This window comes from Juglans regia, chromosome 10, assembly GCF_001411555.2.
Source record: "Juglans regia cultivar Chandler chromosome 10, Walnut 2.0, whole genome shotgun sequence".
In the NCBI taxonomy this organism is placed as follows: domain Eukaryota; kingdom Viridiplantae; phylum Streptophyta; class Magnoliopsida; order Fagales; family Juglandaceae; genus Juglans; species Juglans regia.
Window position 1 is genome coordinate 18,385,489 of NC_049910.1, and position 72,089 is coordinate 18,457,577.

General features: G+C 34.9%; 2 protein-coding genes across 3 annotated transcripts; both read left to right on the plus strand.

The window, feature by feature from the left end:
- The first annotated feature begins 25,835 nt into the window (after positions 1-25,835).
- Positions 25,836-29,473, plus strand: LOC108985651 (probable pectinesterase/pectinesterase inhibitor 54). 2 transcript variants are annotated; one of them, XM_018958022.2, is made up of 4 exons: positions 25,889-26,236; positions 26,417-26,809; positions 26,933-27,013; positions 28,652-29,414. In XM_018958022.2, the coding sequence occupies exons 1-4, from the start codon at positions 25,921-25,923 to the stop codon at positions 29,341-29,343; spliced, it is 1,482 nt and encodes a 493-aa protein (XP_018813567.1). In that variant the 5' UTR covers positions 25,889-25,920; the 3' UTR covers positions 29,344-29,414. The 2 variants fall into 2 exon arrangements, with proteins under 2 accessions (XP_018813566.1, XP_018813567.1); XM_018958021.2 differs by having other exon boundaries at positions 25,836-26,236; positions 26,417-27,013; positions 28,652-29,473.
- A 7,831-nt stretch (positions 29,474-37,304) lies between these two features.
- LOC109019070 lies at positions 37,305-38,345 on the plus strand. The gene is made up of 2 exons (XM_035695170.1): positions 37,305-37,589; positions 37,746-38,345. The coding sequence occupies exons 1-2, from the start codon at positions 37,305-37,307 to the stop codon at positions 38,343-38,345; spliced, it is 885 nt and encodes a 294-aa protein (XP_035551063.1).
- The last annotated feature ends 33,744 nt before the right edge of the window (positions 38,346-72,089 follow it).

A 72,089-nucleotide genomic window follows, 5' to 3' on the forward strand; every position in this document is an offset into this window, starting at 1 on the left:
ATGTGACACCAAGCCCTTTTATAAATCAAGAAGTTGGCCCAACAAACCCAAATTCGTATGAAAACCATTTTTAGCCCCTGTCCACACACATTTTCTTTGTGTTTTCTCCCCTAGGGTTATTCTTCATGTCATTGGCATACACGTTTCTACCCCCACAACCTTCACAGCAAGAGTGCACATAATAGATATGTATTGGCAATGCATTTCTTCTTCTCTTCCTTTATTTTCTCTAGGGTTGCAGTTTTCTTCTTATAGTTATAACTTCCATATGCGTACGCCTCTCATTTTCCTCCTCTACAATTTTTCAACCACTTGACGTATTTATAGAAGCAGAGGTTTTTCTTTCTTCTGCATAGAGAAACTGCCCAAGACTCCTCTACCGTCAGCAACTCCCCAAAGCCAAGGCATCTTTCGTCGCCGTCATAGCATCTCCACGGATCGCAGCTCCTACTCACCGTGAGCCACCTCCACTTGACCATCACTAGAGCTCCAGCTCCTCTGTCGTACACCACTGCACCACCACCAAAGTGCTGAGAACAATTACCTGCATAGTGAACCGAAACTCCTCTGTTTTGGATCTGAGAAACAGAGCAATTGGTTACTCCTCCAAGCATGGCGGTTTCGCACTACCAACCCTTTCAGACGTCTCCTCCGCGGCGCAAAGGGAACCCACTATCCAGCATTTCATCCACCCTAGCCACCACTCTCTCTCTCTCTCTCACTCATCACTCTCCCTTTCTCTCCCCGTGCTCTGCCACCATGCCTTGCCATGCCGCCGTCGATAGTCACCCAAGCCTTCTCGCACATAACTCTTTGGATAAAAAGCTCTTCGTCTCCCTCACGGCGCTCTCATATCTCTCTCTCTCTCACTTGTCTATTTTCTCTCAGTACGACGCTGCTTGGACAACCACCTTCTTCGCCGCACCACCCACAACTCCTCCGTTCTTAGTGAGTATCTCGCGCCCCTACCTCGCTGACTGTTGCACTACGTAAAACATGAAAATGTTTTTCTTATAACTAAGTGTTACAGAGGCTATGTAAATTTAGTTTTACATATTATTTTGATATGAAATTACAATATTGCCCTTATTATTGGATGGTTTCCGTTTGGAATTATGGAGATTTCAAAAAAAATAGGATTTTTAAATTGTACTATTGGAAGCAAATTATTTTTATAGTGAGTGTGTAATTTTATTTTGAACATTTTAAATATGATTAAAGCTATTTTTTTTTATTTAACGAAATTTTTACTAGTACTTATCTTAAGTGTTGATTGATATAAAGGAAATTTAGAGAATGAGGATATTTTTAGAGGATATTTTTAGAATTAAGGGATATTTTAAGGTTATGGGAATTTATAGATATTGAAGAATTAAAATAGATATTTTAGAAGCTTAGGCTTAAATGGTTCAAATTTGTGATTGATTGGTAATTTAAGGAATCAAATCACAATTTTATAGGAGACAATTGATTTTCGTTCAATATTGTTGTAGAGAATTTCTGATAAGTTAAAAAGTTTAGACAAGCGAGATTCCTCTGCTAGACTTTGCATAGAAAGAAAATGAACTGGGGTTGATTTATGAAAATTTGCAAGATATATTTGTTTTCGAAAGGAAATGTAAAAATAACCTCAATTATTTGCTCTGCATTACTCATGAGATCAGTAAGAAAGAAAAGAGTATTTTTGTCATGACTGGTGTAGACATGAGCTAGTTTTTGTGCATTCTGTTTCTTATCTGGAAAAGAGTGAATATGAGTCTTTTTTTTTATTTTATTTTTGATGAAATAAAGATGTTCTGATGCATGAGATCTAAAAGTTTTGTTGTGAATAAATGAAGATGTTTTGACTATGTTTTTCTCGAACGTGTGAAATTATCTGAAGGTGTTCAGTTTTTGGCTTTTGATATAAAGTGGCATCTGAAAGCCTTGGTATGAGATTCTGATTCTGTATTCTGATTAAGTCTGATTATGATGTTCTATTCGATTTTCTGTTACGGCTCAACCACAGGTTATAACAGTGGATACGGCCCAACCACGGGTTATAATAATAGATACGGCCCTTCCACGGGTTATAATGGTAGTTTATAACCCTACCACAAGGGTTAAATATGGTACACGGCCCAACTACGGGTGATAATAGTGGATACAATCCTTCCACGGGTTATAATTGTGATTTAAACCCTACCACGGGGGTTAAACATGGTATATGTCCCGATGTGATGCTTCGATATGATAAAGACGAGGCCTCAGATTTTGATATGCCAAAGGATTTTTGAATAAGAATGTTTTTCTGAAAGTTTCTTTCTAATATTTTTGTAACATGTTTTGATAATTGCATTCTGAAAGTAAATGTTTATGTTTCTGCAATCTGAAAATAAAAAGTGTTTTTGTTCAGCATTTTGAATGCTGAAAATGCTCATGTTTACACACTGGTATATGTTCTCTGCTTACTGAGTTGTTGAAAACTCACACCCTTATCTTCATAATATTTTTAGATAATTTTGACGCCTCAGCTAGAAGTCAAGAGTTGGAAGTTATAGCATGGTTTGATGATCACAGAGGAATAAGTGACAAAGGGTACAAGTTTTTATTTGAGTCTTATTTACTAGGTTGATGATTTTATGTTATTTGGTATTTTGGAGTTATGGAGATTTCTGAATCTTTATGGAGTTTTTAAATTATTTCATTGAATTATTTATTTGGTATCCTGGTGGAGGAACATAAATATTTGTATTTTGTTGGAGAATTTGGAGTATATAAACATGTTATGAGAGATGGTTTTAGGTTACAAGAGCTAACTCTCCGGATCTCTGGAAACGGGGCGTTACAATTAGTATCAGAGAAAGGTTTGAGATTCTGCATACTATTATAAGGCGGTTGATGACATTTAAGGTTTTAGAATTTTGTAGGCACCGGGATATGATTTTGAAGATATTTTGTTTGAGCATTTGCAGACTCATGATAGGTGGCCTACAAAATCTGAGGTTTTAGAGTTATAGATTTTAAGAAATGATTTTTATGACATTTGAGATCTTAGAATATGCAAGCGTTAAGGAAGTGTTTTGTGGAATTTGAGGTTTTAGATTTGGTAGATGTTAAGAGTTAAATTCAAGATTTTTGAGGTTTAGTTTCTAAGGACATATGTAAGTCTAAAGTGATGTTAGGCTTATTATTATAGATGGTAATAAGAGCTTTATGAATTTATTTAAAATATTGTTAGGATTGGGTTAAAAAAAAGAAGTGATGAACTTATTTGAAATATTTATTTGATATGTGTATACTTTTATTGATACCTATATTTTAGTTTTCCTTCTTTAGAACGTTTAACCAAGTTTAAGCTCACAGGATGGCACCTCGTCACTGAGTTCAAAATCCTGAAGATTTGAATGAAACCAACAATGAGTGGGGCTGCACATTCGAGCAATTTAGTCTTACCCATCCTCCCACATTTGATGGAAGAGGTCATTCAAACACAGCAGAGGATTGGAATCAAGACATGGAAGAGATATTTAGTGCTCTGGAGTGCACAAATTAGCAGAAAGTACGATTCGCAGCCTTTAAAATGACTGGAGAAGCTAAGAGATGGTGAAATTCTGAGAAAGCCATCAGGGAAGCTAAAGGGACAGGTGTAGTTAGCTGGCCGCACTTTAAGCATAATTTCTTTGACCGTTTCTTCCCTAAAGTAGACAGGGAAGCTAAAGTTCGATAGCTCACCAACTTCGTGCAAGGGACCATGACTGTGTGCCAGTATGCTGCAAGATTTGAGAAATTATCGCGCTTTGCCTGTGACTCCCCCAAATTTCGCTTGGGATCAGACGGACATTTGAAGCATCGAGACATGCAACACAAGGTTACTTGCCCCCGTTCATGACATATAAGATGCAATGTTCCTAACATGCATTTAGCATTATACAATATTCGCAGCGGATAATAAATTTTTTCTTTAGTAATACTATGCACCAAACTAAAATATCTCAAATACTTAAAACATACTTCATACTTAACGACATACTAAACAACTAAGGTCACAATAATAGTCCATATGGTTGTGATCAAAAGAGTGTTGGCGATTGAACTCCACAAATACTAGTAATCTGAGGTAACTACTGTACTACCATCTATATTACACCGTCGCTTAGTCGACCATTTCCAATTGGTCGAATCCCAGTTCTCCTTCAGATCCTGTAACAAAATCTACCATTCGGGGGGAATGGTAGTTGGGACTACCACAGTGAGATTTGATTACAAATCTCAGCAAATTAACAGAAAACTTCCACACAGGTTAATGATGCATGCATGGTAGTAAAAGCATGAATGCATAATCAAATCATAAGTAATCATAGCATAACTTGACATACAACATAACATAACTGGCATAACTTAAACTAAAACTGAAGCTTAGCATGAACGTGACTTGAAACATAGCATGGACTTGAAACATAGCATGAACGTGAACTTGAAACATAACATGGACTTGAAACATAACATGAACGTGAACATGCATAATTTGAACATGAACTTGAGCATGACATAACATAAATGTAAACTTGGAACATAACTTAAACGTGAACATAACATAACATGAACTTGAAACATATTCTTGTCTCATGAGATTACCATGATTGCGTGAACGTAAACTTGAACATAACATAATGTGAAACATGACTTGAATGTGAAATACATGAACTTGAAATATTTTTCAATAGATTTAATCATAAAGTGACCATAAGGGTGCTACACGGGTCCCCTTGAGCTGTGTGTCCCTATCGATTACCGCATCACATCACAGGTTTCTATACCAACTGTGAGTGCGTTAATACGTACTCCAGAGTTGTTGTGACCCCCCGTATTCTACGTGTCAAAATTGATGTGTCTCACGTAGTGTATGCTTCACAATTGTTGTGGCCCCATACTTCATGCTCCACAGTTGTTGTGGCCCCATGACTTATTTGTTTGTGCCACACTTGCTGTGGACACACGTAACATAAAGTGTGGCTCCATCGGCATTGCGTTAGTGCCTGACAAGCTCCAATGACCAGCTAATTAGGCCTCATTCGCAACCTTTTGACTGTACTTCGTCAACCTAAGGAATTTCACACCTATTTAGACACTCCAGCGTGAACAAAGGAGTTCCACTAGGATATTACCCCATCCTAGCGCTTAGGGTCGTGATTGACATGAATAACTTAACTGGCATACATGATATTTCGTAACGTGACGTAACATGAACGTGACATAAAAGACAGAAGTCCTGACGTAGCATAACGTGACATGAACGTAAGATGATAGACATGACATACTTCAAGACATAAATGTTACAAAAAACATTTCATAATATGGCATGCATGTAACATGGAACATTTCGTAACATGGTATATCATATAACATACAACATTTCTTAACATGGCGTAACATGTGACAGTGAATATTATGTGACATGAAATACATGTAACAGATGACATACTTAACTTAACATGACATATTTGCAATGTATAGTAATACGTGACAGAATATCTTGTGTAACAGATGAATAATTCATAACAGAATAAATTATGTGTAACAGATAAATATGCAATGACTTGGCATGGCACATATGATAATATGCATACATACGATTTAGTTCCCTTACTTATCACTCATACACATTAAACTGAAAGTAAGTTAAAAGCTAACTTACCTCGATCGTCGCGTTCTACTAGAATAAAGCGCGAAACACGAGGAACTATAAGAGGGTATTCTGAAAGTTAGAAACTAATTACCAACAATTAGAAATGTGAAAAGAGATAACTTAGAGTAAAATTATCATTTTACCCTCTACATGTGGACAAATGACCATTTTACCCCTAACTTAAGGATTTGACATCCTAATTCTAAAAATTACCAAAATTTACATTCCTCATGTAAATTTTGTCCCAAACTCAAATATCAACTCAAAAAAATTTAAAACCAATCACACCTATGAAAAACTCACTATGGCCAAAATCTACATAGGCCATTTGTCTTGATTTTGGTTGCAATTCTTTCAAGTTTCAAAACTCATGAATAAACCAAAATTTTGTAACAAAGATCTTCCTATCCCCAGTTTAAAAATACACTTAAAATATCCATTAAGAAAAGCTAATCATCAACACCAAACTTTTTGTAAAAAGACCCAAACTTTTTAACAAAAAGTAAACCCTTAAATCACAAGTTTTGACCTTAATAAAAACATCTCCAAGAATTCCAAAAAATCAAATCTTACTTCTAACATATTCATAACATCTTCCTAAGATCAAACATGCTTTAAATCAACAAACAAAAATCACAAACAACACTTGGAGTTTTTGGTTTTAAATTTAGTCCAAAACAAAAACTGTTTTTCCCAACTAACTTTCATCAATCTTTTGATCCATGGCTTAAAGACATGTGATCTTCAAACTAACACATCACATGGTTTAAAAATGTGTCCTAAAGAAGATCCAACCATCAAACTTAAAATCACATGGCTAAAATTTAATAAAACATGGATCTAACTCAAAAATATCAAATTTTAGGCCTAACTAAAATCCTCTTGCATAGAAAATCATATCTTGAAAAATAATACTAAATATCTTCGAAATAACATCCTAACATGTATATGAGAGGTCTTAGGATCATCATATAAAAATATCAAATCCTTTGGAAAAAGATTAAACCACGAAATATTCAAACTTTCACAAAACAGAAACTGTTTTTCTACTTCCAGTTTTCAAGTTTCTAACTCTAAGAAAATCTATCATCAAAAGCTTTATTTATGCAACAAAACCTCAATGAACATTCATAAACACATGTTAACAACACTCCATAAAATGTTCGGACCAAGATATGTCCATTAGCTTGGTCAAAACTTCCAAAACATAACATACTCTCCAGTTTCACACCCAGAACGACCTTTTCATGGTTAAAAATACTTTTTACCAATAAAATGAGCATGGAATGAGACTAATAAGATATCCACAGAAACTAGACTCAAATAAAAACAACTTATGTGAAGGAAGCATCTTGGGAAAATACATACAAAGGGTCTAAATTGGCCACGCAAAATGTCCCAAAAATCTGCCCGAGAGAGCTCTTTTGGGTTTCTCTCTAAGAACGGGAGAAAATAAGTAATAAAATGGAATGAAAAGTGCCTTGCACGACTATAGACTCCTGGAGGGGGACGTTTTGGGCTGGAATGACCCTTGATTGGAGGTGGCTATGTGACATAAAGTGGAGAATAGTGAGGGGCAAAGACTGCCTACAGCAGCTGTGAAAGATGTAGGTTGATGGAGTGGATTTCTCCTTCACATCAAGGCACTATTGGGTGTAGCCAATGGCAGTTGATGGTCTGCGGGGAGGAAACTTCTCCAAGAAGTTTTACCAAGGTGGCCAATTTTGTGGGCCTTGATGGGCCCCACCAAGTGGGCTTCAATTTGGGGTTTAAAGGGGGTTTGGTTAGGGTTTGAGATGCTATCAAGCCCAAAACCAATTTTTTCTTGGCCCAATCAAATTTTCAAGGTTTAAAAGGTTGGATAATGATGTCACAACAAGGATTTGATTAATTAATAGCATGTGGAAGTGATTTAATCAAGTGATTAAACACAATGCTAGAAATCGGGTTAAAAAGGGTTTGGAGACCAACTTTAGGGTTTGGGGAAACCGTTTAGGATTTCGGTTTCAACCAAGATTTTGGGGTTTCAATTGGATTCCAACCATTTAGGGTTTTGCTAGGGTTGAAACCCTCTTTGGTTTGGCACAATTTGGTTGATCAGATGAAACAAAGTTTTACTTAGGTGACATGATGTCACACCTTGACTTCCTTCACAAATCCATCTAATGGTTCCTCTTTGTGCCAAGTCTCTAATATTATTCACTATGTGTGGCTAAGATCTTGTCAAGTGTCCAAATAAAACTCCTCCAACCTAATTTGGACATTTCACACTGTGATTTTGAAAACACTGCACTGGGTGTGCTTATCGAGATTACTATTCACTTAAAAAAAATCATAATAAACTTAGTACTGAAAAATTCTAAATCCTATAGTGAAAATCGCTTAACGAAATTCAACCCCGAAGTGCCCCTAAAAATAATTTCACAATTTTCAACAGACGTTTCGTCCGGAATTATGAAAATAGGCTACTGCGCCATAAAATCCTAAATAATCCACTGAGTCTAATGGCGTAGACCATAACGTATTATAACACTTCTAACTACCTCATAATTAAACTCATATTTCTAGCACCATAGTGAGTAATAACACTGATTATGATGACAGACTAAAACCTAAGCGATTGGTCGATTCGTAAAAACTTATGGATTTTTCAAAAGATTCCTAAAGTCAATAGAAATTCCACCAATGAATTTCTAGCGGGCTGTTACATTGCCTCATACCTAATTCCTGATGAGGAGAAGAAGGCTAGAAAGTTTGAGGAGGGTTTGAATCACAAGATATATAAACGATTGATGGTCCTACAGATTCAGAGTTTTTCAGAGTTAGTGCATACGGCGATGTTTGTTGAGCAGAATCTTAAGAGAGCAGCTGAGTTATAAGAACAAAGAAAGAGAGCTACTCTACAAGGATCACCTAGTATGGACCAAGGGCCATGGAAGAAGAAGAACGAGGGGAGCAGTTCAAGTCAGAGACGGATGCAGGGAAGTCAACCAAGTAACCCCTGTATGTTTTGTAACCATATACACACTGGAGAGTGCAGAAGAGAAATGGGGGTATGTTTTCGATGTGGAAAGACCGGTCATTTCATCAGAGAATGCCCATTACTGTCAGATGAGAAGAATAAGTCCAACACACCTCCAGGTCCCCGACAGACAACACAGGGAAACATTCAACATAGAACAGGACTGGCTCGAGTGTTTGCACGAACATCTAAAGATGCTGAGGATGACAACAATGAGACCACAGGTACCCCATTTTTTTTCCTTCTACTTGAAAGCTTTATGTTTCAGTTGAGTTGGGATTAATCATGCTTGCATGGAACTTTTCTAGTTGCATAGTTTAGAATATTGAAGTTTGATTGAAGAAGTTTTTCAAAGGGATTAGACACAATATTTTAGATATAGAAGGCTCTAGCTTTTGGTATTTGATGGGTTAGTATGTGTTTTGGAAGCGAGAAGTTTAGGAAAATTTATAGTTGAAAGTAGGATTTTTTGAGGATTCGGGAAGTTGGGAATTGAAGTTACTTAGGACTTAACTTTGGAACATTTGATTGTACTATTATTTGGCATTTTTAAATATTATTTTGGGAGTTCTCTTTCAGTCATTTGCGAGGCTTAGCTAGAAAAAAAAATGGGATTATTATTAGGCTTTAATTTCATTGTGGAAGTTCGTATTTTTTATTTTTTTTTTACTCGAACTAGACCCTGAGGTGTACGACATTTGACACTAGGTGTGTGAAAATGGATGCCAAGAAGATTAGGAGATATTTAAGGCACTAGGCACAAAACAAGGGAAAATTAGAATTTTGGAATACTAGGTTTGTCATAATTGTTGAGAATTAAATTAGGCGTGGAAACACTTTGCTTAAGTGTAGAAAATTTGAGGACAAAACTTTTCTAAGGGGGGAGGATATAACACCCAGGCCCAACACGAAACTAGTGTTCGATTTTTCTTTTTAATATGAATGAAAAACCCATTGGGATTTTAGCAAGTAATTTTGAGAATAGTTTACGCACCCAAAGTTTGTATTGATGGATTATGGACTTTTTGTTGGACTTGATATTTAGATTATTTTTCAGTTAATATTTTATGGATCAAGTGGGAATTATTTTGAGTTTTTGGCCCAACAAATTGTGGAACGAATGCTAGTTTAGAATGTGGGACAAAGCCCTTTTATAAATCAAGAAGTGGACCCAACAAACCCAAATTCGTATGAAGCCATTTTCAGGCCATGTCCATGCACGTTTTCTTTATATTTTCTCCCCTAGGGTTATTCTTCATGTCATTGGCATGAACTTTCTACCCCGATGACCTTCACGGCAAGAATGTGCAAAATAGATATGTATTGGCATTGCATTTCTTCTTCTCTTCCTTTATTTTCTCTAGGCTTGCAATTTTCTTTTTATAGTTATAACTTCCACGTGCATACACCTCACATTTTTCTCCTCCAGGGTTTTTCAACCACTTGACGTATTTATAGAAGCAAAGGTTTTTCTTTCTTCTGCTTAGAGAAACTGCCCAAGGCTCCCTTGCCATCAGCCACTCCCCAAAGCCAAAGCATCTTCCGTCGCCATCACTGCATCTCCACGGATCGCAGCTCCTCCTCGCTGTGCGCCACCACCACTTGACCATCACTGGAGTTCCAGCTCCTACGCCGTACACCACTGCACCACCACCAAAGTGCCTAAAATAATCACCTGCATAGTGAACCGAAACTCCTCTGTTTTGGGTCTGAGAAACAGAGCAATTGGTTGCTCCTCCAAGCACAGCAGTTTCGCACTACCATCCCTTTTAGACGTGTCCTCCGAGGCATAAAGGGAACCCACTATCCAGCATCTCAGCCACCCTAGCCACCGCTCACTCCTGATGAGTTCACATCGCACCCCACGGCTTTCATTTCTGTATTTTTCTTGTTTTCTCCATGCACTCTCTCTCTTTGTCCACTCTCTCTCTCTCTTGCTCATCACTCTCCCTTTCTCTCCCCCCTGCTCTACCACCAAGCCTTGTTGTGCCATCGTTGATAGTCACCCGAGCCGTCGTCGCACGTAACTCTCTCGGTAAGGAGCTCTCCATCTCCCTCACGATGCTCTCATATCTCTCTCTCTCACTCGTCTCTTTTTCTCTTAGTACGACATCGTCGGGACAGCCACCTTCTTCGCCGCACCGCACTTAGCTCCTCCCTCCTCGGTGAGTATCTCGCGCCCCTGCCTTGCCAACTGTTGCACTACGTAAAACATGAAAATGTTTTTTTTATAACTAAGTGTTATAGAGGCTACGTAAATTTAGTTTACATATTATTTTGATATGAAATTACAATATTACCCTTATTATTTGATGGTTTTAGTTTGGAATTATGTTTATATTAAATCTATTTTTACGTGGTTTTTGTGGGAAGTATAAGAAATTGTAAAGAAAATAAATAGGATTTTTAAATTGTACTATTGGTAGCAAATTATTTTCATAGTAAATGTGTAATTTTATTTTGAACATTTTAAATATGATTAAAGCAATTTTCTTTTTTATTTAACAAAATTTTTACTAGTACTTATCTTAAGTGTTGATTGATATCAAGGAAATCTAGAGAATGAGGATGTTTTTAGAATTAAGGGATATTTTAAGGTTATGGGAATTTTTAGGTATTGAAGAATTAAAATAGATATTTTAGAAGCTTAGGCTTAAATGGTTTAAATTTGTGATTCATTGATTATTTACGGAATTACATGACAATTTTATAGGTGACGATTGATTTTCGTTCAGTACTGATGTGGAGAATTTCTGATAAGCTAAGAAGTTCAGGTAAGCGGGATTCCTATGCTAGACTTTGCATAAAAAGAAAATGAATTGGGGTTGATTTATGAAAATGTGCATGATATATATTTTTTTAAACGAAAATGTGAAAATAACCTCAGTTATTTGCTCTACATTACTCATGAAATCTGTAAGAAAGATAAGTGTATTTTTGTCATTATTGGTATAGACATGAGCTAGTTTTTGTGCATTTTGTTTCTGATCTAGAAAAGAACGAATATGAGTCTTTTTTTTTTAAGTTTTGTTTTGATGAAATAAAGATGTTCTAATGCATAAGCTCTAAAAGTTTTGTTATGAATAAATGAATATGTTTTGATTCTGTTTATTTCGAACATGTGAAATTATCTAAAGATGATCAGTTTTTTCGCTTTTGATATAAACTGGCATCTGAAAATCTTGACATGAGATTCTGATTCTGTATTCTAATTATGATGTTTTGTTTGATTTTCTGTTACGGCCCAGTCACGGGTGATAATAGTGGATACAGCCCAACCACGGGTTATAATAGTGAATATGGCCCAACCATGAGTAATAATAGTGGATACGGCCCAACCACAAGTTATAATAGTGGATACAACCCTTCCACGGGTTATAATGGTGGTTTATAACCCTACCACGGGGGTTAAACACCACAGGTGATAATAGTGGATACGGCCCTTCCACCGATTATAATGGTGGTTTATAACCTTACCACGGGAGTTAAACATTGTACACGGCCCAACCACGGGTGATAATAGTGGATATGCTCTTCCCACAGGTTATAATTGTGGTTTATAACCCTATCACAGGGGTTAAAATGATATATGTCCTGATGTGATGCTCTGATATGATAAAGATGAGGTCTCGGATTTTGACATGCCAAAGGATTTTGGAATAAGAATGTTTTTCTGAAAGTTTCACTATGATATTTTTGTAACATGTTTTGATATTTGCATTCTGAAAGTACATGTTTCTGTTTCTGTATTCTGAAAATAAAAAGTGTTTTTGTTTATCATTCTGAATTTTGAAAATGCTCATGTTTACACACTGGTATATGTTCTCGGCTTACCGAGTTGTTAATAACTCACCCTTTATCTCCATAATATTTTCAGATAATTTTGACGCCTCAGCTGGAAGTCAAGAGTAGGAAGTAATAGCATGGTTTGATGATCACAGAGGAATGAGAGCCAGATAGTACAAGTTTTTATTTGAGAGTCTTATTTAGTAGGTTGATGATTTTATGTTATTTGGTATTTTGGAGTTATGGAGATTTATGAATCTTTGTGGAGTTTTTAAATTATTTCATTGAATTATTTATTGGGTGTCCTGGTGGAAGAACATATATATTTGAATTGAATAAATGGATTTGCATTTTGATGGAGAATTTGGAGTATATAAACATGCTATGAGAGATGATTTTAGGTTACAAGAGCTAACCTTCTGAACCTCTGGAAATTGGGCATTACATGTCATTGTGGCAAGTGGCGGGGGAGTTGCAGTTGCCGGCAACCATGGCATGGGCATACCACGAGTCTAGGGATTTAACAGGCCGAACCCATTCTCCCTTCATTTCCTCGATCTCAATAGTTGGAAAGAGTGTCTCACCCCTTGCCAAACAGGCCCAATATTTCTTAACCAAACAAAACAAAAGAAAGCGAGTGATGCTTTTTGGCAAATCTGACCTTGGAGGATGCCACACGAGACATATAGAAGTATGGGCCTCACCTGTGTAAATGACCACCACCCTCAGTTTGAACGGCCACAAAGTAATATCACTCTACGTAGAAGCATCACTAATTGTATGACCAATCAACTTCCTAGCATCGAAAATGATGTTGATGGGAATCATGGTGTCCTAGTTCTTGGCCCCATCATCGATCAAGTGCTTCATCTCGTTGAGCTCAATATCTAACGGCATGTTGATGGAGGAATGAAACGAATGACAAAGGGAGAGATCTAAAGGTTGAGAAAATAAGTCTGGATTTTCGAAAGAATTTTCGAGAATAGATGAAAGAGCAATTTCTTAGGGGAGAACTCCCGTGGGCATTGCTACTATCTCTTCCACCTTTATTGTATTTTCTTCATCCTCCTGCACAACCTGGTCTCCCCACTCCATGAGGGATTGCTTCAAAACCTTGTAATGTGCATGGGTTCGATTAACAAAATCCTTGAGCTGTAGAAGTGCTTCAAGAATGTTTTCCATCAACAACGAATTTTCTTTCTTTTTCTTGAAGCTTACCCCATCCATGAAGAACTATATGGCTCTGATGCTAAATGTTATGACCCCAATTGAGAAATAACAATAAAGAGAAATAAAGCTAAGAATTAAGAACACAGTGTAGATAGAAATAGAGATCAATTGCAAAAGATGGGTAAAATTTGACCACGCCTTGGGATGTTGGAGGCTCCCAATTCCTCCAAATGAAAAATACAAAGGTTCAATAGATTTCCAAAATAATCGTCTTAGAGCCCTTGGCTCAGTACATATAGTATGAAGTATTACCAAAGATGTCCCTTATATGGGCCCGTACGAATTACAGCATAATAAGATACCCAAATAAAGACTATTCTTAGGCTGAAGCCCATTACTGACTACAACTAGCAGTCCAACTAACAGTAAAAACAAACTATAAAAATGGAATTCACCAAACGAGCTATGAAGTGGTCGTTGGGCCCTACTATCAATTAAGGCTCCGTTTGGGTAGTGGAGTGTTATGAGAAAACCAAGCTACTATTTATTATTTTATTATTATTTTTTACCTACTTTTCACTACTTTTTACTATAATTTACTATTATTCAATATTTGATCATTATTTTTTTATTATTTTTTACAAAATATCTAAGATCACTTCATTATCCAAATGCAACAACAGTCTTGCAAACCGGACAAGGACACACAATGAGTTAGGTCCGATTTGGATACACAAAATGATCTCATCTCATCATTATAACTTTCTCAAACTCCCACACAAAAATTAATAAACAATTCAACTTTTTCAAATCTCAATATAAAAATTATATTAAAAAATTATATTCTAACAATATTTTATTAAACTTTCAACAAAATGTCTCATCTCATCTCATCTGAATTGTGTAACCAAACAAGACCTTAAATTCTCTAGGGACATTAGTGGAGGAGGGTTGGAGACTTTTACATGATGGGCAATGATGATGTCGGCCGAGATAACTACTTGGCACAAGGAGAATAAGAAGAGTGACGTCGTTTTCATATGGGTTTTGATTTGGAGAGAGGGAAAGATCAAAATATGGAAAATTGGCAAGTCTCTAAACTAGTTTCTCTCATTCAAGAAAAGCAAGAGACAAAATAATTGACAAGTCTCTGAATGGGTCTCACTCGAGAGGATAAGAAAAAGACGCAGAAAAACAGGTAAAGAAAAGGAATAATACAATTTCTTATTAAACTAATTAAATGGTAGCAAAAGTTTTTAAAATATTATAAAAATTTACTAGAAGAAAGTGTTTAAATTATATGATGTGGCTGTTTTTTAATGAAGAAAATGTTTCAGAAATAGTAGAGACTAGATATATAAAGGGTTTGGAATTAAAAAAACGCTGGTGATTGAAAAAAAAAATGCATGGCGTAATATTTTATAAAAGGAAGAGAAATGTTAACTGTAATTAAGAAAAATCGATAAAAAATCTAATTCTCTACATATTAATTATTAATATGTTAAAAATTATAAAATTTGAAATTCATAACTCCATTTAAAAATAAATAAGGTGCTACTGTAGAGGGATATATATGGATATATAACCCATAGTTGGCCACAACCCACCAGGCTATCATTAGGAATAAGAGGGGAAATAATAAAGAGACAATAAGGGACATGAGAGCATGCAAATGTCAGAGGGGTCAAAGGGAAAGTAAGAAGAGAAGGGAAGCTGACACACGTAAATGGGTACGGTCTCATCACTATAGACTGGCACACACAACAATGAGATATATAAAAAACCTTTAGCCAGATGACAAAGAGACACTCTCTCTTGATAAAATCTTCTTCTTCTTCTTCTTCTTCAGCAGCCTCTCAAGGAAGACAGCGGCTCTAACTGGAAGAGCTCCTACTTTTTTTATACAGTTAAAAATGAGAGGTCATAAGAGACTGTAAATGAGTATATTATATTGGACTTTTCCTCCCCAAATGCCCATGGACATAGAAAACATGCCGAATCACGGAAATATGTGTGTCCCTTACTCTTATTTTCTATGCACTTAATTTATATCTATTGTCATAGACGTACGCATCGCCACTATACAGTCGCACTGAAACACAACCGAAGACTCAAAACAATACCAATCAAGGTTAGTTAGACTCAATGGGCCAAGAATGACTTTTTCTATCATTCCGACCTGTTGTACGATTTTTCAAGATCAAACTTTCTCTAATTAGTTCCCAAAAGCTAAAGCAACTAACTAATGCAATTCCATGGTATTTACATTGCCTTATAATTTGCTTAGATTCCGCCCCCTCACTGTTCTGTCAAGCCCTTTCATTTTCTTTCTTTTCTTCTGGTCCCAAAAAAGCTTTTGTACTCGTGATAAATGCCGCTCCGGGCCTATTTCATCTTTTTTCATCATTGGCTACGCAAAATGGGGTATCGATCAAGACATGCATAAAGACTTGAAATATGGAAAACCCCAAAATTTAATGTAGTAGTACTCTGTATACATCCATTTACATGATCTGTTAATTATAAGTTCTTTGGTATTATTGCTCTTGTTTTATTTGGCTCGGTAAGTTAGTATAAATTACAATGAATGCATTCCGATTTGGCTAGTTACAGTAATGGTACTGTCTTATTTTTATATAAATTGCTACTATGCTTTGCAATTTATGTCACTCACTTTGTCCCCTCAACATGACACTATAAATATTGTGCCACGTGGCATGTTAAAAAAAGTTTAAAAATTCAAGAAACTTGTAAAATATATATTTAAAAATAAAATGGAGCCCCAAAACATAAGCTGATGAATTCAATTAATTAAGGAAATGCTTTATGAACGGATGAATTGGACCGATGATTTGTACAGATTCTCTATTTATTTTTTTTTTTAATAGTTACGGAAATGAATATTATTAAATTTATGTATTTTTTGAAAAAATATTTAAAGAATTTAAAAAATATATATTTTAAAGGAAAAAAAGGACAATTACATTGATGTTGGAACTCTCGATTTCAGTAATGTCCTTAAAATTAACAACAATTCTTTTGTATCAACCTTCATTTTAACACCCCGAACACACTGGCCACGTTAGCACAATCTCAAATTACCAACTACTCTCCAATAAAACTTTCATCCCATTTCCCTTGTCTCACGAAATAGAAGATGAGTACAAGGAAAACAAACATGAAGACATAACACAAGTTAGCACAACATGCAGAAAATACCATGCAACAAGCAAGTTGATGAAAAGTACAATACAGCAGCTAAGAGGTGTAAAGCGCTGGCACAAAAAAACAAAGCAACAGAAGGAAAGCATGGGGTGACAGACCAACCTCGAAGGCTGTACTGATTACACACAATGCAAATAAAGTGACGAAAGACATGAAAAGCATTGTCAAAGGCAACAGACTGCAATAGATTGCTTGTAAAATAGTAGAAGATAAAAGGTTAACTTTAGGATTCTTCCCTTTGGTCTTTTCTATTTTTCTGTAATGTATATATATGTAGCAAAACTTTGTATCTACAATTCAACGCAATGAGAATCGGTTTTTCTCTATATTGAGATTTCATTTCAAGTTCTTATTTCCACTTCTAACATAGTATCAGAGTAGGCTATTTGCCCTGTTGTGTTTGCTTGCAAACAAACTTCATTTTCTAAGCCATGACATCCTTCTCTTCTTCTTCTCCTATTTCCCTTGCTGAGGACCCAAGCAGTCCATTCTTTCTACATCACAATGACAATGCTAACACTGTCATTATATCAACCCCATTAACTAGTTTGAATTACATATATTGGAGCAGATCATTTCTGCTTTCCATTTCAATCAAAAACAAGTTAGACTTCCTGGATGGCACCATTACTACTCCTAAGTTGTCACATCCCTCATATGTGTCATGGCTGAGATGCAACAACATTTTGCTGGCTTGGATCCTGAATTCTGTTTCAAAGGATATTGCTTCTAATGTATTTTTCATGACCTCAACTAAATAGGTTTGGGACAAAGTTAAAGAAAGATTTGCTCAACCTGATTAAACTCCAATTTATCATCTCCAACACAAGCTCAGTAGCATTGTTCAAGGGTACCTTTCTGTAAGTGATTACTTCACACAAGTTAATGCTATTTGGGAAGAATTACACAGTTACATACCAATTTCTTGTTCTTCTTGTGGAAAGTGCACTTGTGATGCCTTAAAAATTGTTGGTGAGGTCCAACAAGGAGATTATGTTTTTAAGATAGCTATGATTCTTTGAGGGGGCAAATCATTTTACTAAGTCCCTTACCTTCATTAGATAAAAGATTTTCACTAATTTGCATGAAGAAAGACAAAGGCAAGCAAGAAATACAACTTTACCCATCTCAGAGTCTTCTGCTCTTCTAGCCTACCAAAACCTTCCAAAGAAAAGGGAAAAATCAGACATGGTTTGTCACCATTGTGGTAAGGTTCGACACACGAAGGATAAGTGCTATAAATTAGTAGGATTCCCACCAAACTTTAAGTTTTCCAAAACCAAGTTTGGAAGTAACCCTACTACATCATATTCTGCAAAACAAGTTACTGCACAGGTTGCATCTTCACGTTAGGAAGCACATGCTCCAAGTGCCTCTCAATTGAATCTCTCTCAGGCACAAACACATCATCTCATGGCTCTTGTCAATGCTCAGTTCCCTCAATTGAACTTGGGACAAACCAAGCCAATTCTGCCTACTCCTGCCTCTGCTAAACTAGACACTCCTAAAACTAGCTCTTCAATCACACCCTACTCAAACTTAGCAGGTAATTATCACTGCCTCTCAACTCTCTCATTACTTGCTAATCACTCCCATCTCAGTTCTATGAACCACTGCAAACACAACTCATCTTCCCAAATGAGCAATCTAATGTTTATAACACACTATAGATCATGGACACAGGAGCCACTGATCACATGGTATACTCCACCTATCTTTTTGACAAGCTCTCTTCTTGCATACAAGCCTTTGTGCAACTCTCAAATGGTACAAAGGCTCAAGTTACACGCATAGGCACTGTCAAACCTTCAGAATCACTTATCTTGACTGATGTCCTATGTGTGCCCTCGTTTATTTTCAATTTGATCTCAGTCAGTAAGCTCACTCAAAGACCAAATACATGCCTATTTTTCTTAAATGATTTATGCTTCATTCAAACCCTCTCTTCATACATGACAATTGGACTTGCTAAAGTTCATACTAGCCTATATTACCTGTTGCCTTATCCTCATGACAACAACATCAATCCTCCTTCAACTCTCTCTAATCAAACTCGAGTCAATCAAACAGCCACACAACAAGGAGATATATAAAAAACCTTTAGCCAGATGACAAAGAGATGCTCTCTCTCGATAAAATCTACTTCTTCTTCTTCTTCTTCTTCAGCAGCCTCTCAAGGAAGATAGCGGCTCTAATAGGAAGAGCTTCTACTTTTTTTATACAGTGAGAAATGAGAGGCCATAAGAGACTGTAAATGAGTATATTACAACCACACAACAAGTTTTTTTTATCTATGGAACTTTAAATTAGGACATTTATCTTCACAAAGGATGAGTTTAATTCATTCTCATGTTCCTAAGGTAAAGTCCAAGGATCAATCTCATTGTAAAATCTGCCATTTGGCCAAGCATCTTTCTTTTCCTTCAAGTGTATCCTCTAGTTCATTCCCTTTTGACTTAATACACTGTGATATATGGGGACCATATTCACAAGCCTCACTTCAAGGTTTTAATTACTTTCTAACTATTGTGGATGATTTTTCTAGAGTGACATGGGTTTTCCTAATGAAACTAAAATCAGATACAAGATCCATTTTACAATCATTCATCCAACTCATACACACTCAATTCAATAAGAAAGTAAAGAAAATCAAGACTGACAATGGTCTTCAATTCGATATGGCAAATTTCTATAAAGATCATGGCATTATTCACCAAAAGTCTTGTGTGTATACCCTTCAACAGAATGGTGTTGTTGAGAGGAAACACCAACACCTCTTAAATGATGCATGAGCCCTTATCTTTCAAGCTACATTGCGCACTCAATTTTGGGGAGATGTAGTTCTGACAATTGCATCATCAAAAGGATACATACACATCTTCTTTCCAATAAATCTCCCTATGAAATGTTTTGTTCTTCACCACCTTCATATGCTCACCTTCGAGTCTTTTGATGCCTGAGTTATGCTAGCACCACCAAACATCACAAAACTACATTTGAGCCACATTTTTTCTGGGATACCCTGTAAATGTCAAGGGTTATAAGCTTTATGACATGGAAACTCATTCCACATTCATTTCCAAAAATGTCATCTTCCATGAATCTGTCTTTCCATTCCAATCTCACACCTCCATTCCCTCTCATCATCCATCCTTTCCTCAAAATATGGTACTTCCTCCTACACTACCAAATGACACATTTTCACCCACTTCCATGTCACAATATGTCCTAACAGATGACTCATCTTCACCCACTCACATGTCACAATCTGGAACACCTCATCCTGAAATATCTTTCCCTGCTACCTCCCTTTATTCACCTCCTTCTTCACCCCAACCTCATGAGCTACCTACCACCCCACCCCTTTGAAGATCCACTAGAGAAAGACATCAACTTGCCTATCTCCACCAATACCACTATCAAAGAGCAGCATCCCATCCCTTCATCAATACTTCCTCCACATCGTCTTCAACTCTTCACTCACTCCACCATCACTTGACCTACAAATACCTCTCCCCATCCCACCAATCTTTTTCTGCTTCCCTCTCATTGTTTTCTGAACCATCCTCCTATAGTGAAGCTATCAAATTCAAGCATTGGCAGGATGCCATGAACCTTGAACTTAGTGCCTTAGAAGAGAACAACACTTGGACTGTTACATCTCTTCCCCCCAGCAAAAATGCAATTGGTTTAAATATGTGTTCAATGTCAAGCTTCAATCTAATGGTTCTCTTGAAAGACACAATGCAAGGCTTATAGTAAAGGGATACACTCAAAGAGAGGGTTTTCGCTTCCAAGAGACCTTCAGTCCAATGGCCAAACTCACCACAGTTCATGTCTGCATTCAAGCCATATCCAAGTGGCCTTTTGCTTTTGGGGTCTCCTCTCTCTCTCTCTCTCTCTCTCTCTCTCTCTCTCTCTCTCTCTCTCTGGCCTGGGCCTTTTGACGCGGGTAATTATGTGGTCCTCATCGGGCGGAGGGATTACCGTCATCTAGAGTTTTACAGTTCACCCCGCCGGTGCTGAACCCATCCCTGACAACCCTACCGACCGACAGCTTCCCGCTTATATTGTCCTCGTTTGCCTTCGTTAGTCAGTTATCCCCTTGGTGTCTTTACCAATATCGTTGACAAGGCCAATGTCTCTCCCTTTTTTCTTTGAGCCAATATCCTTCTTTTTTGTCGTTGATCTCTTGGACGTGCTTTACCCCGCCTAGTCCTTTAGGTCTTCCATCTTGCATTGTCGTGCTTTATTTTGATGTGCAACTAGGCCCTTTGGCCTATGACGTGATGGCTTACCACTTTTTACCATGTTGTTGATGTTCATGTTCTTTGATGTAGCATTAGCCCACACTCCATCGGAGAGAGGTCGGGATGCCTCATGCCAATCCACCCTTTTAGCCCCTTGAGGAGGTAATTCGAATAAGGATGTGCCTACTTAGCTCCTTCACTGCGATGGGGGTCGAGGTAGGTTTTTAGGCAACCTTGGGGCTAGACCTATTCTCCACCGCAGGGAGACAAGGCGACCCTTGGCTCGACTTGTCTCCTTGGTTCACGGGGAGGTAGATTGTTCAAGCAGTTTGGGACTAGACCCACTCCCACCAGTTGATATCGTAGGGAAGGATAAGTTTGGGTCAGGCTAGCACTGATCCCACACTTCGTCGTAGTTGAGGTCGTTTAGTTTTGTTTTTACAGAGTGCTCTCTCTGTTATGAGAGAGTTATAGAAGTTAAGACAATGTCCGCCACAAAGGAATTTGTGTGCAAGAGTGCCCTAGAGCAAATGCGTAGTTTGGCTTGTAGTCTGGGTTTTCCCTGTATTGATAAGTCACAGTTGTAATTTCGGTTCATTGAATGAAATGTTTCCATCAACAAAAAAAAAAAAAAGGAGGAGTGCATTTACCATTTAATTTATGCATATATTATATATATATATATAATTTCATAAATATCAACTAAAATTTCTAAGGTAAATTCCTAAAGCACTTGTGTTTTATGAAACAAACGTTATTCTAATTGATATGTTTTAAAGATCGTATGTTCAAAATAATATGTTGATGGATCTTCCTAAGATTGTATAAGACGATTGTGTTTGGCGTGGCCCACCTATGGTGAGCTTGGTTTCATGTGTTAACTTTGCGAAATGCTCCAAGCAAAAAATCAAGAACTCAAAGCCGTGCATAGACATTTGCAACTTGACCTCTACAATACCCAATGACCGAAATCTGAGAAGAACTTTCCCATACATACACTACCAAAAACAAAACCAAAATTTAAATTCTCTTTGAATAGTCGAAAGACTATCCAACAGGAAAAAAAAATAAACAACGACTGCTCCAAACTACTACCAAACAACCAAAACACTTTGAAAAAAGAAAAATCAAAATGTCAAAATAGTTTAAAAAAGCAGACAGGCCAAAGGAGAAAATGTAAAAATCTTCAACTTCACCTAGTCCATGTCTAAGGTCTGAGACTGTAATCTAGCTATTCATGAAGTCAAATCCAACCATACAGAGAGAGTATTCCAGAGAGATAGAGGCACAAAGAGAGGTCCTCAAATTGCTCAAGAATTATGGCAAACCAGTATGCACAAAGAAACAGAAAAAAATGTGTCATCGAATAACGGCACATTTTTGCTAAAGAATTCATGGATATACCCATAGTGAATTTTTGAAAAATCAAAATGGGAACAATAGTCTGCTTACCTGGTAGGACCGAGTCATGTGAGCCATCATGGCTGACCTATGGATGATACGCCATTTATGGCCAGAAATGACTGTGGTGTGCTGTGAGATGAGATTGGTTCTGGTGGATATGCTTGGCTTGAGCATCTTCAATTTATAGACTTGTTCAGCTAGAAAAGAGAACCCACTACACACAGAAGACTGTGAATCTCAAGAAACCCATTGCCCACAATCAAGCAAGAACAGCATGGGCCTCGACGTCGCGTTGCAGGTAAAGCTGAACCCACTAACATTGCAGAGGCTAAGGGAATCTAGACTGTTTGGAGCCACATGAAGGTATAAAAACTCAAGAGGGGCAAAGACCACTTCATTGTCTTTTGCTAAGGTTTTTGGGCAAATTTGGCATGGTGTGGCAGGGAGATTTGCATGGCGTCGTCAAGGCATGTGATGCAGGTTTGGGCAGCCCTAGGGTTTGTAAGTGCCAGCATTGGGGAATGACGGAGAAATGGGGGCTCTACTGAAGGGGAAAAAAATTAGGGCAAAGAAATGCAATACTGAGGCTGACTTGGTCTCAAATGTGCTTCCAAGTGTAGAAGCGTCAAGTTGTATCAAGGATAAGTCCAGAATCGTATTCCACAGGGACAAAGGTTTATCAAAGTATTTGTCAAAATTAATTGGAAAGTATGATGATGTATGAGAAGTGTGAAGGAGTAAAATGAAATGTAAATTCTCTTTTTTTTCGTATTTTCCTTATGTATGTATAAACAATGAGCAAAATGGATATTAATATATTCACAAAGAAGGATTTAATGAAAATAGAATATATAGTTGTGCTTTGACGATTTTAGTTTTGTGATTCATAGAAAGATGGATTAAATCATTAAAGAAATAGTTTCTGAAAATTTAATATTCTAAACAATGGAAAACTATAATTCTTATTCCTACAAGTAACAAACAGGATTTTAATATAAGGTTGAAAATAACAGTTCCAAAGAACTGACTTAGCAAACACTTGGGTCATGATTTTAGGGTTCCTTTGTTTCCACACTGCACAAGAGTTCTAGGCATTATTTATCTTCTATTAACCCAATCAAGGTATTAACAAATCATAGATTAAAGACATTATACACTCAAAGTATATGTGCCAGTTCTTAACACAAAGTATCCTCACTAAAGCATCAACCAATCTCACTATAACATTTGGCTGATAGAAACCTTGATTAATTCAAGAGTCTGTCGTGCCTTATGTCAACAACAAATCAAGAATAAGAGCAAGAGAATCTATCCAACTTTCTATTTCCAAAATCTGGTCTAAAACAAAGTAAAGTATGAAACTCGAATTCTATAGAAATCTAGCAAATAATGTAGATAAATGAAAGCTTTCACCGCAACCCAAGTTTCAGAAATTAGCTACACATGGTATTTCTAGCAGAAAAAATTAATCTAAACAAAGCCATCACAAAGTCTGAGAGCAAATGAGACCCAAATGGGTTAAACCCTAAAATGCGAAAATTAGCTTTTCAAAGAAAACGCTCTGGCCAAAATGACCAAGAAAATCCGAGATCGAAGCCATGAAACTCAATTGTACGAAAAGATCCAAAATAAAACAACTGAAATCAATACTAATGCTCCAAAGAAAAACCAAAAAAAGAAAGGTAAAACCTAGCCAATGCTGTCCCAAAAACCGAAAGAGAAAGGAAACAAAAAAAAAAACTGAAGAGAGCCCTGAATGAAAATGAAGAAAAATGAAGAAAATACAAAACTCGCTCTCCCCCTCACTCGAAAATCCCTCTTCCTTTTATACTTAGAATCTTCTCTTCTTCTCTCTCTCCTTGCCACGGATCGTAGCCTCTCCGTCAAAACAACTTCTCTTCGTGGTCCCCAAGTTCATACGTTCATCTCCCAACTACAGTACGTAGACTTGAGGCGTGCCCTTGATTTCCTTTTGCAGGTGGCCGGTCTTCTATTAGGCCTAATTAAGTCTTTGGTTGCAAGTCCAAGAGTCCTTCTAAGTCTTTCATATTCATGGGCTTCTTTGTGATAATTTATCATAAGCTATATGAGCCTATATGAGCCCATCTGAATTTAATTAGAAACAAGAAAATCATTTCACATGTTAAATAAAGTTAAATCACATTATCTAATTAATACTTTTATTTTAATATATAAAACTCTTTTAATTCAAGATATTTAAGAATATTAATATCGTATAATTGACCATTTATCAGAGACTTATAAGGAGTGATAAAAAAAAAAAAGGCTAAGTGTGTCTGTATTAAGTAAAATCGATATATATACAGTGTTGGAATAAGTTAAAATCTTAAAAAATGAGATTCAAATAGTAAGATGACCTTTTGTTTTGAGAAAACTTCTGTCCATATGAAAATTAGAGGAGCTTTGTGTCTCAATTCTATGCCAGCTGCGAAAACAAATGAGAACTCATGATTTCTCAATTTCTCATTTTTTTTATTCTATTTTAAGAAAATAACACGTCACTTACACACGGTCGGTGTGTTAAAATTTCGGCTGATTGATGGCACTGCTCTTAAAATAAAGGTCTCCGTATGTGGTACCAAATAGTACTAAAAAGGTTCGTATATTGAGATAGGTACAACATAACATATATATGGACAGAAATGGTCCACCTGAAAGGATTTAGACATGTGCAAGACTTGACCAAGAGATTAATGCACATGACACACTTTTCATGCACCATGTTTTGTCGTGGCTGAAGAAAATGTACCACCAAAACATCGCGTAAATCTTATAATTAAGCGAATCATTTCTTATTCAGTTTAATGTTATTCAAAATATTTCTATGGACATTAACGTTTCTATTAACGTTTCTTTTGCCCTTAACGACGCCCCAAGTATAGCTTCCTAGACTATAAAGTCCGGTTTGGTTACACAGTACATATGAGATGAGATATTTTAAATAATAATATAATTTTTTACTTAAGATGAAATAAAATAGTTTGTAAAAAAAAAAATGTATGTTTGGATAATGATATGAGAAGAGATAGTTTTAATTTTTGAGATTTGAAAAATGTGTGGGTCATATTGCATATTAGAGCCAAAAAATGCACTGTTTATGTATTGTTTACACACTGTTCACTGTTTATGTTCTGTTTATGCATTATTCACTCACTATTCACTATTATTTATTTAAGTGGATGTTTTTAAAATTTAGAGATAAAATATAATATGTTTAAATAGAAAAAACTACTTTATGGTACACATGTATTGTGCAACCAAACCGGACCTTAAGGTCGTAGCAACCTCTATTTCTAGTTGTGGGATTCCTTAAGGAATCAGTTAAACTTTCTCTCGTTAAATAAGTTGTTTGCTGATTGAGTGGATTCTTTGAAATGGGAAGGGGAGCGCTAGGGTTTCTTGTCCTTTGGTTATTGATCAGATCTGCACTAGTAGGGGCCTCTGTCAGCTTGTCATTCCCTGCCATGGATAGTTATCAAAAGCATGTCCATGAGGAGTGCGCCTTTACCAGATATCCTGGCCTATGTGTTGAAATCTTGGTCGGATTGGACTCGGGAAATCAGCCTATTGACTTTATTTCCACTCTTCTTGGCCATGCCCTATCTGAAGCGAAGCTGACTCATTCCGACTTCGCCAAATTCAGCTCCCAATTTGGAGCCCAAGATGCCAAAACCGCTGATTCTGTCGCAGGTTATATATTCTGTTGTTAATAGAAAATGTTTTCTCTCATACATGAGCTGCTTAAAAACAGTTGTGGAAACAAGAAATAGACCCATAAAACAACAGTACTCCACATTTGTTTAATTGTGTCCCTTTTGGTGTGCCCTTTTTTTCCCCATAAATAACCCACGGTTTATACTGTACTTGCAGGCTATTGTCAAGAGCTAACGAAAATGTCTCTCAGGCGGCTGGACCAGTCCCTGCTAGCTCTCAAACAATCTCCAAAGAAAAACAAGCGTGACATCCAAACATGGCTAAGTGCTGCCTTGACTTTCCAACAAGCTTGTAAAGACACAGCCGACAGCCTCAGTGTCTCCGAAGAGTTCATTGTTCAGCTATCAAAGAAGATGGATTATCTATCTCAATTGGTGAGTAATCCCTTAGCTCTTGTTAACCGGATCACAGGGAAGTCAAGGAACAACAAAACTCGCCCTCTTGGTCAAGATCAAGCTACTTTTCCCAAGTGGGTCTATGCCCGAGATAGAAAGCTACTTCAGGCAACCCCCATAAAGGCGAACGCAGTAGTTGCAAAAGATGGATCAGGTAACTACGAAACTATCTCCAAAGCTATCGAGGCTGCTTCTGGGAAACGGTTCGTGATTTATGTGAAGTCAGGAGTTTACAGGGAAAAGATTCGCACTAACAAAGATGGCATTACTTTGATAGGAGATGGCAGATATTCCACTATTGTAGTTGGTGACGATAGTGTCGCCAAACACACTTCCTTGCCAGCCACTGCTACTTTCAGTCAGCTCTCTCTCTCTCTCTCGCTCTCTCTCTCTCTCTCTCTAGCTTTCTAGCTTGTTTCATTGCGTCTATCCTTGTAGGTATATATGCATCATAATTTAAAGGATCGTGCTACAGCTCCCGCTGGGGGCTCCTGTTAGGAGCTCCTGCTGGGACTGTAGCATATATTATATGTGTTTTTTTTAAAATTGTTTTTATATAATTTTTTTTAATAATTTTTAAAAAATAAAATAAATTTAGAACATCATTAAAAACACTTTCTTAATTAAGAAGTTAAAAAAAATTATTAAAAAATACTTCCTTAATCATAAAGTAAAATAAAAAATTATAAAAAAATATTTTATATTTTACTTCGTGATTAAGCAAGTATTATTTAATAATATTATAAATTTTTTTATTTTTTAAAAATATTTAAAATTATTAAAAATATCTATATAAAAAAATATTAAAAAATATACATGATAAAATACACTAGAGCTCAGCGGGAGCTCCCAGCGGAGCCCCCAGCGGGAGCTCCAGCATTATCCTAATTTAGGATAGGACTTCATAAACAGGAAAAATGAAAACAAAAAAAAAAAGGAAAAACACTTTTTGAAGCCGAAGTCACAGATCACGTGATTGAGATAGATAAACAACCCACTGCAAAGTAATTTGTACGATGCTACAGTTCACTAGCATTTTCTTTAACTATAATATGACTAAATTAAACTGCTATTTGTTCTACGACAATCCCCACCACTCACTCTAAAAACTTAGGAAATGAAAACTGATAAGTCGTTTAATTAGATATCCTACAAATTCAGTAGGAGACTTTTTTCTCTGAATGCATTAGGAGACTTTATTAACAAGTAAAACACCCGCTCAAAGTTTAAGCATAGATATATCAAATGAACCATATAAATTTTATTATTGTTGGTATAAATATTTCAAATAATATTAAGATCTCGTTTAGATAGTTAGATAAAATGAAATGATCTCTGAATAATAGTGAAATAATTTGTGAATAGTTATAAAATGATTTAAGTTAATATATTTTATGAAATTTTGTAAATGAAAAATAAAAAGTTATAAAAAAGTATTATAAAATTAAAATATTATTGTAATATAATGTCTTAATATTATTTTGTTTTAGAAAGTTGAATTTTCTTTTATGTTTTACTTGGAAGGTTGATAAAGTTGAATGAATATAATGGTTAAATGAAAAAGTTTGAAAATTTAAAATTGAAAATTTTTTTTTTTATTATATGTTTTGATATTGAGATGAGATGGAATGAGATGAGATGAGTTTGAAAGATTTCTCACTAGGCCTAAATCAACAATAAATGATATAAAACTCATATAAATGAGAAATTATATTTGCAGTCGTGGAGTGTCAAGCGCTACATAATCTTTTAAAAAAAAATAAATAAATACGAGATTCAAATAAAAAAAAATTATTTTTTTAATAGTAGACCTAACTCTTTTTTAAAATATACAATATTTACACACTCTACAACTGTACTTAACATTACTTTAAATATATCTATTTCACTTAAATATCTTAAATCCAAAAAAAAAAGGAATTTGTTCCTGATTATTCACGTAGCTGCGAGAGTATGTGCGCTAATGACGCTGACTTGTTAACAATCTGGCCCACAGCAATCACAGGTGATGGATTCATTGCTCGCGATATTGGTTTCCAAAATACGGCAGGTCCTCAAGGACAACAAGCCGTGGCTCTGAGTATTGCTTCGGATCATTCAGTTCTCTTCAGGTGTACTATTTCAGGCTACCAAGACAGCCTCTATGCGCTTGCCCTCCGTCAATTCTACAGGGAATGTGATATATACGGCACCGTAGACTTCATCTTTGGAAACGCTGCAGCTGTTTTTCAAAGCTGCAATTTGATACTACGCAGACCACACAGCGGTTATAATGTGATCCTTGCCAATGGAAGGAACGACCCTGGACAAGACACTGGCTTCTCCATTCACAAGTGTAATATCAGGGCGAGCTCGGATTTTTATCCGGTTAAATATTCCTACAATTCGTATCTAGGAAGGCCCTGGAAGCAGTACTCTAGATCAGTGATAATGGAATCTACCATTGATGATTGTATCGCATCCAGAGGTTGGATTGAGTGGCCTGGAGCTTCGAGCTCCTCTCTCAGGACACTTTATTTTGCAGAATACTCCAACGTAGGGCCCGGGGCAAGACTTTCCAAGAGAGTACAGTGGCCTGGATTTCATGCTATTGGAGCTGAAAAAGCTGTTGAGTTCACCGTCGCTAACTTCATTGATGGTACATCATGGCTGCCTCCCACTGGAGTAACGTTCATCTCCGGCCTGTAGTGGTTTGAAATGAAAGGATATTTGGATTGTTATGGTCTTCTAGGTAGGTTAATTTATGTCCTAATTTTAGAGTGCCGAAAATAAAAGAAATAAAAGTGTTATAGACATAAATAAATTTAATAAAAATAAATTTATAAATTATTGTGATTTTATATGATTCGTTAAATCTATTTTATAAAATATTACGATGATTTTGTGTTTGTATTATAGTTTAATTTCATATTATATAATTTGAAATTTTAATGCAACTCATGTATATATTATTGATAACATCCGATCGACTATGATTCTGTACAATTATCGGGAGTCAATGAACTCTACTCTACTACTTCACAGATCCAGATCCAGATCATGAGGTCCTGATACCAACATATATACATGATTTCCTAGAATGCGTAAATCTTGGGTTGATAATCACAGGCTAAACAGTAATTAGTAGTTACTTTCTAACAAAATATATATTATGTATTAACTAGGACTTGTGATAGCGACGACCGAGAAAGTACGACGTTGTCCCCAGCCCGGACATGACACCATTAATTATTACAAAAGTTAAATGGATTAACTATAGCTATTCATCAGTACTGGTAATAGTTAATCATCGCAAGTTATATAATGAATGAATCATTATCGTACGCAGCCGACGTATAATTTAGAAAAAGAGAGCTGCTACGTCCACAGCTCAAAAAAATTTTATTTTTAATTTTTTATACGTATTTTTTAATATTTTTAAATATTTTAAAAAAATAAAAAAATCATAATATTATTAAAAAATATTTTTTTAATCACTAAATAAAAAAAATTAAAAAAAAATTAAAAAACCACAATGGTAGAATAAAGCAGTAGAAATGAATGATAAGAATAACATTTTTCTTAAAAAAATATTCGGCCTACAAAATAATTATATAAAAATAATTATATAAATTGATATATCTTTATATAATTCGTCAAATTTTAAAATTATTTTTATTATAAAATAAATCTAACAAATTGAATGAAACCATATCAATTTATAAGATCATTTTTATGTAATTCTTTTATAGATATAGTAGTCTTCTATAATTTATAAAGAAAAATTTTATTCATAATCTTCATATATTACACAGTACTTTTTTTTTCTTATTAAATGTGTAATATAGGAATGATGAATAAAAGAATTTAATTATTTCAAAAAAAAAAATAAAAATAAAAATAAAAATAAAATGTGATGTGTGAAGTTTATAAATAACAAAATTATATATAAAATCTAATGATTTTTCATTGCTCATTGATCCACACATGCATGCAGTGTGCGTGTGTGTATACATGACAGTATGTAATTGAAAGTTTGTATAAATCTGGTTTTGCAAGAAATTAAGTGGACCATATAAATTCAAATTACGTTGTCGGTGGGGGATTTTAATTAATTTGAGTGTCGGTAGGCTTGACAATTGACGGACGCAGTTATAGATAAGTCTATTAATATCCAAAAGCTGTTAATAATTATATTAATATATATGGTACTGATCATTAACGTGTTCAAGTCGGAAGTTAATCATGTGGGGTCCATTAGCCATAAAGTTCATGATCTTCAGTTTGAATTAGTAGAATTTTGGAACCTCTTATTAATCCCAAGCCAAACCTCATGCTGGCCAGCTCCACGGGCACGCACATGTATTGTTTTTTTTTTTTTCTTCTTCAACAAGTCCAAACCTCCCTCCCGGCTCCTTCCCCATTGTTAGAGTCGCCATCAAGAAATATGGTTGATGTATCACTATTAAGCCTAGTTTGATTATACAGATAAAATTATCTCATCTCATTTAATTATATAAATTTTTTATAAATCTACACATAAAATATAATAAATAATTCAATTTTTTTTAGATTTCAAAATAAAAAATCATATTCTAATAATATTTTATTTAATTTTTAACTTTTATTTCATCTTATCTCATTTGTATAATCAAACGAGATAGACTCAGTTAGGATGTTCATAATACCTCAGATTATCTGTGCATAATAGTAAAATATTAATAAATAATTTATGAATATGTTTTGAACATGAATATTGCGTAGTGAAAAGCCTAAAAGTATATAGTGCATACCTAAAAATACCGAAAAGGCCTTTAGTTATGTTTATCTAAATATATTTATCTATCTATCATATATATATAGATAGATATATATCTATCTATCATATATATAGATAGATAGATAGCTAAGTAAGAAATCATGAGTATAAACCAGTCAATATCGTATCAACTAGAAAAATATATTCTAGCCTCTATATCTTCATATGTGCCCAGCTCATAGATGGAATACACATGCTTAATTGTTACTATATCTGTTATTAGGCTAGAGACCCCAGCTTAATTTATCTATATTAATTCTAATAAAAAAATAATAAAGACGCAATAATATTTTACACTATTTATAACTCTATTACAAATAAAGGATATTTTTATAAAAAATAAAGAGAAATGATATTTGCAGTCATAGAGTGTACTCGTGCTTAATTGTTACTATGATATTTGCACTCTCTTTGCAATTAAATGTTGTGTACTCCTTTTGAAAAAAGTAAGTATTATGAAATTCAAGTAAAAAAATTTAATTTTTTAATAGTAGATCTCATTCTTTTTTAAAAGTGGTACATAACACTTGCACAATCCACAATTATATCTAATATTACTCAAATTGTAAAAGAAATTGTCACTCAATCACTGCTCATGAATTATAACATGATTAGCACTCTTTCATCGAGAGATGCATATAGAACATCACGAAGAGATACATCTTTTTGTGAGTAGTACTGGCCTTTACCCACGACCCATAAAAATATATTAGATAAATAACTTATAATAGGAGGGATCTCATCTTAAGAGTTGTCAGCCGGGAATAGAGATGGGTTCATCTCATCTCAAAATTTATCATGTTATTTTTTTCTAAATATCACTCAAATATAAATATTTTTTATTTTAAATCTTTAACTTTTTCATTTAATCATTACGATTTTCTCAAATTTTTAAACAAAACACAAAAAATAATTCAAAATTTTTCAAATTTCAAAACAAAAATAATTTTTTTAACTTTATAATATTTTTATCTATTTTTTTAATTCTTTTTTCAAAACTTAATAAAACATCTTAACTCAAATTATTTCACTATTATACAAAAATAATTTTAATACTACTGTTTATAAATTCATCATCTTATCTCATTTTTCAAACATCTTCTTAATGCATGCAAGACCTTAGACATACAATACCAAGATTATTTGCATGTATATGTGTTGATTAACACTGAATTTATTCATACAAATAACCCAAAAAAAATATTACAGGTGATCAGCATATATATATATATATATATATATATATAATGAATATATCAGATTACACATTGTGGCCTGTTGCGCACCAAAGACCAGCTATGCTTTAGCAATAATATTCCCTAGAGTCGTAGTCGACCAGTCTAGAAGGACAAGGACCTCTCATTCAGCGAGTCATGCACAATTCCTGTATCTCTCAAACCACTTTTTAGGAGCACTAATCGGTTATTGGTTTATTGTGAACGCTGCATGTCTCCGTCAAGTTCTCAAAAAGCTTTGAGTAGGGCAGAATAGTTTTTTCCTTATTACTTTTGGAAGCACTTAAGATTGCATCCAACTGCCCGGAGTAATAATAATGATGACAAAGAAAGATAATTAATTTACTTGTCGGATGGACGGTAATCAGTCTCATCGATCAGTCTCGTAAAGAAGCACCAGTAGTAAAAAGATCAGGGCGTTTTGCCTTTTTCATGCAATTTCCGTTAAAACTTTGTTTCTGATCACGAAATTCTCTGCACTGAATGAAGCGAGAGACGAAACGTCACCTCACTGGATCGGCCTGGCCACCAACGGAAAATGATACACTGTGCTATCGTTTATTTTTTTAAAACAGTTTTATCATTTATTCTGTCCACACATTTTCGATAAGATTTGACATAAATAAATAGATTTAAACTTTTTTTTTTCTCTTTGCTACGTCCACAGTTAAGTATAATTAGTCTTTTTTTCTTTACATGTTTTTTTTACATTTTTAAATATCTTTTAAAAAAAATAAAAAAATCACAATATTATTAAAAAATATTTTCTTAATAATTAAATAAAAATAAAAATAAAAAATTCTAACAATAATATCGAACTATAAGAACCAATGATAAGAATATCATTTTTCTTAAATTTAGGATAGCACTATAGCAATCCATAATTTCCGCAAGTTATTTTGGTATATTTTTTTTATATTTTTTTACATGTATTTTTTTAATACTTTTATATATATATATATATTAAAATCACAACATCTTTAAAAAAACACATTCTTAATACTAAAGTAAAAAAAAAAAAAAAAATGCAAGCGGTAGCGAGGGATTAGCATTATCCTTTTTCTAATATAAATTTCACATTTCTAATATATGATTGGGCATGTCTACTAGTATAAATTTCACATTTTATTTTATTTTTATTTTTTCATGTTTTTAAATATTTTTAAAAAATAAAAAAATATATTAATATATTAGAATTCACTTCTTTAATAATTTAATAAAACGTAAATAAATTAAAATTTAAAATTAAATTGATGAACGATGAAAATGAGAAAGTAAACTCGTGGACTACCATTTTCCTTTGAATATTGATATGAAGGAATTTCATATTTTTTTTGGGTTAGAAGCTGACATTTTTCACTGAGCCTCAGTCAAATCTTTGGCAGTGTGATCTGAGCAGTGAGCAGGATGAAATGGGTTTATGAAGTCCTGACTTACAGAGGAAAAAATTAAAAAAAATAAATCAGTAGTAGACCGGTAGTATAGCGTGGTAAAGGTATCACCCCATATAGAAATTAGAAAGTTCGTCTTTACTGCATTGTCACTTTTTTTTTACTTCTCTTTTCCAAGGTTTTGTTTTTCAGTGCTTACATGGGTTATACAAAATAATTTTATAAATTAATATAATTTTATATGATTTATTATATCTATTTTTGTAATGACCCGATCTTATATTTAGGAATAAATTACAGATAAAATTCTTTTAATAAGTTAAAGCGAATTATCAGATGATTTTTTTTAACCTAGAGTTAAGTCTCCATTATTATTATTTTATTTTATTTTTTTAGCTTTTATTCCAAGCACGTGCGTTAGAGTCCAACACTATTCCTACTCTTATTTTTCCTCTTCACGATAAAACTCCTAATTACCGAAAATTCCTTTTATCAGCCATGCACGTATCTCTCTCAACTCCAAACCCGTACGTCTCTTCTTCTTCTTCACTAGGGTTTCCGTAGGTCTATATATAGAGTTGTACATCAGACCCGCGACCCCTTCCTCTCTCACGGCAAGCAGCATCCATGCACGATCAATGCATGAAGTAAACCGCCAGCCCGTTGTACAGAACCAGTCTGAAGGAACCTTCACGTTGCTGTAACAAGTCTAGCCCTTGCTTGCACCCGTGCAGTAGGAAGCTCCTCCACGTCTCCTCCCTCAGCCACAGCACCGCGAAGAACCACCTAGATCCGCCCTAGTCCACCGTAAACCGCGAACAAACCCATACGGCAAGCCCCTGTTTCAAGCAACTGAAAACAGAGGAAACCGTAGCCCTCCGTGGCGACCTCCTTGCCAGACGACGCCGACACCACTTCAAGGGACATCAGAGCACCACCCACGGTGACAGAAACTGCATGCCGTCCTAGTCCCGTCGAGCCCACTCCCTTCCGGTAAGCCCACGACCGTCACTAGCCTCCACTCTCTCTCGGTTGTTTTCAGTTTAGCAGAATTCTCTCTCTCTAAACTCTCTCTTTCTCTCACTGCATCGCACCACCATACTCAGTGGAGTCACTAGTTGCGCCGCCGTAACCCTTGTCGCCAGAACCGCCGTCGCAGTGGCCTTCTTCCTCCCTCGGTGAGCTCCTCCATCGCAGACCCATCTCTCTCTCTCAAACTCTCTTGTTCTTTTCTTTTCCGTATAGCAACGTTTCGGGTTCTGAAGGAACCCGTAAGTTTTGATGGGCTTTGGGCCCTGGGCCTTGTGCATACGTGTGATTCTTTTGATTGGGCTCTTGTAGTTTTGTTTTATGGGCTTGGTTTTGACCTTTACAAATTTATAATGATGTTTTATTGGACTTGTATTTTTAAATTAGATTTGGCTTAGTTGTGGGCTGGGCTTGAGATTAATTAGATTTGTGTCATAGTGATAGAGTTGTATTTTAAGCTCGACAGATAAAATTATACAGAATTGATGTCAATAGCATAGAGTCAATGTGATTTTAGAATTATGAAGGATCAAGATTTATGGAAATATAGGTTAAATTGGAAAGTCAAGTTTTGATCACGAAATACATGTTAAGTTAGAAATTTACGCCAGTTATGTGTATTTTATAGGTAATCAATCGCGTCCTAGAAATATTGGACTAAGCGCTACGAGATAAGTAGCATGATCATACCCTTACACGTATGTACAGTAAATGGCATGTCTTTTATAAAAACATTTTGCATGTATGCCCTTCTTTGGAAGCTTCTCTTTACGTACCCAATCATGATATATTTATGAAAATCCATGATTTGATATGAAAGTTTATGAATATTGATGATCTTATGTGATAATTTATGCATTAAAATAATTATGGGAAATCATACATGATTTTATGTGAGAGATTATTCATAAAATTTTGTATCAAATGTATGATTTTTTTGTGAGTTATTTCATAGAATTATTTATGAACTGCATGATTTTATGTGAGAGTGATTTCATGAAATTATTTACGAAATGCATGATTTTATGTGAGAGTCATTTCATAAAATTATTTATGAAATGCATGGTTTTATGTAAAGATTTATACATTAAAGTATTTTAGGAAAATCATGATTTTATGCGATGAAACATGTATCACGACATTTATGAAATAATGTGATTTCATTTGAAATATATGATATGATATGACAAGTACGTATGTGATTTCGTTTGAAATCTATGAAATGACAAGTATGCAAGTATGATTTGATAAGATATGTAACAGCCTATGTTATGATATGAAAACGGTACCTATGTTATGGGCATATTGCATTGCCAAGTCATGCAGAATCGGTACCCAGTATTGTCTTCCTTATGTATGGATTCCACAACCCGCGACCACGAGCAGAATCGGAATCTATTTAGATTCGCTAACCCTAACTCACGGGGGCCAACAGTGGGTAACGGTCTATGATAAGTGAAAGATAAGTTAATGTTTATGCTCATGTTATTTATGAATGTATTTATGAATATGCACGCTTTTCAAGAAACCTTATGTTTATTATATTTACTGTATGATGTGTTGCTTATTGAGTATTCGACTCATTTTAATTTGTTTTCATATTTTTAAACCCCCACAGGTGATGACATTTATGAAGATGAGACTGCAGGACAGGACTTGACTCCGGGAGGCAAGGCTGAGGCCTAGACAGATTTTGCTATGACTATTTCTATGGTTTAAATTTAAATAAACTATTTTAATAAGCACATAAGACTTCTGTATTTTTAATAAATGCTTCCGCAGAGTTCATTTTAGATTTTTAGTATTTATTGAAATTTGTTATTTTATGAAATTCTTTCGTATCTGGCGCATTGTTAAAAAGAAAAAAATTTTATACTTAAGTTTAGTAGTAGCACACTGGTTCCTCAAAAATTCTAAAATGTCTTTTCGGGAATGGGGTGTTACAATTGGTATCAAAGCCCAGGTCGAAAGATTCTGTAGACTTTTCAAAATAGAGAGAGAAAAACTTTTGCATTGAATTTAAAAAAAAAATATATATATATATATAGGGAATGTTTGGAAATAAGAAAATGAAGGAAAGAAATGTCTAGGCCAAGGTCTCCCAAGGCAAGTTCTGCTCTGCAGTAAGTATGTTATAGATTTTCTTTTAGTAATTGAATGCATTTTGATTGACATTGTTAAAACATGCATGTTAGAATGGCACCTCGTGGAAGAAGACCACGCGTATCCACCTTTGAGAACAATACCGTACAAGATGATAATTCAGAAGTACTCGCTGCTGTAGCGACACGTTTCTTTCAAAGGATGGTCAATGGTGATATGGTGGTAGGTAGAACCACACAAGTAGGATGCACATTAGAACAGTTCTCCCACCAGCACCTACCTACTTTCGATGGCAGATTGAATTCCTTAGATGCGGAAAGCTGGATTGAACGTATGGAGCAGATTTTCAAAGTGCTCTACTGCACGGATGATCAGAAGGTGAAATATGCCACTTATCATTTGACTGACATGGCAAACAAATGGTGGAAGTCGACTCGGGCTTTGGTTTAGTTGGAATTAGGGGAAGCAGTCCCCATTTCTTGGGAGCATTTCAAGAGAATCTTTCTGGATCACTTTTTCCCACGAACTCTTCAGGAGTCGAGAGCTCGCCAATTTATGGACCTTACTCAAGGATCAATGACGGTAGCACAGTATGCTACGACATTCATGGAGCTTTCCCGTTTTGCCAGTTACTTAATTCCAGATGAGGAAAAGAAAGCTGAAAAGTTTGAGCGCGGTCTGAATCGCAGGATTAGGGAGTGTGTACGTACTCTCAGGATTCGGAGTTTCACGGAACTAGTCACCCGTGCTACCATTGCTGAAGAAGACATTCAAGAAAGTATCGATTTCAATAATCAAAGGAAGCGACAACAGCAGCAACAACTCCAACTAGCATCACATAGGGATAAGAGGCCTTTCCAGGATAATGGACAACGACCACGACAGGGTGAGACAGGATGGCTCCCCATGTGTGGGAAGTGTAGTAAGAGGCATGGAGAGAAATGTTTAATGGGAACCGGAGCATGTTTCAAGTGTGGGAAGGAAGGACATTATCTTCGAGACTGTCCTGGGAAGAACATAACTACTACTCAAGCTACAAGAGATGGACAGGAGAATATGGCACCAGCTCGAGTTTTCTCCTTGGCACAGTTGCGTGACACCAATGTGCCCGCCAATGAGAATACAGGTAACTGATTTTCTCAATTTGAAATATTGATTATTGTTGGAGTATTAGCTATGTTAAGTTGTGGTATTCATGATGACTACTGGAAATATTACAGGTGCTAGAGGTAACGAAATCCTATCTTAGCATGAATTATAGGAGTTAGGATCTGAACTTTGGAGAATCTCAGGTTATGGTTTATTTGAGATTATTATTGCATGAGGAGAATTTTAAATACTTTTTGCGGAATTGTTACTTTAGGCTTATAATCGAACCCGTTATCAACGTTTACAATTTTGAAGATCAATAAGTGAGATTTAAGCATAAATCTTTGATGGATTAAAAAGTCTGAGAATAATAGGCTTGACAAATTGATCAAGGACTTAGAATAAAGACAACGAAAGAATGTGGAAAATAAGTACGTTGGTTGTTGAGGTCTAGCAAATTCCGAGGACGGAATTTTTATAAGGAGGGAAGATTGTAACGACCCGATTTTATATTTAGGAATAAATTACAGATAAAATTCTCTTAATAAGTTAAAGCGAATTATCAGATGATTTTTTTTAACCTAGAGTTAAGTCTCCATTATTATTATTTTATTTTATTTTTTTAGCTTTTATTCCAAGCACGTGCGTTAGAGTCCAACACTATTCCTACTCTTATTTTTCCTCTTCACGATAAAACTCCTAACTACCGAAAAATTCCTTTTATTAGCCATGCACGTACGCCTCTCAACTCCAAACTCGTACGTCTCTTCTTCTTCTTCACTAGGGTTTCCGTAGGTCTATATATAGAGGCTCTGTACATCATACCCGCGACCCCTTCCTCTCTCACGGCAAGCAGCATCCTTGCACGGATTGCACAAATGATGAACACTCAAGAACAAAGTAAAATACTTAAGAACTTGAATGAACAAAAGGTAACAAATCAACTAATAATTCACGAATTGCACAATAGTTGAAGTACACCTCATGAATTGATAACTTGATAAAAATAAGGATAACAACAACTTGGATTCACGAATTGCACCAAGTTACAAGAACAAGATAAATGAATCACACATATTCACGAATTGCAAGGTGTGATCCTCTCTTTGAGATTCATGAATTGCACCCAAAAAGCCCAAGTAACTAGCACTGATTATTGATCTCCAAAACAAAATAGTCCTCCTCTAGGGAATTTTTCAAAAGATCCCAATGCAAAGACTAATGGTCCTATTTATAAATATTACAATTTGGAAATCCCCAATAGGTCTCTTGGAAAATAAATAATTAAATTAAAGTAAACAATAAGCAATAACATAGTTGGCATGGGCCAACTTGACCCATGGTATGCATGAGCCCATGGTTGGGTTAGGTCGGCCCATGGCATGGGCCATGGGCATGGCAAGCATTGCTGGCAAGGCTATTGACATGTGGCTGACATGGCCCAGGAATGACCTGGGCAGTACCCTGGCTGGCATGGCTAGTGACTTGGCCAGAGGCCACAAAGCACGGGGTCCTACCATATTGACAATAGTCATCATTTACCTTTCAAATATTCAATATTACGTTAGAACGGATTATTTAGGGACGAAAAATGTCATTGCTAACTAAATTTTCATTCAAACGAGTACTAAAACCACTATAACACAATTTGTCTTTTGTGACAGCGGAAACTGTCACAACAAATAACCAAAATGTTACTAAAGACATTTGGTGATGGTTTGAAACCCTCACCATGACCATCATCTAATGTGTGTCACAGAAAATAATTGGTGATGGTTTACTCTTGAATTATCACTAAAAATATTTTTAGTGACAGTTGGAAGTGTTCCATTTGGTGTAACATTTAAACATTCTCTTTTTTGTGATGGTTGAGATCTGTCACAGAAAGTAACGTTCAGATGTCCAATTGAACGTTCAAACGTCAACCTGACCAATTCGCATTCGAATGACAGAAGTTGATGTTCGTTGATTGTAGTTCGAACGTATTATATTTACGTTCGAACGTTAACTGCAATAAATGTTCAAATTTTTGTTCGAACGTTAAGAAACCAATGTTTGAACGTAACGTGTATAACATTCAGACGTTAGTTCAAATGTTAACGAAGAAGCATTCGAACGCAAGGGGTACGTTTGGAGGTTTGTTCGAAGGTTGAGTCGTACGTTTGAACGTTATGTTATAATTTTGTGTAATTATGTTCGAAAGTTGGTTCGAATGTGAACCAATGTTCAAACTTTTTTTATTTACATTCAAACGTACAAATGAAAAAAATACTAACTTCATAAAATTAAAAAACATACCAATTGTATCATATTACATACTATTCTTTAACAACTAATAATGTCTTATAAAGTTTCAAAATTAAATATTAAAAGTTATATATATTGATAAAATTCATTTCTTCTTCTTTCCTTGCCCACCGCGATTCTGTTGCAATGACATAACATATTCCATTTATACCATCATCTCTTGCTACACTTGCTCTTGGACTTAACTGCGTTTTCTTTCCTCTTGGTCTCTCTGTTGGTTCTGCAAACGCATCTCTAAATGAGATTGTTTCTCTAACAGAGATTCTAATTCTTACTATCTTGACTTCATATACTCATTCTCGCACCGTGTAGCTTCTAAATCTTTGGTAAGATTATTAATTTGTAAAGTCGATGAGGTTGAGGAGGATGAACCATAATGCTTGAAAGATCGTCCCAAACCTCTTGCCATACTAGACTTAGGCCAGACCACTTGCGTGAATATGTTTATGTCACTAGGAGATGATTCCCATAAACTGACTGCATCTCCATCATTTTTTCCTGCAATTTGAAGGAAAACACACAATAAGTAATGTATTAAAAGAAATACAAATAAAAAATAAATTATTCATATGTTGCATAATTTATTTAACAAAATTAACACAGCTTACATAATTATCTGCAACGGCAGGATTCATCGACTCACTACTTTCATTAGTGTAAGCAGCATCATATACATGAATGAGGAAAAATATTTCAGGATTATCACATCTCTAACAAAACGAAATTAACAATTTTAAAAAGATAATGTTAGTACTTAAATAAAAGAATATCAGAAAAATAAATGAATTTTTTAATTTTTTAATTACAATTTTTTCAACAAGACAGTGGAATGACTTTGAACTGGCATGGTGGTAGACAGTCAGAGCGGATCTATTCTGTGCATTTGTAGAACTTAAGTGTTACAAAATTAACTAAGAATGTTAATTGTAATATATATACATATAATATATAGAACAAATATAAATGTAAATAATTAAAGGATATAAATCTATAATACCTGATAATTTGGAGTTGCAAAAAGATCACAACACTTTCTCCAATCGTCTAACTTCATTTGCTAGAAAGGGGATTGCACAACATCTTCCAACGTCTTAAACTTCTTGAAGTGGTAATGACATCGTCCCTTGTGACATCAGAATTGTGTAGCTATCAACTCATTCACAGTTCTCAAATCCTCGCTACGGCCAATGTCGAGGTTGAATTCATCCTAATAAGTGAATTACATAAAAAATATGATATACTAATTTAGATGAAAAAAATGTACTCTCAAAGTAAACTCACTAGCACATGACTCCGAATGTGCTCCTTAATCTCATTTGGAATATCTCGCCATAATCACACATTAAATAGAGCATAAGCTTGGACTACTGTGCCAATATAAGAGGAAAGAGCTGCTGCACTATTATCCATTCCTCCAGAGGAATTATCAAGAATGGTGACCCTAAGTTTTCCGTGCCTTTTATTTTTCTCAAAAGAGATGCCACGTGTATAGCCACGACCGCGATGAGCAGATGTATCGACTAATAGATAATAGTATAATTATAGTTATATAGTTATTGAGACAAAATTATTAATTATATAATTAATCATCAATGACATTTCCTTACTGGTTGGTGTCGACTGGTTGTTGTTCTCCTGCATATTAACTTGATCTTCAGGAGTGGATTCCTCAGGTGGGGAGTCCTCAATGGGTTCGAGACTTGGACTTAGCGAATGAGGCACATTTCTTCGTTATCGTTTTGGTAGCATCCTTGAAAATGATTAATTATATCAAAGAAAATTAATTAGAAGAAATTATGAAAAATATAATATTCTATAGTCACCTATTATGAATAAAATATTTAGTACTTTTATTCTTCATTTTCTGATGTATTTTCCATGCTTGCTTTAGAATCTCCTTCAATAACATCTTCGTCATCATTATCAACCTCTTCTTCGTCCTCCTTATCCACTACCTTCCCGAATTCTTCTTCTTCTTCTTCTTCTTCTTATGACTCTTCATCACTTACTTAAATTGAATGATCATTTAATACGGACAAGTCGAGATGGACAGGTGGGACATCATGTAACACCCCACTCATTTTTTATGTAAGCAAATTCTGAGAATAGAATTTATTACAAGGAGGAGAGGATGTAACAGTCTGCCCCTTCTCTCCAACGACTGTGAGTCTCGTTATGTGTGCCAAATCTCGATAGCGTGTTTTTAAAGATATTATGTGATTTCTAAAACTAACTCAGTGTTTTAAAGCCACGAGTATTTTAAGTGGGATGTTCCTAGTGTTAATTGACTAAGCCTGATTTTAAGTAATATCTGAGAAGTGATGAGAATGTTTGTAAATAGTTATGAGTAGAAATTGAAGTGGGTTTGAGGGTCCCATTGAGAGTATTTTAAGTTGTTTGGATGTATGAAGTATGTTGAATTGTTGACTTTTGGATAAATAATTGAAAAAGGTGTGGGTCTTATCAATGATTGATTTTTTTAATGGTGATTTTATTTATATATAATAGTGATAAATATTATAGTGATTTTATTTTTTATTTATATTTAATAGTGATAAATATTATAGAATGTTTGTGAATAGTTATGAATAGAGATTGAAGTGGGTTTATTGGTCCCATTGAGAGTATTTTGAGTTATTTGGATGTATGAAATATGTTGAGTTATTGACTTTTAGATAGATAATTGAAAAATGTGTGGGTCCCATCAATGATTGATTTTTTTTTAATGATGATTTTTTTTTATATATAATAGTGAAAAATATTATTGTGGAAAGACATTGGAACGAAGATGGTTCACTGTGTTTGGCATGTGAGTATTTTCATCGATACGAGAATACTTGAAAATTGTTGAGATATCTTTGCTACCCAAACGTAGCTATTTCTGAAGAGTTCCAAAAATAATATAATTGTAGAAATTTATTTTTATCAATGTGATTTTAGTTATTTAAAATATTATGAGATTTAAATTATGTTGAAAACTCTAATTAATTAGATGGTTTTATTATTTAAAAGATATTAAACAAGACTTCATCATTTTATAATGATGAACAAATATTATTTTATAAACTAAAGTTTAGTTTAAATAATATTCTATATTAATTCTTCTCAGTGCTTTTAATTAAGTTCATGTTTACACATTTTCAAATCAGTATTTAAAGCTCACCGTCAAATCATATCAATTTGTACTAGAATCTTTCCATAAGGTAGGTCAAGTCGTACCAGCATACTCTCTAAATCTAAAACTTCAAGTATTCTTGCAGTTCATTTTGGAAGAATTTAATCCATACACAACTGAATTCATATTCTCTATTTCCTCAAGGAATTATATCTGCCTAGGACTAGCTTACTCCTTCATAATCACCACGAATCGTTCCTCCTCCTACGTGGTACATTGATAAACGATCAGCTATTAATCTCAACTCAAGAGTTTCTCTCCTATGATTAACATAGCTCTTCTATCCATCATGAGCTGCCTCTTATTTTGACTTTAATACAAAGAATTTGTTCCTACTGTTCACGTAAATCCTTAAGACAAGATTTTACTTCCCATATAAATGTCTCCAATATAAGGGCAATCTAGGTTTCCACAAACACGGTGCTTCGCCAAAAACCATTTATTCGCAATTGGATAAAACTATTATCATAAGTAAATCCTACTAAAGCCAAAGCTTCTCCCACACATTGTACTCTTCCGAACACAAATTTCATTGTAACATTCGAATCAAAACAAACTCCAAACATTTGGGATACTAATTCATCAACCTTGAATATCCTTCCTCGTACTACTAAAAGGTATTCCATATCTACACTGGTATGAATAGAAATATTCCTAATGAGAAATGTGACTCTTACCACTTGGTAACAATTCAAAGTACGAACTGAACACTCGTGCAATACCACAATCACTAAAAATAGGGCCTTGCTTGAATCAAACTGTGTACAAGTTATAAACCTCAATGATTTAACTTACCCAAAGTATCAATAATGCAATAGTATCATTAATTGCAAACTAATCAACCTTAAATAAGCTTAACAATATAGAGGTCTTAGAAAAATACCAGTGACCATGCCAACTCATTTAGTTCCTGGGGCGTCAGCATCTGCGTCTCTAGAAGTACCTGGATACACTTAAGGTACGTTTGGGTGTTGAAAAGTGTTTAGAAGTGTTGAGAGTGTTTGTGAATAGTTATGAGTAGAGATTGGAGTGAGTTTGTGGGTCCCATTGAGAGTATTTTGAGTTGTTTGGATGTGTGAAGTATGTTGAGTTGTTGACTTTTGAGTAGGTAGTTGAAAAATGTGTGGGTCCCATAAATATAATAGTGATTTTATTTTTAGTAATAAATATTATAATGATTTTATTATAGTGATTTTTTAATATTAATAAATATTGTAGTGATTTTATTTTACTTTTATATATAATAATGATAAATAGTATAATGATTTTATTTTTAATATATATATAATTGTGATAAATATTATAATGATTTTATTTATATATATATAATAGTTATAAATATTATAGTAATGTTATTTTTTATTTATATATTATAGTGATTTTATTTTTAATTTATATATAATAGTGATAAATATTATAGTAGTTTATTTTTTATTTATATATAATAGTGATTTTATTTTTTATTTATATATTTTAGTGATTTTATTTTTTATTTATATATAATAGAGATAAGTATTATAGTGATTTTATTTTTGATTTATATATTATAATGATCTTATTTTTTATTTATATTTAATAGTGATAAATATTATAGTGATTTTATTTTTTATTTATATATTATAGAGATTTTATTTTTTATTTATATATTATAGCGATTTTATTTTTTATTTATATATAATAGTGATAAATATTTTTTATTTATATATTATAGTGATTTTATTTTTTATTTATATATTATAATGATTTTATTTTTTATTTATATTTAATAGTGATAAATATTATAGTGATTTTATTTTTTATTTATATATTATAGAGATTTTATTTTTTATTTATATATTATAGCGATTTTATTTTTTATTTATATATTATAGTGATTTTTATTTATTTATATATTATAATGATTTTTTTTATATTTAATAGTGATAAATATTATAGTGATTTGATTTTTTATTTATATATTATAGTGATTTTATTTTTTATTTATATATTATAGTGATTTTATTTTTTATTTATATATTATAATTATTTTATTTTTTTATTTATATTTAATAGTGATAAATATTATAGTGATTTTATTTTTTATTTATATATTATAGTGATTTTATTTTTTATTTATATATTATAGCGATTTTATTTTTTATTTATATATAATAGATTTAAATATTTTTTATTTATATATTATAGTGATTTTATTTTTTATTTATATATTATAGTGATAAATATTTTTTATTTATATATTATAGTGATTTTATTTTTTATTTATATATTATAGTGATAAATATTTTTTATTTATATATTATAGTGATTTTGTTTTTTATTTATATATTATAGTGATTTTATTTTTTATTTATATATTATAGTGATAAATATTTTTTATTTATATATTATAGTGATTTTTTATTATTTATATATTATAATGATTTTTTATTTATATTTTAGTGATAAATATTATAGTGATTTTATTTTTTATTTATATATAATAGTGATAAATATTTTTTATTTATATATTATAGTGATTTTATTTTTTATTTATATATTATAGTGATTTTATTTTTTATTTATATATTATAGTGATTTTATTGTTTATTTATATATTATAGTGATTTTTTTTATTTATATATTATAATGATTTTTTTTTTATATTTAATAGTGATAAATATTATAGTGATTTTATTTTTTTATGTGTATATAATAGTGATAAGTATTATAGAATGTTTGTGAATAGTTATGAGTAGAGATTGAAATGGGTTTGTGGGTCCCATTGAGAGTATTTTAAGTTGTTTGGCATGTGACGTATTTTCAAAAGTACGAGAATACTTGGAAAGTGTTGAGGTATCTCTGTTACCCAAACACAGCCTAAGCTAGTACTGGAGGTCATGGCTTTGGTTTGGAATCTCCAATGGGAACAGTTCCATTTCTCTAGCCTCTTTTGGGACAATTTCTGATCAAGTGGTCAAGTTGGCCACATCTGAAACAGAGTCCTAAGGTAAGTTTGCACTTGCCTCCATGGTTCTTTCCGGACATCCCACATATTGGGTACGTGGTCAGTATTGAGCTTCCAGTCTCGATGCCTTTTCCCTTATCTGACCCAGTAGACATCTTCTTCATTTCTAGATTTTCTTCAATAGCATACAATGAAGTTCTCTTTCATTCGGTATTGATCTGGATCGCTAGACCTCTCTGCTTAGCCTCTACTATCGCGGCCACGTTTACTAACTCTTGGTAATTCTTTATTCTTAGGCAAGCTACTTGGCTACGGATCCATGACTGAAGTCCAACTTGAAACTTTTGTGCCTGCATCCTTTGAGTAGAAATCAAGTGTGGTGCAAACCTTCCTAACACCATAAACTTAGCGGCAAATTGCTCTACGGTCAAACTGCCTTGAGTTAAAGTTGCGAACTCCTGCGCCTTTAGCTGTTTGACAGGATCAGGGAAGAATTTGTTGTCAACTCTTCCTTAAATCTCTCCCAAGACAATGCATCCAAACTTCCTAGTTCCCTAACTAGAAACTGCCTTTGTGTATCCCACCATATTCCAGCTTCTCCTTAAAATAGGTATACAACATATAGAACCTTCTGGTCCTCAGTACATCCACAGATCTCGTATGTCCTTTCGAGATCCATAATCCATTTCTCGGCTTTTAGTGGTTCTTCTTCACCAGAAACGTTTGGATAACGATGGATCAAGAACTTCTCACACAGACAATCCCTGACTTCGGGTCTGGGTACATGTGCTTGCTGATGTTGCTATTGTCTAAGCATGTCAGTCAGCAAATGTACAGATTCAGCGAATCCTCCATCCATCAGGGGATTCTGATTATATTAATTTGTGACTCCCTCAGGGTTTTGAGGTATCCTACCTTGAGTCATGTCACTTCCTAAATCACACGAATACACGTGTTACAACCACATACTATCTCTTATACTTCAAGAGATTCAAGCCTAATGAAGACTAAAATTTCAAGCCTAATGAAGACTAAAATTTCAAGCCTAATATTTGGTGCATTTCCTAAGGACTTGTGGATTTAAACCTAGAGATGTATTGCTCTGATACCACCTTGTGACGCCCCCAAATTCTGCTTGGGATTGGACGGACATTTGAAGCGTCGAGACATGCAACACAAGATTACCTACCCCCGTTCATGACATATAAGATGCAATATTCCTAACATGCATCTAGCATTATGCAATATTCGCAGCAGATGATTTTTTTCTTCAGCAATACTATGCACCAAACCGAAATATTCCAAATACTTAAAACATACTTCATACATAATGACATACTAAACAACTGAGATCACAATAATAGTCCATATGATTGTGATCAAAAGAGTGCTGGAGATTGAACACCACAAATACAAGTAGCAACCTGAGGTAACTATTGTACTACCATCTACGTCACACCATCGCTTAGTCGATCGTTTCCAGTTGGTCGATTCTCGATTCTCCTTCAGATCCTGTAATAAGATCTACCATTCGGGGGGAATGGTAGTTGGGACTACCATAGTGAGATTTGATTACAAATCTCAGCAAGTTAACAGAAAACTTCCACACAGGTTAAGGATGCATGCATAGCAGTAAAAGTATAAATGCATAATAAAATCATAGGTAATCATAGTATAACTTGACATGCAACATAACATAACTGGCATAACTTAAATTGAAACTGAAGCTTAGCATGAACGTGACTTGAAACATAACATGGACTTGAAACATAGCATGAACGTGAACTTGAAACATAACATGGACTTGAAACATAACATGAATGTGAACATGTATAATTTGAACATGAACTTGAACCTGAGCATGACATAACATGAATGTGAACTTGGAACATAACGTGAACGTGAATATAACATAACATGAACTTGAAACATATTCTTGTCTCATGGGATTACCATGATTGCGTGAACGTAAACTTGAACATAACATAACGTGAAACATGACTTGAACTTGGAATCTTATTTAATAGACTTAATCATTAAAGTGACCATATGGGTGCTACACAGGTCTCCTTGAGCCGTGTGTCCCTACCGATTACCGCATCACATCACAGGTTTCTATACCAGCTGTGAGTGCGTTAATACGTACTCCACAGTTGTTGTGGCCCCACGTATTCTACGTGTCACAATTGTTGTGTCTCATGTAGTGTATGCTCCACAGTTGTTGTGGTCCCATGACTTATTTATTTGTGCCATACTTGCTGTAGACACACGTAACAGAATGTGTGGTTCCATCGGCGTTAGTGCCTGGCGCGCTCTGGTGACCAGCTAATTAGGCCGCATTCGCAACCTGTTGACTGTACTTCATCAACCCAGGGAATTTCACACCTATTTAGAAACTTCAGCATGAACAAAGGAGTTCCACTAAGATATTACTCCATCCTAGCGCTTAGGGTTGAGATTGACATGAATAACTTAACTGGCATACATGACATTTTGTAACGTGATGTAACATGAACGTGACATAAAAGACAGAAGTCTTGACGTAGCATAACGTGACATGAACTAAGATGACAGACATGACATACCTCGAGACAAAAATGTAACAGAGAATATTTCATAACATGGCATACTTGTAACATGTAACATTTCGTAACATGGCATACCATATAACAGACAACATTTCTTAACATAGCGTAACATGTGACAGTGAATATTATGTGACATGAAATACATGTAACAGATGGCATACTTAACATGACATACTTGTAATGTATAGCAATACGTGACATAATATCTTGTGTAACAGAAGAATAATTCATGACAGAATAAATTCTGTGTAACAGATAAATATGTAATGACTTGGCATGGCACATATGATAACATGCATGCATATACTTTAGTTCCCTTACTTATCACTCGTACACATTAAACTGATAGTAAGTTAAAAACTAACTTACCTCGATCTTCGCGCTTTGAGACAAAACTCAAGTGCAATCACGAGAAACTGAAAGTAGTGATTTCTAAAAATTAAAACTTAATCACTAACAATTAGGAATATGGCAAAATATCAACTTAGAGTAAAATTACCATTTTACCCTCTACATGTGGGAAAATGACCATTTTATCCCTAACTTAAGGATTTTGCATCCTAACTCCAAAAATCACCAAAATTTACACACCTTATGTAAATTTTGTCCTAAGCTCAAATATCAATTCAGGAAAATTTAAAACTAAACACAACCATTAAAACTCTATAGAGCCGAAACTTACAAAGGCTATTTTCTTTGACTTTTGTTGTAATTCTTTTAAATCTCAAAACTCATAATTAAACCAAAATTTTTTCTTCTACTATACTCATAACATATTCCTAAGAATAATCATCTTTTGAATTATGAACAAAATTCATCAAAATCACTAAAACTATACTTGAGCTTTTTGGTTTTTCTTCTAAGTTCAAAACATAATTTTATTTCCAACTTGTTTTGATCAACCTCTTGATCCATGACTTATAAAGATGTGATCTTCAAACCAAAGCCTCACATGGTTTAAAAATGTATCCTAAAACATATCCAAGCTTCAAACTCAAGATCACATAGTTAAACATCACCCAAAACATAAATTTAACCAAGAACATCATCACTTTGGCCTAACCAAATATCTCAATGTATAAAATTTCATATCTTCGAAACTAACATCAAATATCTTCAAAATAACATTCTAACATGTATATAAGATGCTTAGGATCTTCCAATAAAAATATCAAAGCCATTGGAATAAGATTAAACCATAAAAGATTTAAACTTTCTCAAAACAGAAACTGTTTTTCCTCTTCCAGTTTCTAAGTTCCTAGATCTAAGAAAATATTTCACCAAAACTTTTAATCATGCAACAAATCCTCAACCAATAATCATATACACATGTTAACAGTACTCTATAAAAATTTCGGACCAAGATCTAATTATTAGCTTGGTCAAAAACTCCAAAATATAACACACTCTCCAGTTTATCGCCCAGAATGACCTTTATGGGGTCTAAATAACTTTTAACCAATCCAGTGATCTCCAAATGGAACAAATAAGATATCCACGTAAACTAGACTCCAAAAGAAACAACTTTCATGAAGGAAACGTTGCGAGGAAACACTTACAAGAGCATTGAAACGGGCATTCAAAAGAGGTGAGAAAAACTGTCTGAGAGTGTCTTTTGTGTTCTATGAAGGAAAAGTGTAAATGAGAGTTTCTTTTTGTGGGAAGTGGACTGAAGAGCCTCTTACACAAGTTATGGGAAGTGATATGACTGAAGGAAAGGTTGAGTGTTTGCCTTTTCTTCTCATAAAAATCAGTCTAAGATCTTTTCTCAAGGTAGAGTGTAAGAGTGAAAGAGTGAGGTGGCCTTTTACCTTTGTATTTCAAGAACCTTCTAGGCCCTTCTTGTATAGATCAGCCCAGACAAGTGGGGGTACAAAACTTAGCCATGAAGCAATGCTAATGGTGACCAATTTCATGGGCCTTAATGGGGGCCTAAACCGAATGGGCCTAAATTTTGGGGTTTAAAGAGGGTTTGGGTTGCTATCAATCCCAAATCTAATATCACTTGGCCCAATCAATTTTTCAAGGTTAACAAGGTTGGATAATGATGTTCTAACACAAAATTGAAGGATTAATAGCATGTGGAGGTAATTTAATCAAGTGATTAAACATAATGCTAGAATCGGATTAGAAAGGGTTTGAAGGCCAACTTTAGGGTTTGGGAAGCCGTTTAGGGTTTCGGTTTCAACCAAGCTTTTGGGCTTTCAATTGGATTCTCACCATTTAGGGTTTCACTAGGATTGAAACCTTTTTTGGTCTGCCACCATTTGGTTGAGCAGATGAAACAAAGTTTTGCTTAAGTGACATGATCTCACACTTTGATTCCTTCAAATCCAACAAACGTTCCTCATGGTGCCAAGTGTCTAAAATTATTCACTAAGTGTAGCTAAGATCTTACCGAGTGTCAAAATAAAACTTCTCTAATCTAATTTGGACATTCCACACTGTAATTTTGAAACACTGCAATTAGTGCGCTTATCGAAGTTACTATTCACTCCAAAAAAGTGAATCTTAAACTTCACACTAAAAATTCCTAAATATTCATATTAATCTACAGTAAAAATATTTTACCGAAATTCAATCTCGAAGTGCCCATAAAAATAATTTCATAATTTTCAACAGACGTTTCATCCGTAATTATGAAAATAGACTATTGCACTTAGGGGTGTAACCGGTCCGGTCCGGTCCGATTTTGGATAAAACTTAGGATTGAACCGGTATGTACCGGTTTTGTATTTTTCAAAACCGATTACGCACCGGTTACCCTCCTAAACCTGTACTTCCGGTTTTACCGGTTTCCGGTCCGGTTTTTCGGTTTTTTTAAAATGTAAGTTTCACAATTTGTCATTAAAAATTTGTTTATAAATTTTTTTTTTATTTAAAAAAAATTATTTTATACTTTTATTAATATATTAGACTATTTAATAGTATTAATATTAGACTATTGACATAGTTATAAGTTATATATTAGTATTAGTTATAAATTTTTAGTGATTTAGTATTAACATTTTATGTAATAAATTATAAATTATAATAAGAAATTATTTCATATATGAATATGTATATATTATATATAAAATTTCACATAAAAATTTATAATTATACATTATATATAAAACTTATATATATTAATATTTAATATATATAAAATATTTTGTATAAAACTTATATATAAAAATATTATTTTTTATTCTTTTTAATCAACTGGTCCGGTCTAAGCCAAAAAATTCCAGAACCAGAACCGGCATGTAAAAACTGGTTCCGGACCGGACCGGTTCAAAATCGGTTCGATCCGGACCGATTTTCCGGTTTGAGTTTACACCCATAATTGCACCATAAAATTCTAAATAATCCACTGAGTCTAATGGCATGGACCATAATGCATTCTGACACTTCTAACCACCTCAAATAAATAAAACTTATATTTTTAGCACCATAGTGAGTGATAACACTGACTCTATTGACAGATTAAAACCTATGCGATTGGTCGATTTGTAAAAAATTATGGAGTTTTTACGAGATTTCTAAAGTCAATAGAAATTCCACCAATGAATTTCTAGTGGGCTATTACAGAAGTGATGTTGTGGACTGTACTGGGAAGTGTGGCTGTAAGGTATGTGGCATAATGGTGATGTAGTGTGGTGTAATGTGAAGAGAGTACATGTGATGACCTGAGCTTATCTAGACTTGGCCCTTAGAATTCATTCTAGCTTGCCATGGCATTTTAGGAACCTTAGTTACTTTGGAAGGCTTTAGAGTTTTTGATTTGGTAACTTGAGCCCAAGAGGATTGTGACCTTAGATTACCTTGTAATTTTCGGTTCTATTTAGAAACCCAGGCCCAATGGCTTTAGGCCCATGACCCAAATCTTAAGTCACTAGTGTCATGTGTCATGAAAATGTTACACTTTGAATCTAGTCTTGATAGTGGGTTAAGAGGGAGAGAGAGGTGTAGAAATGCACCAAGAAATGGCTTGCACGCCACCCCCAAGATGTCCCTTCCTAATGCAATCCAAGTGGGGAATTCCAAAAGGCATTTTCGGCAAAAGAGAAAGGGGAAGAAGAAACCTATGCCACTTGTCATCCATGCAAGGATTCCGGAAGAAACCAAGGAGGGAAGTGAAGAGTCTACTATAAAAAGTAAGGGGTACGCGCCAAGAGACTTTTTCCTTGCCATCTTTTGGAAATTGCATGAACTCTCACTCTCTCCACACAATTCTCACATGTTCACTTGAAGGTTCCCTCATTTTCTCATATTTTCTTTTTAACAAAACAAGGAGGATCCTTTCAAGAAAGAGGATTTTGGCACCATCAAGATTAGAAAATGTAAGGATCAATTTCCTCTCAAGTTGTGCACACACATATCACTTTCTCAACCCGAATATGAGATTCAAACCTCATTGGACATCGAGAATGATGCTCACCCACATTTTCTACCGATTTCTTGGAAAATGACTTAGGGTTTTCAAGAAATCCTTGAAGCCGATTGGTGGAGGGAGTTCATCCTCCATGTTTTTGACCACCACATGTATCTTTGCTTTATCTTAGGTTTTGTTTTACTTCATGAGTGAAATGAAGGGGTTTTAACCCAAAAATCCTAGAAGCCGAGTAGTTTAAGATCAAGTGATGCCCTAGGAATCCACACACACACTCAAGAACATGAGATAGGATTTTTAGTTACTCTTTTTAATATAATATGTTTAGATTTATAGCTTGCTAGTATTTATTTACGTGGATTTTTGTAAGTATACACTCAACTTATTCTTGGTTAATGCTCGTATATATTCGTGTAAATCCTTTCATTATTTTGATTGTTTGTTTGAATATGCTACTATGATCTTGAGTAAATCTATGGAAGGAATTATATGCCTAGGATTTGTGATGAAAATTCCATGAAATACTGCTATAAGTTTCTGTTTACACTTGATTAAGGTTGATGGTTTATGCATTATGATGTTTCGGTTTGAACATATCTTGGAAGTTTCGGACCTTGGTCAAAAACCTATGATTTCATGTTTTGTTTCTCTATGTCTTGATTTCTGTATTATATACTTGAAGTTTGGAACAAGTTTAAGTGATGAATCTTCATTTTGTGTACCTATGAGTTACGGCCTAAGCAAGTTCTCATGATTCCATGTATGTGTTTTGATATCTCATATGGTTTATGTTATCATGCTATGAAATGAACATATTATGCTTTGTTACTTCATGCACGACAATTCGCATGTTATATGTCAAGTGTAAGTATACATGTTATTAAGTCTCATGTCACATGCATTTGGGAAAAAGTGTTTTCAAATATAGTGTTTTCAAAAAGTGTTTTCAAAGAGAATGTTTTCAAAGAAATGAGTTTAAAAGTTTTATCACGACCCCAAGTGCTAGGGCGGGGGAATGTCTTAGTGGAACTCCTCTGTCCACTCTGGGGTGTTTAATAATAGAGTGGTAACCCCTTGGTCAACAAAGTACCGTCAATGAGCCTCGAATGGATTATTTTCAAAGGATATCGGAGCAAGGAAGCACCTAACGCTAGTGGGTGCATAAGGCATGTAACTCGACGAAGTAAGGTCGAGTTAATATGAATCTCTATTAATGACGTATTCATCAAGGTATGCGGACCGTTGATACTCCAATAACTAGCAAGAACGTGCGATGCTAAAGGGAACTGTGTTGTGTCCACCTTCTGAATAAGAATATGAGCTTATGTGCTAAGGACCACTCAATGCAAATCTTGTGATATGTTCTGATAAGGAAATTTCTGATTAAGATCACGTGATTAAGAAAAAGTGTAAGTTTTTCTGAAAAGTTAAAGTCTTTGTTTCAAATCTTTTAAAAATGATCAAGTGCACAAGTCAAGTTCTGGTTAAAGGCATAAGTCAAGTACATGTCCATTCATGCATTTCATGATATACCTTTTGTATGCTTGTGTTAACTGTGGTATGTTGTGTGATTACTTGCTGAGATTTCTAGAAATCTTATTGTGGTAGTTTCCACTACTATTCCCCAACCAAAATGATGGAAGTTGTGACAGGTATAGTAAATGATGACCATGACCAAGAGGAAGAGAACGACACCTCCTCCTCTAGCTTGCCATGGCATTTTAGGAACCTTAGTTACTTTGGAAGGCTTTAGAGTTTTTGATTTGGTAACTTGAGCCCAAGAGGATTGTGACCTTAGATTACCTTGTAATTTTCGGCTCTATTTAGAAACCCAGGCCCAATGGCTTTAGGCCCATGACCCAAATCTTAAGTCACTAGTGTCATGTGTCATGAAAATGTTACACTTTGAATCTAGTCTTGATAGTGGGTTAAGAGGGAGAGAGAGGTGTAGAAATGCACCAAGAAATGGCTTGCACGCCACCCCCAAGATGTCCCTTCCTAATGCAATCCAAGTGGGGAATTCCAAAAGGCATTTTCGGCAAAAGAGAAAGGGGAAGAAGAAACCTATGCCACTTGTCATCCATGCAAGGATTCCGGAAGAAACCAAGGAGGGAAGTGAAGAGTCTACTATAAAAAGTAAGGGGTACGCGCCAAGAGACTTTTTCCTTGCCATCTTTTGGAAATTGCATGAACTCTCACTCTCTCCACACAATTCTCACATGTTCACTTGAAGGTTCCCTCATTTTCTCATATTTTCTTTTTAACAAAACAAGGAGGATCCTTTCAAGAAAGAGGATTTTGGCACCATCAAGATTAGAAAATGTAAGGATCAATTTCCTCTCAAGTTGTGCACACACATATCACTTTCTCAACCCGAATATGAGATTCAAACCTCATTGGACTTCGAGAATGATGCTCACCCACATTTTCTACCGATTTCTTGGAAAATGACTTAGGGTTTTCAAGAAATCCTTGAAGCCGATTGGTGGAGGGAGTTCATCCTCCATGTTTTTGACCACCACATGTATCTTTGCTTTATCTTAGGTTTTGTTTTACTTCATGAGTGAAATGAAGGGGTTTTAACCCAAAAATCCTAGAAGCCGAGTAGTTTAAGATCAAGTGATGCCCTAGGAATCCACACACACACTCAAGAACATGAGATAGGATTTTTAGTTACTCTTTTTAATATAATATGTTTAGATTTATAGCTTGCTAGTATTTATTTACGTGGATTTTTGTAAGTATACACTCAACTTATTCTTGGTTAATGCTCGTATATATTCGTGTAAATCCTTTCATTATTTTGATTGTTTGTTTGAATATGCTACTATGATCTTGAGTAAATCTATGGAAGGAATTATATGCCTAGGATTTGTGATGAAAATTCCATGAAATACTGCTATAAGTTTCTGTTTACACTTGATTAAGGTTGATGGTTTATGCATTATGATGTTTCGGTTTGAACATATCTTGGAAGTTTCGGACCTTGGTCAAAAACCTATGATTTCATGTTTTGTTTCTCTATGTCTTGATTTCTGTATTATATACTTGAAGTTTGGAACAAGTTTAAGTGATGAATCTTCATTTTGTGTACCTATGAGTTACGGCCTAAGCAAGTTCTCATGATTCCATGTATGTGTTTTGATATCTCATATGGTTTATGTTATCATGCTATGAAATGAACATATTATGCTTTGTTACTTCATGCACGACAATTCGCATGTTATATGTCAAGTGTAAGTATACATGTTATTAAGTCTCATGTCACATGCATTTGGGAAAAAGTGTTTTCAAATATAGTGTTTTCAAAAAGTGTTTTCAAAGAGAATGTTTTCAAAGAAATGAGTTTAAAAGTTTTATCACGACCCCAAGTGCTAGGGCGGGGGAATGTCTTAGTGGAACTCCTCTGTCCACTCTGGGGTGTTTAATAATAGAGTGGTAACCCCTTGGTCAACAAAGTACCGTCAATGAGCCTCGAATGGATTATTTTCAAAGGATATCGGAGCAAGGAAGCACCTAACGCTAGTGGGTGCATAAGGCATGTAACTCGACGAAGTAAGGTCGAGTTAATATGAATCTCTATTAATGACGTATTCATCAAGGTATGCGGACCGTTGATACTCCAATAACTAGCAAGAACGTGCGATGCTAAAGGGAACTGTGTTGTGTCCACCTTCTGAATAAGAATATGAGCTTATGTGCTAAGGACCACTCAATGCAAATCTTGTGATATGTTCTGATAAGGAAATTTCTGATTAAGATCACGTGATTAAGAAAAAGTGTAAGTTTTTCTGAAAAGTTAAAGTCTTTGTTTCAAATCTTTTAAAAATGATCAAGTGCACAAGTCAAGTTCTGGTTAAAGGCATAAGTCAAGTACATGTCCATTCATGCATTTCATGATATACCTTTTGTATGCTTGTGTTAACTGTGGTATGTTGTGTGATTACTTGCTGAGATTTCTAGAAATCTTATTGTGGTAGTTTCCACTACTATTCCCCAACCAAAATGATGGAAGTTGTGACAGGTATAGTAAATGATGACCATGACCAAGAGGAAGAGAACGACACCTCCTCCTCTAGAGAGGATTGTGCCTAAGATTGCTCTGAATCGGCCTGAACCCTCCATCCTAGAGTGACTCGAGGCCATCGACTGGGAGATCACTGGTATACTTGAATTAATTGTGGAATTCAAGCGGTATAACAACCAGGACAAAGATAAGGCTTTGGAAAAACATGTGAAGCCCAAATATTCTTGAAGAAGTACAAGAGCTTAAGTCATTTTGTGGCAAAAAAAGAAGAAGAAGAAAGGAAAACAGTACTTATGGTTTTAGATCTCAACTTTTGTGGAACTATGTTTTGAGGAGGTCCCGTGTTTTGGGAGTTTTAAACTATCCTCTATGATTTGGGATGATATATCCATATGATACATATTTACATTTTGGGCAATGTTTGGGATATGATATTAGTATGGTGCCATGTGCTTTGTAATTGCTTACCGTGTTGCTTAGTTTATTCGACTTTTACTATCTTTTCACTGCTATGTTATTGTATACTACTAGTGTACTTAGGTGCATAGCATATTATCTGTCACGTACGAGGGGTGTGTAGCCTTGTGTTACATGTCTTGGCATCTCGGTCACTGTCCAATCCCAAGCGGTGGCTGGGGGCGCTTGGAATGGGAAGAGTACATGTAGTGTACTCTGAGTGGCGTAACGTAATGTGAAGGGATAATATGTGGAGTGTACTCCATGTGATGAAGTGATGCACCATATGATAGTATGTCGTAGTGGTGATGTGGTGTAGCATGTGTGAAGGGAGTACACGTGAAGTGTACTCCATGAGGTGAAGCGATACACCGAGTGGTGTGTTGCGAAGATAAGGATGGTTGTATAGTTGATGAGCGTAGAGCACGATGTATGGTGTCAAAAATTGTAAAACAGTGTAAGAGTAGAGAAGAGGAAGCATAATGGGAGAATGTCACGAAGTGACATGGTTAAACAAGAAATCGTGCTTGTGATGGGTGAGAAGTTATTGTAAGAATGGCGCAACAGGAACGTGATGAAATGTCATGATGTGACAAAAGTACATGAGGGACCGTATTAATGATGAGTTAGGAGTTAGCGTAAGAGTGATGTAGTGGGATGTCAGGTGACGTGACAAGGTCACGGTGCAGCTTGCAAGTAGTCTCAAGCTATGACGTGACATAAGGTATAGTTATGAATGGAGTCTTGTTGTGCCAAGTGTTGGGATGAATTGTCAAGAGGGACAGGTAGAATGAAGAATCATGCTAGTCGGGTTAAGAGAAGATTTGTATCGGAGTATAGGCTTGTTTAATATAAGCAGGTGATCAACGTGTTATATGTTGATCTTAAGTGATAAGGAAGTATGGTACATGTGTAATCGGGTGAGACATATGTGCCGAACGGATTTACTATATGTAATGAGTAATCTTTCCTAAGCATAAATACACGATGTTTGAGCCTTAGACTTAGCTTAGAGTCGGGTGATATGCATGGATAAGAATGATGATGACGATAAGGAAGCGTAAACTCGAATGTAGGGAATGGCGTGTGTATTGTCTAGGTTGGGATGCGTGACTTAGTTGGTCTGAGTCATGTATCAGGATAAGGTTAATAAGAAGAATAAGATGAAGGTCTAAGCGTCTTAACCCTAAGGTGAATCATGGAGGTTCACTTCAGAGGATAAGACCTTGAAGTAGAACGTTGAGTTTAGAAAATGTATCCTCAAGATGGTCACAGAAAGAGGAAATATGATGAAGGAAAACATAGAAGACATGGATAGGTGGAGAGTGTGTCTCAATGAGGAAAGTCCAAGGAAAGCGTAGTTTATGTCTTCTAAGTTTAGTTGCTTATGCACTAGATAGAGAATGACGTTAAGGTTATGTGTATGTATGTAAGTTGCCATCTGACATGCACATGAATGGACTACATGAAATGAGTATAGCATAGAATCCAGGTGAGTATTATGTTCATACTCTTCTAGAGTTTTCTAAAATGATATGAAATGAAAATGAAATGCTTATCTTTACGATACTTTACGAAATGAAAGGAAATGATGTTTTATGAAAAGCATGCTAAATGTTTAAAGGTATAAGAATGTATGGCTCTTCTTGGCAGCCCCTTTTTATGCAACCAAAGTATTAATTGTATGCATGTGAATGGATAACTATACTTAATATCTATTGTATGTATTTTCATGAAATGAGATGTGAGGCTTATGCCTTGTGCTTTAAGCAATGCATTAAATGATGTGAATAAAGTGTTTTAAAATGTCCATATGAATTGATATTAAAATGCCCCTATGAACTGATGCTTTATGGATGCCATGAAAGATGATATTTAAGCTCATGCTTTTAAATGAAGTTTTTCCATGAATGAGCTATTAAATGAAAAGGACTGAAAAAGAAAAGACTGAATGAAAGGAAATGACTGAAAGAAAGGAAAGGACTGAAAGGAAATGAACGTTTTAATGTATTAAAATACGTAACGGCCATATGAATGAAAAAGGGTACCAAAGGAATGGGCAAATTGCAATATCGGGGAAGAAGTACGGGCAATGCACCCAGTGCTACCCCCTGACTGAAAGGGGTTCCCAATCTGTGGCCACGGACGGAATCTAAGTCCAAAGGAAAACCACTAACCACAACACATGGGGCGTAATATCTTGTACCAGCCAAAGAAAGTGATAATAAAGAATGTATGAATGCATAGAATCCTTTAAAAAATGAAGGTAGGCACTGATGGGAGATCTTTTGCGAAAAGAAAACCCTTATAAGAAAAATCCTGTTTAGTGATGTTTTCAAAACAAATGTATGTCTCATGTACGTATAGTATGTATAGAGTGATGAATGCATGAATGAAAACCTATGTTAGTATATTTTAACTGTATGAAGTAATGCTTACTGAGTATTCGACTCATTTTAGTTTTTTTGTGTGCCCCTCCCCCCACAGGAACTAAATGAGCAAAACGTGTCAGGACGAACAGGGCCCAAGGGAAAGAGCACGAAAATCTAGGCATGAAAGTTTTAATTGTATGAGAGGCCTTTTTATTTTAAGATTGATGTTTTCCACTGTAAATCTCATTTATTGTCAAAGCATGTTGTAGTTTATAACATAGACTCTTGTACCCTAGGTAGGGAAGTAAAAAGTTTAAAAACAAACAGTAATTCCTGTTATCCTTTCTTAAAATCATTTTATAAAAGCTCTCACCATAAGGACAGGCATTACATATCATCTTTACACAAGGGGAGCAACTCGAATGCACCAAGGTCAACAAACAAGTTAATATCCTCTCCATCTTCCTGGTAGGCCTCTACAAACGGAGTGCCATCTTCATCTCTACTATTCTCGTAATCTGCACTCGTTCCAATTTCATATATATTTCGAGGGACAAGTTTTGGTACAACTTGCCAAGTTATCTTTCTACTATCTTCATCAACGCTTTTCATTGGATCAATCAAGTAACAAACTTGGGTAGCTTGGCAAGCCAATACGAATGGATCATCTTCGTACCATTTAGATGTAGTATTGACACTTGTAAAGTGATTATTCCTATGTATCAAAACCCAACCACCACCTAGATCCCACCAATCACATTTAAAGACATGTGTTATAGACCCACCCATATATTTCAATCCGATAATATCACGTATGACACTATAATTGTCAATATCATCTATTCCATGACTCCTCTCGACCAAACACCATAATTTTGAGTCTTTCTATTATGTTCATAGTCCAGAGTATAGAATCTATAATCTCGAACCGTGTATGCAGTGTATCGAAGTGCTCTATTTAAGGGGACCATAGGCCAATGCATACAATTTATGAGAAATTGATCCAGCATCACGAGTACGTTGTTCCCAAATCTAACAATTGAAATAGTATATACTTATTAAAAGTTACCCAAAGTTAAAAGTTTCAAAATCTAACATATATATAATTTTAGTTCAGACACATGCATGTCATGCTCCAATTTTCATTATTTTTTTTATAAGGTAGTTGGTCATATCACATTCGAGATTATATTATTTATATTGCACAAATCTCGTCACTCTACTACTTTCCATATTTGTAGAAATTTCGACAGCACCTCCCTATAGTTCTCCAAGTATATATGTTCACATAGAGGGATTGTGACCCTACGAACAATATACCGTAAGAATAGTAGAGGAAGACATCGAAATTTCATACTAAACGTGTTCAGTAGGAGTAATAAAAATGTGCAATACAGATGATATAATCTCAAATTGTCCACACTGAACAATTCAGGAATTAGTGAACACCTATATGTACACAATTTCCAAATGGGTCTAAGGTTATTTATGCAATGTCAAACAATATCTATCAAAAAATACTACAAACAATATTTCTATGTTGTTTGAATTAACAATGTCAAACAAATAGTAGCGTTATATTGTTAAACTAAAGAGAGATGGAAGAATATGTTCACAAGTTTCCTGTCAGTAGACAACGAGGGAGAATGATCTTGCAAAAATGTCTAAATTTTAATCTAATTACTTTACTGTCACAAACTCTTTGGCCTTGACAATATCAAGGCCGGAGAGACTTTGACAGTCAAGCATTTTGGTAGATATTTTTTCAAGATCATTCTTCCTCGTTGTCTACAAGACAAGAATCTTGTAGATACCTATGTAATTTTAATTGTTATTATATAATTGTTATTATAATTGTTATTATAATTGTTATTATATAATTTTAATTGTTATACTTAATTGAGTGAGTTATTTATTTATATAGACAATAAGTATATAATTTCTAATTAAACATTTATTTGATCCTTATTTATTTACTCACGATTTTATTTTAAATAAATATATTTATTTATTCTAACTCTACTTATTTTGTGGGTTCAAGACTTTTTTCTTGAAGTGTATTTTACTTTCTTTATATATATATATATATATATATATATATTTAAAAATATAATGTTTGGAATCTCACAGTGGTAGGAATATTTAATAAGTTATTATTAATTATAGTTATTATATTTATGATATAAAGAATAATCGTATTCTAATTAAACTAGTATGAATATATTATATATACTTATTAAATATTAAATATTTATTCCCATATTAAATGTATATTAAATGTTTTCAGTTTTAACTTAAATTAAGTTCCTAAACTTATAATTTTCTTAAGAAAGAACAAATTCAAAAAATATAAAAAAATATTATACCAAATAATTCACATAAATTCACAAATAATAATCACAATATTTAAAATCCATAACACAACATATTCACAATATTCCCATAACAATATTTCTAAACATATTAATTCATCAATAAACACTATAAACTCATAAAATATTCACAAAATTCATAAACAATAATCACAATATTTCAAATCCATATCACAACATATTTACAATATTTCCACAACAATATTTTTAAACATATTAATTCATCAATAAACACTATAACCTCACAAAATATTCATAAAATTCACAAATAATAATCACAATATTTCAAATCCATATCACAACATATTCATAATATTCCCACAACAATATTTCTAAACATATTAATAAAGTTTAAAAATATACCTAACAATCACAATATCCTCTTACAAATCACAAGCTTTAAACAATCCACAAAAACCGCAATATTCTATATTTTATTAAAACACACTAGTTCTATATTTTATTAAAACTAACTAGTTCTATATTTTACTAAAACACACTATATTCTATATTTTATTAAAACACACTAGTTCTATATTTTATTAAAACTAACAATATTGTATATTTTATTAAAACTAACGGTAGTTTATTTTATTAAAACTAATAATCAACAATGTAATCCAACAATGATAATCAACAATATAATCCAACAATAATAATCAACATATAACCAACAATATAATCCAACAATAATAATCAACTTTTGAATAATCAACATATAATCCAACAGATGCTATGAAATACACGTTACATTAAAAAATTTTCTCCAAGAAATTCTCCAAGAAACTCCAAGATAGGCAGGAACGAAAAGGAAGTCAGGTAGAGAGTTGTTAACGTGGGCGGGCTGCATGGCAGCTAGCGCCGTTGAGGCAAATCGACGTCCCTACGTTGATCTTGTCTCCACGGTCCCGCAACCCATTCCCGAAATGAATGTGTCTCATCGTGGGCCAAAATATGTGGATGGAGAAATCTGTTTTCAGTTTTCTAAAGAGGAGATTGCAAGATCTGCTGAACCGTTCCGTTTTTCCATTGTTTTAAAGTTTCTAAAACAGAGACCTTCTTTGGATTCGATACGGTCTTTCATCAATAATCGCTGGGGTTTATCATGCATGCCGACTGTCTCGGCTATGAGGAGACCACGGAATGTCTTCATCCGAATGACTAATGAATTAGATTTCTTAAAAGCGCTTTCTCGTGAAATCTGTGATGTGTATGGCATTCCATACAGGGCTTTTCATTGGAAGCCAGATTTTAATGAAGATGAAGAACCTTCGCTGGTTCCTGTTTGGATTGTGTTGCCAGGGCTCCCTCCTAATTTTTATCATGAATCTTTTCTAAAGATCTTCACTGCTCCATTTGGCCGATATATTAGAAGGGATAATCCGACGAGATGTGCAACGCGTACGGATGGAGCACGTTTATGTTTGGAAATGGATGCTGCGAAAGAACCGATCACTCATTTCTGGATTGGGCTACCAGGGCAAGGAAGGAAACAAGAAGTGGTTTATGAGACGCTTCCAGCGTTTTGTTCTAAGTGTAAGTTGCAAGGACATAATATCAGTACTTGTAGATTAAAGAATCAGAAGAATGGGGAAAAAAATTGGATTCGTAAGGATTCAAAAGTTATGAATAATGAAAAAGATGGGCAAGAAGCTAAAGAAAGTGAAAAAGATAAAGAACAAGCAGTGAAGTTGGTTTCAGAAAATATAGAAGGTTTTATGTGTGAAAATTTGAATATACAACCAGAGAAATCTGGGGTAAATGAGCTTATTCCTGATGTAGATCGGGTGCAAGAAGTACAGGATGGTTTAAATCAAGATTCAGAAAAGACTAGTGGTCATGAGGCTGGGAAGGAACAGAATTATCATGTTGAAGAAGTGGATGCTGATATCACTCAGGGTTCTATTGAGAATGTGGAAAAGGATGGAAAGACTGGTAATATTCAAGATTCAGAGAGAAGAGGGATTAATGAAGTTGAACAGAGTGAAAAGAAAATTTTAGGGGAGATGGATTATCAAGTGGAAGAAGTTGAAAATGATATAACTATGGAAGCTACTGATTTTGTTAATATTGATGGAGAGGGAGTAATGAATACGGGTGAGTCTTTCTCTGAACCAGTGCTGGACTTAAATGTGGAGAATTATTCAAAGAATAAGGATTATGCTACAGAAAATGAGGGTGGGGAGAGGAAAAAGAAAGGTGTTCGACAAAATTTTGAAAAAGTCCGTAGTTCAACTCGAGTGGCAGCTCGTTCTAATAAATCCAAATGATTAGTCCGATCTTAGCTTGGGATATTCGTGGTCTTGGAACTTCTCGAAATAGATTAATGAAATTGGTAAAGAAAATGAATCCGAAAGTTGTAGTGTTAATGGAACCTTTTGCAGCTAAGGAGAAATTGCCTGAGTTGCTTAATTTGTTACATATGGATAAGTTTATTACAAATGAGGGGGAGGCTGGAAAAATTTGGGTGTTGTGGCAGGATGATGTTTCTGTCCAAGTTGTTTTATGTAAAGAGCAGTTCATTCTTCTTAGATTGGAGGAAGGTATGTCTAATATTTTGTGTGGTTTTGTTTATGCGAAATGTAATATGGTGAAGAGAAGAGAACTCTGGGAACATTTAAATGACCAGGTAGTTGGTTGTGAACCTTGTATTATTATGGGAGACTTTAATATAATTAGAGATGACTCAGAACGACGGGGTGGTAGGCCTCGCCCGAGAGCAGCTATGGAAGATTTTAATTCTTGGATTGAACATTGTGGCTTGATTGAAATGAGGTCTTTGGGTAGGAGGTTTTCTTGGTGTAATGGTCAGAGAGGTCTTTCGCGTAGTTGGGGGAAATTAGATCGTTGTTTTATTAATGCTAGTGGTCTGAGTAATTTCCCTGATGCGGTTTGTAGTTATCTTGCGAGATCCACATCTGATCATTCTCCAATGTTTTTGGAAATGAAGAAAGATCCTTTTGTTTATGGCCCTCCTCATTTTCGGTTTCAGCAAATGTGGATAGAACATCCAGACTTTAGTTCTTTTGTGGAACATGTCTGGCAGGAAGAGGTGGTTGGTACGGGTCTATTGAGATTGGCTCTAAAGCTGAAAAAGTTAAGGGGTGCATTGAGAGTGTGGAATAAACAGATTTTTGGTAGAACGGAATTTCATTTACAGGAGATTCAAGCTCAAATTGATTCTTTGGAGTCGGCTCTTCAGCAAGTTTGGGATCCAACTACTGAACAAGAGCTGCTGGTCAAATATGCAGAATTGGCAAATTGGAGGAGTAAGGAAGAAACTAGACTGGCGAAAATGGCGAAAATTAAATGGAAGGTGGAAGGTGATCAAAATTCCAAATTTTTCCATGCTTATTTGAATTACAAAAGGAAGAAGAGAGTCATGGAGATGAGACTTCAAGATGACACTGTTTTGCAGTCTCCTGAGGAGGTGCATTTAGGAGCAGTCAATTATTTTTCTGTTTTTTTGCAGAAGGAGTCTATTGTTAATGTTCCAGATTTAACTCACATTATTTCGCCGGTCATTACAGCGGAGGAAAGTGCATTATTATGTGATATTCCTTCCATTGATGAAGTTAAAAAGGCTTTAGATTCTATTCCCTCTAATAGTGCTCCAGGTCCGGATGGTTTTGGAGCAGGCTTTTTTAAAAGTGCTTGGGATATTATTAAGATGGATAGCATGTCTGCTGTAGAAGAATTTTTTAGCGGTGGAAAATGGCCAAGATTTTATACTTCTTCTTATGTGGTTTTGATACCAAAAATGGATATCCCATCTGGGTTTGATAAATTTCGACCCATAAGCCTGTGTTCGGTTTTTTACAAAATTTGTTCAAAGATAATTGTAAATCGTTTGACTTCTTTGCTTCCAAAGATGATATCTCTAGAGCAAGGTGCTTTTATCCCAGGCAGAAGTATCTTTGAAAACATTAGTCTTACTCAAGAAATGGTGCATTCGATCAATAAAAAGATTCATGGTGGAAATGTAGTGTTAAAACTGGATATGGCTAAAGCTTATGATCGGGTTGATTGGGATTTTCTTCTGGGAGTGCTTTTTGCTTTTGGATTCTCTAATTCTTTTTGTAGTTTGATTAGAGAATGTATTTCCACGCCTTGGTATTCCATTCTAATGAATGGTACTACGAAGGGTTTTTTCAAGGGAGGTCGAGGGCTGAGACAAGGGGATCCGTTGTCCCCTTATTTGTTCATTATTTTGCAGGAAATTCTTTCTCGGCTTATAAAACAAAGTGTGGAAGAAAAGAGGTTTGGTCAGTTTTCTCAAGCTCGTGGTACTAGATTGATATCACATCTAATGTATGCAGATGATGTGGTTATTTTTACTAATGGTGGTCGTTCTTCTATCCGAAATATTTTAAGAATTCTGGACATTTATGAGAGTTGGACAGGTCAATTGATTAACAAAGAAAAAACTGCCATGTTTTTTTCTAATAAAATTTCCATAGCAAGGAAAAGGAATCTCAAAAGATTGACTGGTTTTTCGGAAGGAAAATTCCCCTTTAAATATTTGGGGATTCCCATTGTCTCCGGTAAACTCAAGATTGCGGATTTGGAGGAACTAGTGAGAAAAGTTCAGACCAAAATAAGTGGGTGGAAAATGAGACTTTTATCTGTGGGAGGAAGGGTAATTTTGCTAAGACATGTACTAGCTAGCATGGCAGTGCATTTTCTGGCGGTCTTAAGAGTTCCAAAACAGATTATTCATACTTTAAATAGGCTTATGAGTTCTTTCTTTTGGGGAGAAAGGGATGGAAAAAATAAAAGAAAATGGGTGGCTTGGAGGCATATATGTAGGCCTATTGCAGAAGGTGGATTGGGATTTCAGTCATTAGAAGAAATGCAAAAAGCTCTTCATTTAAGATTTGCTTGGAAGCTTATGCATGAAGACTCTCTTTGGGCAAAATTTTTTCTGAATAAGTATATAGGTAATAAACCTTTTATGTTACTTGGTTCTCCAAAGGGTACAAGATTTTGGTGTATGATTGCAAAAAATATTCCTACTATTTTGAATTATACGAAATGGAAAATTAAAGATGGAAATGTTTTCTTTTGGTTTGATAAGTGGTTGGCACAAGAACCATTTGCTGAAATCCTGCCTGTGGTTGAGCAACCTCTTCTTAAAATTAACGATTTAAAGCTTGATCATGGGTGGGATGTGGAGTTTTTAGAGAGGGTGGTGGGCAGGGAACATGCTGAACATGTCATTAATGTGTTGGAAAGGAGTAAAGTGGGTAAAGATATCCTGATATGGACTAAAACTGAAAGTGGGAATTTTACTACAAGGTCTGCTTGGGAAGGTATCCGAGTGAGAAGTCCTATGCTAGAGGGACATAAATGGATATGGAATAATATTCTACCTAAGAAGTTTTCTGTTTTTATGTGGAAGGCGTGGAATGGAGCTCTAGCTGTTGATGATAATATTAGGAGGATTGGTATTCCATTAGCATCGAAATGTAATTGTTGTAAGAATGGGCAGTATGAAGATATAAATCATGTGTTATTTGAAGGGGAGGTTGCAGCTGGAATTTGGAAGAAGTGTGGAGCTCTGTTTGGGATTCGGGTTGGGAGATTATGGCGTGAAACATGTATTAACTAGTTTCGGAGAGCCTCAAATTCATCTCAAGTTGGTGTTATACTTGGTTTATTACCTACTATAATTTCGTGGAGATTGTGGGGAAGAAGATGTTCTGCTCGAATGGAGAATAAATTGGAAACAAGTCAGGTGATTTGGCTTTCTATCAAGCACTGGGTAGGCGTTCTTGGTCAAGGAATGACTAGGTTTAAAAAATTTAATCAGCAGGATGATTACATTCTTGGGTGTCTAAATGTTAATCCTATCCCTATTCAACAACATCCAATTCATCTCATTACTTGGTCTAAACCACTACTTGGTAGAGTCAAGTTAAATACGGATGGGAGCAGCCTGGGAAACCCAGGTATTTCAGGTGCGGGAGGGGTTATTTGAAATATGCAGGGGCTGTTTTATTGGCTTTTTCAATGAATTTGGGATATGGTGATAGTACCAAAGCAGAATTACGGGCTTTACTGGAAGGGATAAAACGATGTAAAGAATTAAATTTAGCTGCTCTGGATATTGAAGTGGATTCACAGGTGGTTCTGTCATGGCTGAAGAAAAATAGGTGCGGAATCTGGTATTTGGAGGACTACTGGGAGGAGTTGCAGGAGCTGATTAAGGATATGGATTACAAAGTTTCTCATATATTTAGGGAAGGGAATGCTGTTGCTGATTGGCTTGCTCAGTGGGGGGCAAGAGTGGGTGATGCGGAATGGAGGAATATGTCGGATGTTCCTGCAATGCTGCGGGGTTTAATTAGGATGGACAAATGGGGCATTGCTTCCATTCGGTGCAAGTCGCATGAGGTTAGGTATTAATTCTCTACAGGATGCTGTGTGTATTGAAGACGTCTTTTTTGTGTAGTGTCTAGCTGGGAAGGGGGTACCAGAACTCTCCTTCTCGTCATATGAGCGACGAGTTATTTGTTGATTGGGTAGTAATTTTTGTGTTATTCATTAGGCCTGTTTAGATGGTTTTTCTTGGTTATTTGGTTAATTGTTCTGTAATTATTGGTTGGGCTTGTAAGTTCTTTTGGTAATTGTAACCATGGTTTTCCTCCGCCACAAGTGAGGGATCATTAATAAATTCGGGCAGGGGTCACTCTTGGACATGTGATTCCTTCTCTTAAATAAAAAAAAAAAAAAAACATATAATCCAACAATAATAATCACAAAAATATAATCCAACACTCCAACAAATCACAATATATTCATACAATCAAGTTTAGGAAAATACCTAGCTTTTGTTAACAAACTTTAATCTTCACTAAACCAAGAAACAAGCTCCAACTAATTGTATTCCTTCAAAATGAACACAAAATTAGTTACTGTGAATACAAATCAATACAAATCAACTGAAATTATACTAGTTCAAACGTATGACGTTTCAAGTACATAGCCGTTATGCCTTCCACATTCGAACGTATATTTTGTACATTCGAACATTACTTTTTGTAGCATTTACGTTCAAACGTTGAATGTTAACGTTCAAACGTATTACTTTTCAATTTATTCACTGTTCCACGTTCTTTTCAATTTATTCACCATTCCATGTTTGAACGTGTATATTTTATGTTACATTCGAACGTAAAACACATACGTTCGAACATACCACATTTCAAAAGTCTTAGCCGCTATGCCCTTAATATTCGAACGTGTATTTTATACGTTCTAACGTCAATTGTTATGTTTGAACATTAAACACATACATGCAAACGTTTTATCTAAATGTTCGAATATATGTTATATTATGTTCGAATGTTAATGTAGAGCAGTTTAAAATTAATATGAAAGATGCATCAATAGTACTAATAATTTTTTTGCTTTTCTATTTTTAGGATATGACTCATCCTTTGCATACCAGGAAACAGGAGAGGGAAAGAGCCACTGAGGACATTGCTTGGATCGGGGCTTGTACTATTATGATGGAGCGAGATGTCCTGATCAATGAGTTCGACGAGCTTTGATGGGAGTAGACGAACCTCAAAGATGTCTTCATCAGTAGAGGCTGCGGAAATATCCGCACATTGAGGAGGAAGGTATACCCCTCAATGGTTTAGGAGTTCTATATGGGGATGTGTTCCATGTCTCAAGATGCATCCTCTCACACTGTGACTATACGCAGTTTTTCGCTAGAGACTTCACCGGATGTCATCGCCGAGCTCCTTAGGATTCGTCGAGTAGTTGAGACATCGACTATAACTGACTCTTAGACTGGTGACACAGTCGTGGTGTGCACATCTACATCTGCACACGGCACACTCGATGTAGATGTAGGCACTGCATCATCTACTAGCCCAGTTGAGCCAATAGATGATGTAGAGATGTAGACTGGTCAGAGGCTCGGGATGAGGGTCAAGACGAGGATTTCTACATCCACATCGAGAGAGGCCGCACGCAGATTGAGAGGAAGAACACCTTCAACCAAATACATATGCTACCTTTTTTTCGCACGTTCCAGCTTATTATTGCAACAAACCTTGATCCTGTGACACATAAAACCACATTTAGTTAGATTTGGGTGCAGTTTTTGATATGAGTGGCACATGGAAATCCCATTGATTTGCCACTATGCATCTTTGAGAGGATCCGTTATAAGGCGAGCATCGTCTCTTCGGACAACCTCGCATACAGTGTCATCATCAGCCGTCTATTACTTGCTCGGAGAGTACCACTCCAGCCGAAGGATCGGGTCACAGATCATTTGAGCCCCCTTGACATGAGCACGCATCGATGTAGCATTGGACAGGCGAGGGGGTATCCTCGACGTCAGCCATCAGGTGTAGCAGATCTAGTTCCTCTAACGCAGCTCATGCCTGTTGTGGGGAGTAATAATCAACAACTGACGAGTACATCTGCGGAAGATGCGTAGCTTGCATGGCTTGATACGGTGACCTCACAGCTAACTGTGTAACAGCCTGCTAGAAATTCATTGGTGGAATTTCTATTGATTTTAGGAATCTCGTGAAAACCCCATAACTTTTTACGAATCGACCAATCGCATAGGTTTTAGTCTGTCAACATAGTCAGTGTTATCACTCACTGTGGTGCTAATAATATGAGTTTTATTTATTTGAGGTGGTTAGAAGTGTCAGAATGCATTATGGTCAACGCCATTAGCCTCAGTGGATTATTTAGGATTTTAAGGCACAATTGCCTATTTTCATAATTCCGGACGAAATGTCTGTTGGGAATTGTGAAATTATTTTTAGGGGCACTTCGAGATTGAATTTAGGTAAAATTTTTTTACTGTAGGTTAATATGAATATTTAGGAATTTTTAGTGCGAAATTTAAAATTCACTTTTTCGGAGTGAATAGTAATCTCGGTAAGCGCACTAATTGCAATGTTTCAAAATCACAGTGTGGAATGTCCAAATTAGATTAAAGAAGTTTTATTTGGACCCTTGGCAAGATTTTAGCCACACTTAGTGAATAATATTAGACACTTGGCACCATGAGGAATGTTTCTTGGATTTGAAGGAATCAAGGTGTGAGATCATGTCACTTAGGCAAAACTTTGTTTCATCTGCTCAACCAAATGGTGGCAGACCAAACAAGGTTTCAATCCTAGTGAAACCTTAAA

What these genes read in the sequence shown, in the direction of transcription:
- LOC108985651 (XM_018958021.2), top strand. Translation starts at nt 25,921, where the DNA reads ATGGGAAGGGGAGCGCTAGGGTTTCTTGTCCTTTGGTTATTGATCAGA. An exon ending in AACCGCTGATTCTGTCGCAG is followed by an intron (nt 26,237 to 26,416) that starts GTTATATATTCT and finishes CTGTACTTGCAG; the next exon opens with GCTATTGTCAAGAGCTAACG. An exon ending in GCCAGCCACTGCTACTTTCA is followed by an intron (nt 27,014 to 28,651) that starts GTCAGCTCTCTC and finishes TCTGGCCCACAG; the next exon opens with CAATCACAGGTGATGGATTC.
- LOC109019070 (XM_035695170.1), top strand. Translation starts at nt 37,305, where the DNA reads ATGGCACCTCGTGGAAGAAGACCACGCGTATCCACCTTTGAGAACAAT. An exon ending in ACTGCACGGATGATCAGAAG is followed by an intron (nt 37,590 to 37,745) that starts GTGAAATATGCC and finishes CGAACTCTTCAG; the next exon opens with GAGTCGAGAGCTCGCCAATT.